Source organism: Gobio gobio, assembly GCF_949357685.1.
Source record: "Gobio gobio genome assembly, chromosome: 25".
NCBI classification, from domain to species: Eukaryota; Metazoa; Chordata; class Actinopteri; order Cypriniformes; family Gobionidae; genus Gobio; species Gobio gobio.
This window is the reverse complement of record NC_137121.1, coordinates 18,338,451-18,410,539: the sequence shown is the minus strand read 5'-3', so window position 1 is coordinate 18,410,539 and position 72,089 is coordinate 18,338,451. Positions and strand designations below refer to the sequence as shown.

The 72,089-nt window shown below is 38.1% G+C and overlaps 1 protein-coding gene across 1 annotated transcript; it reads left to right on the top strand.

The window, feature by feature from the left end:
• Nucleotides 1–31,631: 31,631 nt before the first annotated feature.
• On the top strand, nt 31,632–63,911 carry LOC307121703 (solute carrier family 23 member 2; the record flags this gene model as incomplete). Its single annotated transcript, XM_079809408.1, has 12 exons — nt 31,632–31,706; nt 38,840–38,995; nt 42,632–42,789; nt 44,501–44,672; nt 48,504–48,685; nt 49,688–49,805; nt 52,547–52,703; nt 56,023–56,276; nt 57,508–57,672; nt 57,799–57,907; nt 63,169–63,264; nt 63,727–63,911. 12 exons carry the CDS (start codon nt 31,632–31,634, stop codon nt 63,909–63,911), a joined length of 1,827 nt encoding a protein of 608 aa, XP_079665534.1.
• Nucleotides 63,912–72,089: the final 8,178 nt, after the last annotated feature.

The following is a 72,089-nucleotide window of genomic DNA, read 5'->3' as shown; positions in this document are numbered from 1 at the left end:
TTTTATTTTTAAGCTATTGATCAGGCGACCAGAAGCTGAAGGAGTAACTTGAAGTCGTTACTGATGGTGATACTGATTTGCTACTATTTTCACAAACACAAACACACACTTTTATATACCTCACCCTTTGCAGAATCTGCGAACGTGAATCATTTTACATATCCTGCAAATTCTTCACTTTTCCAGCAACTTTTGCATATTTGAACCCTCTCCAGCAATGACTGTATGATTTTGAGATCCATCTTTTCACACTGAGGACAATTGAGGGACTCAAACACAACTATTAAAGGTCCCATGGCATGAAATTTTCATTTTATGAGGTTTTTCAACATTAATATGAGTTCCCCTAGCCTGAATATTGTCCCCAAGTGGATGGAAATGTTGATCGGTGTAAAACCGAGTTCTGGCTGTCTTTCTCTGCCTTTGAGAAAATGACAGGCCAGACGAGCCAATCCTGAAGTCTCCTGGTTTGACGTCCAAGCAGGAACGGTTTCCTCCCTTTCCTCCGCCCAGAGAATCTGGCACGCCCATGCAAACGCTCGAGTCGAGAGATCATTACTTGTGAACGAGTGAACGCTGGCAGTTTCTCAGTGTTTGGATGTACAAATGAAAACAGAAGTCTTTTTTCAGTTCTTTCTGATCTGTGATCAGTGATTTCTGATGTGTAGCTAATTATTTATTATTCGTGCACACAATGCGGCTTCTCTCTCTCTCCCGACAGAGCGGTGTTTTCGTGTTTTCTATCTTGTGAGTCAGTGTTTTTGTACGTCCTCGTCGCGTCTATCGGTTCTAAACTGTGCATACAGGCATGAGTTTCTGCTCAACATCAGCAGAGATAAACCTCACACACGCCGAAGCTCGGCCTTCAACATCCCCGACCCCCAGTACTGCATCTGGCCCACAGCGGAGGCACCAAACGCGGCGTGAGATTAAGCAGAAGAGGGGTAAGCGTGAGGGTATACGGGCTAGCCAGCCTAGCCCCACAATAAACTGGATTACATTCGATTACTGCTGTTGTGTCTTTGTTTGCGCTGTGTACTCAACGCGCGTCACTGACGCTTTTATTTTATTTTAAAAATAATGCTATTATCAACACTTACTTTTAACTTGTTCATCTCGACAGCTGTAATGGTACTTTGCATGTGTAATAAAGTTGGTAATAATGATGAAGATGGACTCGGTGTGACCGGGACTCTCAGTTTATTCAGAACTCTCAGATACAAACACAATAAACTCGCGCTGACTGACAGCGCTCTCATAACTCAGTAGTTACTATAAATAACTTTGTTAGCAATCGCTGATCTCCGTCTCTAGTACGTTAGTGATGTCCGGTTCGCGAACGATCTTTCTTTTGAACCAGTTCTTTTTAGTGAACCGAATCAGTTCACCAAATCGGACTGAATCGTTCTAAACGGTTCGCGTCTCCAGTCAGCGCTGATCCATAATTTACTACAGTTACTAACTTTCTGACATGAGTGACAGTCCCTCCGACTAGAAATAGACTAATAACCTGAAGTATATGCTGTAACTAAAACAGTTCAGACATGCTGAGAACTGATGTGAAGTGAATCCAGGTCCATCCATCTCTCTGGCAGCAGCTCGTGCCTGCTCGTGCCTCGTTAACCACGCCCCCTCCGCTCATATAAAATGCAAAGATGTCAGCCAATCACAACAGTGGGTGTTTTTACTGAAGTCTCACAGCAGACACGCCTCTTGAAGCAGGGCATTCAAGCCACAGGGCAAACAGCAGTATTGAAAAAATGCCTTTTATTTCTAAATTATGACATTTTATGATGTAAAAGTCATACTAACAATATAAGTACAGCTCAGGAAACATTATAAAATAATAGAAAAATGCCATGCCATGGGACCTTTAAAAAAGGTTCAATCATTCACTGATGCTCCAGAAGGAAACGCAATGCATTACATTTTTTTATTTGAAGATCAAGGTAAATTATACTTAATTTGTCTTCCGGGAAACATATAGGTATCTTCTGTTGCTTACGATGGGAAGTACTAAATGAAAAAAAAAAAAAAACGATATTTAAACAAGATAAGAAAAATTGACATCATCCTGTTCAAAAGTTGGGCTATTACACTGTTACTGCAGCTTGGAACACGATTGGGCTAGTTTTGGCCATGATTGGCTAGTTTTGATTAGCAATTGGGTGGGTTTTGTAGTGGAACCCTGGGCAGCCTATTAACAAGGTTTTTGGAAATGTACCATGGTAGTACAGCTCATTATTTTTACAAGTTCATAATTATTTTCACAAAAACGTAGCATTCTACTTTTGTCATGGCTTGTCCAGTACTATGTTTTCTCTGTAAAGGATAGCTTTCAGTTTAGCTTAGCTAGCTATGCGTTTTAAGATAGCATGCCCAAAACTGTATACTAATAGGTTTGAACATGTTACTGGGAAGTTAAACTTTAAAATGCATTTTCTTTGTGCCTTATCCCTAGCCAGCTTTTGGCCTTTAAAAAAAAAAAAAAACCCACAAAATGAACTTCCGATCAACACCAGTCGGCAACGTCACACTTGACCAAAATGAAAACAGTAGCTCCCAAGCATATCAATTATGCCCAACACAAGTCTCGAATGTTTTGGTGGAGGTCACAGGCAGACCAGGCAGGCTTCTGTAGAGTGATTGATGACAGAAAACCAGCCATCGGTTGCATAACCTGGACGCACAGCTCTTACCCCCATTAACAAAGAAAACAGGGATCCGATTACCACATTAACACTAGAGTGCATTTGAGATGGAGCCTGGAGTTGTTAAAAGCTAGATCTGCTTGAATTAGATTAGATCAATGGGTTACAACGCTGGTTTTTGCATTAGGAAATGACCATGAGTCAATTTCATTTGTCTAAATATTAATAAATTGTAAATGGAAAAGTTGATCACTTATATCCGTTCACTCATGAACGAATCAAAGAAAACACCAAGTGATTATGTTTAAATAAGGTATTTGTCCAACAGGGAGTGGTGGCAGGTCTAGTCTTGTAGGTGTTGGTTCTAAACCCACAATCACATCAGGTTTCCAGAAGCGATGACACACCTTCACAAACAGGTGCTGTCAAGTCTTTTTTCTGCTCTGCCGGACGTGAACCGGGTAAGCTTGCTCTTGTTGAGCACTCAGGAGGCCGTACACCTGGTGCAGAACAATGACTGTTTGGTCACATGGTCTTTTCAGGTTTGATCAATGTGAAGTTAAAGGGATGAGCCGGATTCCTTCACGGTGGATATAACCTGCAGTGTGTTATGGAAAAACCTTGATTTGACTTGCTGTGGTTAAATAAGTGGAATGCTGTGGATTCCACGTTATCAACTTCATGCTATACAAATAAACCAGTAAATGTGTTTAAAAATCATTATTGCATCTTTCTACATCAATGTCTTTTTTTCTTTACAATGTTTTTTTTTTTTTAAATAAAACCTTTTATTAACAACGTTTACTAAACGAAGCAAAAACAAATAGAGCAACCAGAGTAGTCCTCTGACTCCGGATCGAAGTAGCGGACTACTCTGGTTGCTCTATTTGTTTTGCTTCACTAAACGAACCGACTCATAAGATTTATTCTTTCAGGACAGGAGTCAACCGACTTCATCGGTTTCGCTATATTTGTTTGATTCACTAAAACAAACTTGCTCATAAAAGTCATTCAATCAGGAGTCAAGCAACTACACTGGTACTCTATTTGTTTTTGCTTCACTAAAAGAACTGACTCATAAGAGTCATTCGTTCAGGAGTCAACCGACTACACTGGTTTTGCTAAATGTTTTTGATTCACTAAAACGAACTGGCTCATAAGAGTCATTCGATCAGGACTCATAAGAGTCATTCGATCAGGAGTCAACCGACTACACTGGTTTTGCTAAATGTTTTTGATTCACCAAAACGAACTTGCTCATAAGAGTCATTCGATCAGGAGTCAGCGGACTACTCTGGTTGCTCTATTTGTTTTTGCTTCACTAAACGAACCGACTCATAAGATTTATTCGTTCAGGACGGGAGTCAATCGACTACATCAGTTTCGCTATATGTTTTTGAGTGACTAAAAAGAACTGGCTCATAAGAGTCATTCTATCAGGAGTCAAGCGACTACACTGGTCCACTATTTGTTTTTGCTTCACTAAAAGAACTGACTCAAGAGTCATTCGATCAGGACTCATAAGAGTCATTCGATCAGGACTCATAAGAGTCATTCGATCAGGAGTCAAGCGACTACACTGGTCCACTATTTGTTTTTGCTTCACTAAGAACTGACTCAAGAGTCATTCGATCAGGACTCATAAGAGTCATTCGATCAGGAGTCAAGCGACTACACTGGTCCACTATTTGTTTTTGCTTCACTAAAAGAACTGACTCAAGAGTCATTCGATCAGGACTCATAAGAGTCATTCGATCAGGAGTCAACCGACTACACTGGTTTTGCTAAATGTTTTTGATTCACTAAAAGAATTGACTCAAGAGTCATTTAATCGGGAATCAGCTGCTCTATTTGTTTTTGCTTCACTAAAAGAACCGACGTCATTCGTTCTAAGGTGGATTACACCGGTTGCACTGCATGTTTTTGAACCAAGAGTCATTCCTTTGAGAATCAGTCTACAATAATCTCACTGCCTCTTTCGCCCTGTACTCAGTAGCGTTGTTGACTAAACTCTCAGAAAATTTTAGCACAATGTTCCATCTGCACCACTGTAAGAATGCAAGAACCATTAACAAAACCGACTGACACAAACCACAGAGCAGTTCATAGTGGACAGATACATTTCTGGTCACATTGCTCCCATTTTGGACATGACAATGTAAAAAAAAAAAAGATTTCTCTCTATCAGTTTTTTGTGTATCAAGGCCTGTGTTAGAAAACCATATAGTCATGCAGCATTTTCCAACATCTCGTTCGTCCTTGTGAGAGCGATCGTTTCAGGCAACAAACTGAGAGCATAAACAGTTTGACATGAACTAAAAATAAATCATCCTAGAGAATGTTTCTCTCTCACGCTTCTCTCCGCTTCCTCATTCTCTGTACAAATGGTATCATAAGATATAAAGAGGAGGCCAGATATAACTGCAACTGTTTTATGTTGAGGTCCACATGACCACCAGATAAATGTCGCTATTCATTAGCTTTCACAGCGAGGGAAGAACCTACTTTACAACTGCAGACTGGGTTTTACTGCCTCAGAGGGTTTGGTCTTGTATGACCTCTATTTGGGTTTCATTGTGTTACATCAATGCTTAACAGTGAAGTGATCTTTTGTGAGGTGATTCATTGGTTTAGACATTATTAATGAATTACTGTGAACATCTTACACATTAAGTAATTTGTCAACAATTCACAAATGAAGAGAGTCAGAACAGAGAGAATGAATGAATTCAACAATGCTGACTGAGGCAATTTCCCTCTAAATAACAAAACAAATGGCATGCCTAATCTTCCTGTCGGGGTGTCATTTGACCCTTCAATCGAGGGTCAAACCTTTGGCTCCTCCCATAAACTCGGACAGAGACACACTTCTCCTTCAGCATAATTATATCCTGTTGTAAAAATTCCACTGTGTTCTGGTTGCGCCTTGATGACTGAGACTCAAGAAAGGCGTTTTGAAGAGGCAGTTCAAAAGGTTGCTCCTGAGGAGGGGGAAGCGTCTCTCCTGATAAGGAATAGATGCAGGGCACACGGGTCGCTTTGAACCTTTTGATCTGGGTAGGAGGTAAAGAGGTTTGCACTTGACGACCACACAAGCTCCAAACAGGAAGTGACAGTAGCGCATTCTTTCAGTCAGTGCCAGTCTAATTGGTGACAATATACTTATAGCCATAAACAACTGAATGTTTTTATCGCATAGTTGATGTTGAAGTGAATACTTCTTTTTCGCTTTGGCTGTTCTATGTTCCTGTTGCTGAGCTAAGAATGCATTAAAGTCAAATTATGCAAGAATTACCTTCACTCAACCATGAATGAGAGAGAGAGAGAAGCAGAAAGCCGACCTGCTTAAATATTGATGAGTTTAAAACAGCCATGCCGTGCTCAGTAAACTGTTCAGGTCTTTTCCTTTCAGTGTTGCACAAAGGGTGTTAAATCATCCATCCTGCCCCCCTGCACAAGATAAAACAGATCCCTCACTTCCCAAATCATACACTTAGCTTTTTTAATTCATATATAAAATAATAATGGTAACACGTTACAATATTAGTTAAAATTAGTTAACTACTTTAGTTAACGTGACCTAAGAATGAAAAATACTTCTACAGCATTTATTAATCTTAGTTAATGTCAATCTCAACATTTACTAATACATTATTAAAATCAAATGTTGTATTTGTTAATAATGCACTGTGAACTAACATGAACAATCACTGAACAGCTGATTTATATTAACTAACAACATTAGCAAAGATGAATTACTTAATGCATTAATTCATGTTAACAAATGAGACCTTATTGTAAAGTGTTCCCACAATTATCTATTTACTATATAAAATTACTCTCTACAAGAGAGAGAGGGATCAAAATCAAAATAATATATTTTTTTAATCAATTTTAATAAATTATTATTAATATATAATATAATATATTTATATAAGAAAACGTGAAAAATAAAAAATGCATATGAAGTTATACACATATATTTAAAAATATTTAATTATTTATATTACTTTTTAATAATACATTTATTATTATTATTATTACAATAATACAACACACACACACACATTATATATTTATATATAGATATATAGATATATACACACACACATATACACAGTATGTGTGTGTTTATTTTATTTTGCTGTTTTTTGTTGTTGCTGTATTACATTTGTTTATGGTTATCAAATGTTAGTTATTTTCTCATCTTTCTGCTGCATTTCATTTGTTTATGACAATTTGAGCACACTTCCCCTTAAATTATTATTACTGTAAGTGCATACATAGCAGTTACAGTCATAATGATTAAAGGGGAAATGTGATCAAATTTCTTTCGATTTATGGGCTAAATATGACCCGTGAGACTGACCTGGTTAATGTGTTACTTTTGCTGCGTAAAGCAGTTGTATAGTCCGCTAACTCTATTTTGATATACAAAGGTCACAGCGCTTTGTATATGAGTGTCTACAGTGGAATAGCAGTCATATCAGTAGGAAGAGCACTAAACCAGAGTTAAGGATGTGGTCTGCGGCTGTTGGTGACAAAGGGAGGGCTGGGGTTGAACTGTTTGACAAAGAGGAAGGAACTTATGCTCAGATGACACCATAACAAAAGTTATGACACCATGCGGCTACTGCCAGTCACTACTCCACTGGGAGCCGTTTACTCCCTTTCATGCTAAATCGCCCTCAGCTCTGATCCAGCAATGGTTTCCCATTACACACCAGCTTCTACATCCATATTGGCAAAAAATTGGAAGTTTACTAAAAGGCCACCAGAGAAAGTTTAATGGTTCATCTTGAGTGCAGAAATAGAACATTTGTCACCGTAGAGCAGAACATCCTGTTCCCTCACACAAGAGTCACTGGATTATCATGTTTCACTTAATACAAGTGGCAGGGTTGCTATGAATATGGATTTGGAAAGATGCTCACCTCACTTTCTGATCAATGATTTCTGATCATCTGTGTGATAGAAAAACAACAACAAAGCAAGAAGTGACTTCTGCACACATGCTAACAGTTTCGAAGCACATGCATTATTTACTCCCTTTGAAGGTTTGGCCTAGTACACAGTGAAAACACTTGAATCTTTAACAAGAGTAACGCGTGGTGCCTGTATTTGGGGAAGCTGATGTGTTTTGTCTTCACTGACTCAAGGATCCATGGTTGTTTGTCTTTAGTATGCAACAGGGCGTGAAACAGCGTCGGGTGCACCTGAGCAGGCAGGAGGTGACGTGCCAGTCTCATGTCGCACTTCTAAGATGAGATATGCCGTGGTAAGACTTGCAGATGAGCTCCGCGTTTGTAGCAGTGATCGCTAGAGAGGTGCGTGCCAAAGCCTCAAGTTTCATCCTGTCTGGGAACTCAAAACAAGTATAGCTGAATCCTTCCTTATAGGATCAGACAAACTCAGATCTTGGAATCTGGTTGATCTCAGATTGTCCAAGCAGAATTGTATGAAAGCCCTTGTCCGAACCAGAATATATATATAAGTATAAGGTAACTTCAACTTCTCACATTTGCAACATTATTTCTTAAAATTACTGCACTCTGTTTAATCATAATTTTTGTCATATTGTGACTATAGACCGATCAGGCATAACATTATGATATTGTGTTGGTGCCATTTTTGCTGCAAAAACAGCCCTGACCCATCGAGGCATGGACTCCACTAGACCCCTGAGATATGGGGAATTTGGAGACCAAGTTAACACCTCAAACTCCTGTTGTGCTCCTCAAACCATTCCTGAACCATTTTTGCTTTGTGGCGGGCGCATTATCCTGCTGAAAGAGGCCACAGCCACCAGGGAATACCGTTTCCATGAAAGGGTGTACATGGTCTGCACCAATGCTTAGCTAGGTGGTACGTGTCAAAGTACATCCACATGGATGGCAGGACCCAAGGTTTCCCAGCAGAACATTGCCCAAAACATCACACTGCCTCCGCCGGCTTGCCTTCTTCCCATAGTGCATCCAGGTTCCATGTGTTCCCAAGTGACGCTCACGCACTCGGCCATCCACATGATGTAAAAGAAAACGTGATTCATTAGACCAGATCAACTTCTTCCACTGTTGGCGCTTTCGGCTGTGGACAGGGGTCAGCATGGGCACCCTGACTGGTCTGTGGCCCTATACGCATATTCTGACACCTTTCTATCAGAACCAGCATTAACTTCTTGAGCAATTTGAGCTACAGTGGCTCGTCTGTTTGTTTGGACCACACGGGCCAGCCTTCGCTCCCCACGTGCATCAATAAGCCTTGGCCGCCCATGATCCTGTCGCCGGTTCACCACTGTTCCTTCCTTGGACCACTACTGACCAATGCAGTCCAGGAACATCCCACAAGAGCTGCAGTTTAGGAAATGCTCTGACCCAGTCGTCTAGCCATCACAATTTGGCCCTTGTCAAACTTGCTCAAATCCTTACACATCAACTTTGAGGACAAAATGTTCACTTGCTGCCTAATATTTCCCACCCACTGACAGGTGCTGTGATGAAGGTCATAATGTTATGCCTGATCGATGTATATTACACTAGGTGCGTTTACATGGAGCACTGTAATCGGTTTAAAAGTCCAATCCGAATGAAAATGCTCCATATAAACACCTCAATCGGAATAAAACCGAATTAAATTGTAATCGGTATGAGAGGGGTGGGATAAACCTTTTCATGAACCGATCAAACGAAAAATTCCACCATGTAAACGACTTGATCCGATTACTTTGAGTGCACGTCTTTCTGTGACGTGATATATAACGCTCGCGCCTCCACAACTGAAGAGCGCGCGCGCCGCGCTCACACCAGGCTGTTGAAAAGAGAGGAAAGTTAATTTTTCTGAGGTATTAAACTTATTATTTCATAACATGTTATGAACATGATATTGGAATAATGACACAGACATTGCCTGGCTACACGATCTCATCTTGACAGCGTTTGTCCTATAGGCTTCAACTGCGCCTGACAGAAGAATTCATTTTTCTGAGGTGATTCTTACACTTTACAACAAATAATGAATAGCTTTTACAAAACTGTATATAATAATAATAAGTCCTGGTGGCCGTTGAGAGTTGCCATTGCAACGGGGAACATTCAAGCTGCAGGAGAGGACGTGTCGACATTTTGTTTCTTGTAAGTTAGATATTAAAAAAAAAAGAAGTTTAACAACTGCTTCAAATTGGTTAAGTAACATTACCCACAGTATACTTGACCACAGCCGTGTTTTTCCAACAGTCTCGGTTTTCTCTAACTTTATAAATATACAAATATTAAAGTGTGTTGTGTATGCAGTATGTCTTATGTGTATGTCATGTAAAAAATCCTTTTTCAGCAGAATCAGCACTTGTGTGAACCCGGACAGAGAGCCGATCAATACGTTCTTGTGTAACCCGGCGGCTGGAACCACCAGGTTAAAACCAAATAGAAAACATCCTTCCTAAATCATTAAATGCTTTCCACTGATTGTGACTTAAACTGGAGTTGGCACATCATCATTTAATTAAACAGGCTTCTCCCGGATACTGAGGCAGCGGGAAGAAGATAAGCTAGCGAATACAAGACTTAGTCATTCAGCCAAAGCATGAACAAAATGGCCAAATATACTTGACTACCTCATTTGGGTTTACATCAGCATGAAGAATGAGTAAACATCACAACACACTGAGAATGAATAAAATAAAGTTGTAGCCACACTGCACATTAAAATTGTAATATTCTAATGAATACTTCAGGTTATGACCTGCGTTCATTCGATCTCTCTCTCGCTCTCTAAAGCCTTTGAAAATTCTGACATCATATGCAAGGGAACTGCATTTGAATCCGTTCCACCAATATTCCCCTCATCTGCTTCATTTTTGATAAGATGATTTCATACCAAAATATTTTATGAGCCCCCTCATGAGAGCTTCACTACATGTGTCATGACATCATACTGGATAATGCACACTAAGCTCGCACCACTTACCAAATGCACATTAATAATGTAAATCTTTTTCGCGTTTTAAAACATCAGTCATTGCATGTTTCCACATCAGCTCTTTCTACTCAGACTAACTAAGGTGGTTCACAACAAAAACAGTTTTAAGTGTGTAATTTCTGCACCATAAGAACCTATATGGAGCTGTGTAATCTGATTGTCAGACCACAACATTGACTTGGTCTGGGGCAGGGCTATCTGGTTGTTTGACCAATGGCAGCAGAAGAGTGTTTTTTTTAACCTGTTAAAAAACTATTATTTTCAACGTTTTGTTTGCTGTCACTGGTGGGATAGAAATTACATATTTTACTAGCTAGTTTACTAATAGGAAAATTGGATTAAACACTTCGAAAATTAACCATGCTTTTACTACAGTAACCAGAGTCTGACTATGGTATTTGTGGTAAAAATTCAATCAAATAAAACAGGCAAAAATGCTGAACCCTGTCTAGATTTGAACTATTGAACTACATTGCCATGTAGTTGCTGGGGTGTTCTAGGTGGTACTGGAGATTTCAGCAGTCTTTTGCCTCTTATACAACAAACTCGGGTGTAAGTTTTGTTTTACTGTGTGTTCCTTACGCTTTCAGATGACACACATTCCCACATTCAGAAACATGTGAGATTAGGAAGAGAGTGTGATGTTTTATTCTTAGTCTGGGCTCAGTGTTCCTGTCACTGGCTGGCCTGAAGGATTTTAAGGCCTCAGCCACCTCATCCCCGCCTACAACTTCACTTTCATGTGTGACTTCTGCTGGAGAAACAGAAACCATGCCAACCGTCATCATCACAGAATCAAGAACAGTCCTGAACTTTATCTGACTAGATGACCCTCTTTTCGTTTCTGGAAATGATGGATAGGGATAAAATGAAGTGTGTGGCGTCAGTGCAACTTCTGGTCTTTGTTTTGGATTTTTGAGGGAAATATTACACCTCTCCAGTGAAGCGTGCATCAAACGCATTCCTTCAATCCGCTATTGACCTGCTGGCTCCGCAAACACCTTGGTTCTCCCTCATCCATCTGTTCCCACACCTCTCCAGTATTCCTTATTTAGTAGACTGGACCTCTGGGTAAACATTTACGGGTGGATGGATTTATCTGTTTTGTTGAGGTGAAACAACGTAAAAAAGGATAAAAGTTATAGAAGTTACAGGTACCGAAGCTACAGTGGTCAAATGAAACATTTCCTTTCTTTGTTTTGATTTTGCTGTATAACGCTAAAAGCACTTTCTATTAATTAGAACAAGATATCAAAATAATCAGCCACTTTGAAAGGGAGATCTTCTATGACACTAACACCAATGAAAAAAAGATATAGAGATATTTTCAGTTTGCCTTCGGTTAACACATAAATAGCTTAGCCTATTAGCTTAGCATAGCGCTAACAAGAACTGAGAGAAGATGGAGAGGATTCTACATGAGGATACCACATGCTGTGTCCCAATTCAGAGGCTATACATCCTTTTTCAGCGGCTAGGCCCCGAAAGATCCATCTGTTGTATCCTTCATAGCCCGGGAAACAAAGGACGCATTTCGAGGCAGTATTTGAAGAAGCCATCGAATTGGGACAGCCTTCATCGTGCCACTGTGACACAATCGGCCTTCGAATGCAATCTTCGAAGGATTCAGCCTCTGAATTTGGACTCAGTCCAGTTTTGTTTGATCTAATAAGCACTTTCTGTATATGTAAATAATGCAACTGAACAATATACCACTTCAAAAATGCTTCCTGATGTTTTTATATGGCACTTTTATGGCCATTTTATTCTTCAAATTCAGTCCCTGTGCAACCAGCCTCCCCAAGATGATTCCAGATGATTCAACTCTCCTGCTGTCAGCACATCATCCTCAAACTCCTGCTAACTTCGCTAACAACACGACTCATGACTCAAAATAAGGCGTGACAACCGGAAAGAAGCAAGATGCTAAAAAGAGCAAACAGAGTGGGTGTTGGAAGAAATGCCCCACTTTCAGAAAAAAAAGGAGAAGAGATATGAAAGACGCATCGAGACTCCCTTCAAATACGTAATACTGAGTGAAAAAGGATGGAATGGGAATAGGGAGGAGGGAAGAGGGGGTTGACTGATTAATCCGGTTTCATAGGCAATTTATTTTGGTTCAGTGGAATAACAAACTCTCTAGGGGGAACCTGAGGAGAGGGAGTGAATATAATATGGGCCAGATATGGCTGATGACGTCAAAGCGGAAGAGAGCTGGATTCTCCATCTCAAACAAAGTAGGACAAAATAAAGAGACACGCAGTTTGATTGTGTCAGACATGACATCCTTGAGGAATCCCTTCTAAGCCAGGTCACATCGTTCCTATTTCCAAGTGAACAAAGTAGTTCATTAATAATAATAATAATAAGCATACTCTTTGAGAGGACAAATGGAAGTTGAAATATATTGACAAGAGGTCAGAGTTTAAGTTCCCTCTAATTATTATGTCAATAGACGACAATAATGCGACATTCAACCAGCGTTTCTCTTTTATAAACAGAACGTTTGCTTTCAACGGCGCAATGCGGTTTACCTATGGTGACTTGCGATGACTGGCGGCTGTGAATATTCACAGGTTTTGATCTTTTTGAAGGGAATGTGGGAGGGTTATGAAATCCAGCCAGCCCACCGCCCATTGATAAACACTAGGAGGGATTCTCAGGCAGTTATGCAAGACATTAGTCATCCTGGCATGATTCATTTTGTCTCTCTCTCTTTATACGCCCCCGTTCGAAATCTTCTTCCGTTATTATTATTATTATTTTTTTTATGAGACGGAGGGGGTGGTGACCTCATTTTCAGAGGGATGTTATTCTGGGTCAGTAGAGGATAGACCAGTCAAATGCCCGTTCAGCAAGAATGGGAAAAGGTTTATCGGTCCTCATGTACCATTGATGATTCTGATCATAATGAAGCATTTACAGGACAAGCAAATGGTGAAACATCACAGTAGGACTCCAGTGGTTCACAATAAATTAATACATGTAAATACAATTTGTTATAATTCAAATATATATGCAAAAGTGTGGGGACAGTAAGATTTTTTTTAAAGAACATTATGTTTTCTTTCAAGAACATTAACCAATTTTATTGACCCCAAACTTTTGAACAGAATTAATAGTTAAAACAATAATAATTTACACACACACACACACACACACACACACACACACACACACACACACACACACACACACACACACACACACACACACACACACACACACACACACACACACACACACACACACACACACACACACACACACACACACACACACACACACACACACACACATACATTATATATATATATATATATATATATATATATATATATATATATATATATCCATTTCACACTTTCAAAAAGAATCGGGCATTGGTAAAATATCTACTATCTACAGCCTACTACTATACTCTCAATAGGTTGTTATATTTTGCAAAGAAATTCAGAATACACAGTTACTTTTGAATATTAGTCAATGGAGAAAAACTGTGATATGGTATAGTTACGGCATCTACCAAACGGGTCAAACTTCGACCCACTAGTTGAAAGACTTTACTACTTTATGACATCATCAATGCTATGTTCATTTTAAAGGGGTGATGAATTGAGAAATCAACTTTCCCTTGAGCCTTTGATATATAAAAGTTCATCGTGATATAAGAATATCCTGTAAGTTTCAGAGCTGAAAACCTCCTTGTTAGTCAAAGAAAAGCTTTTATTGACACCAGGCCCAGAAAACGAGAGATCTCAGAATATGTCGACCACTGATGTGACAGAATGCAGAAGCGCCGCCTCAAGCCCCGCCCACCAACTTGTGGAGCTAAACGGGTCACTACAGAGGAATTAACATGCCGGTTCCAGCTCACATGCGTAAGACATTGCGCGTTTGTTCGCTTCATTTCACCGCAGAATCGATTGTAAACAAGATACAGGTCGAGACTGGATTTGCAGACATAATGAGATTAAAACACAATGCTGTGCCTTCTATATTGGATCCGACAGGAACGGTGCAACACACTTATGTGAGTAAAACATGTTTTTTATATCGTATTGCATTGTTACAGATCGTTTGAAATCTATTGATTAAATACCTTAGCACACGGTCACAGAGTGGAGAATCCTCTATTTGAAGTGTTACTGCTTCATTCGTGATCATACTCGGACTTGTAACGTTATGGGCCAGGGCTCGGACTTGACTTTTTTAAAAGCCCAACGTTCACGGGGCTATGTGTTTTTCGGCCTGCCGACGGGCTATCTTAAATAGTGAAATAAACTTTCTTGCACGCATGCACGTGTGTGTGTGTGTGTGTGTATGTGTGTACGGTTCGCGGTTATATTCACTGATTGGGCGACAACATTCCAATCAATTGCGGGTGGATGAGAGATGAATCTTTGTGTTTGTTTGTGTTTTATTTTGCGAGTCCTGTGAGCGTTTCCCCAGACGCTTTCAAACAATTCCCACATGTACTGAGTGGAGCTGAAGCTCATTAAATATGCAAATCTCATCCAATCCTAGCCGTGGCCGTCCAAGTCTTCAGTGTGGCACGCCCATAAAAACCGAGCGTTTCTTCAGAGAGCCTCAAAACAAAGGCAGAAAATAGCCTATTACTTATTCATTATGATGTTTTTGAATGTAAAAACCACGCGAACGTCATAAGTTGACGTAAAAACAAATAAAAAAAGCCAGTTCATGACACCTTTAATTGAACCTTCCTCTGAGAGATGGATTCTTGAAATAGTTTCTGCAGTCGTCTCTACCTCAATGGCACAACATAAAGTAGATTTTTATTCCAATGCCACACAAAATCATGCTAGATTTTGTCTCTTGGAGTTTGTACACTTGTTCTAGAATGTTCTTTCCTGGTCTTTCCTGACAACTACAGCGCTAAAAAAATAAATAAAATCATACTGCACCTAGTTCTCTGTGCTCCTGAATCAATGACATCATCATGCTTACGTTAAGCCCGAGCCACTGCACTGGCATGTGCTCTGCCCCCCTTCTCCCGAAACGACCGGTCCTAACAAAATAAGCTTGCGTATTGAAAGACTTTCCACAATTATCACACTACTATCCTACGAATGGTTTGAAACGTTTTCAGCCAATCTAAACCCTCAACTTCAGACCATTCATTTTTGCACACCAGCGTCAATTTGTGGGATCTTCGAGTGCACGTCTGTATTTCATTGCAACTTTGCCTTTGTACTGCGGTGGCTTTGCAATGACGTCATTAGCTCTCTCCTCATCCTCACCACTGATGAAGATGGGGGTGTGGATGGATGAAGCTGTGCTCGTCCTCACTCGCCCTCCTTCATCTTCATATGATGCTCAGTTTTTGCTGCCCCCTCCCCCCAACCCCAACCAGTGCAGGCCGGGAATGTGAATAGAGAGGAAATTATGAATGAATCAGCAGCCATTCTTAATCTCATCTCTTCTTTCTATCTCTTCTCTTCCCCCCTCCCTCTTTCCTTCTATCATCTCAGTGAGAGAGAGAGAGAGAGAGAGAGAGAGAGAGAGAGAGAGAGCAGGGCTGTTGCCGTGCAGATTATGGGCTGTAATCCTCAGGCAGGGTGAGTGTGAATGACAGAGTTCCCTTACATCCCCCCCACCCCTTCTTCTACATCAAATGGGAGGCTGGATGTTTCAAGCTTGCACATGTAATGGCGACAGAAGCCACTAATACCTCCAGCATCCCTCTCTCCCCTCCATCAGAGAGCTGAGCCACAGCCGCAGCATGGAGGCTGCCGGTCCCTGAGCTTCAGCATCCATTCAGGAAAAAGTCAGCCGGAGGGGGGAAGGGGAGGTTCATATACCGCAGCATGCGCGTGAGAGTCGCATTGTGAATGGAACGGTGTGAGTAAAGGCAGGATAAAGTGCCATTCACAAGTCAAATTTACATTGAGGTAGCAAACAGGATGCGGAACCGAATCTATAAATTCTAGTCACCTTTTTCCTAACAAATACTGCATTTTAGATTATGGGGGGCACTTTCGGTTTGAAGTTCCACTCAAAAAGACTAAAACAAATAATTTCGAATTATAAGGTTGCACACCTGACCCTACCCTTAAACTTACCCATGCCACCACACCTGTCCCTAACCTTACCAGTATCCCACCTCAATATCAGTGTTTTGCCATACAATAACACAATAAGTACTTATTTTTTGATGTAAGTACATAAGGCCACCTAATATAAAGTGGGACCAAAATCCGTCAGTTTGACTGGCTTAGTATTTTTGTAGAAAACGTGTACAAATTTTGTATAAATGCCTTTACTTTATTACTTTTCAGTTGAATGTGTCCTTCCTGAATAAAATGATTCACAGTATATCACAGTTTCCACAAAAATATTAAGCAGCAAAACTGTTCTTATTGATAATATATTAAATGTATCTTAATCAGCATATTAGAATGATTTTTGAAGGATCATGTGAGACTGAAAATTCAGCTTGGCTCTCCGAGGAATAAATTATATTTGGAAATATATATTAACATAGAAATCATAGCTTTAAAATGTAATAATATTTCACAATATTATTGTTATTTTTGATCAAATAAATTCAGCCTTGGTGAGCATAGGAATATTTTTTATGTTTTTGAAAGAAGCTTCTTGTGACGTGAGGTGTAAATTCAATTACCAACTCTTTCCTGAAAGGAAGCCAATTCTTAAATTCTGAATTTCACTCAACCCTGGAAAGAGAGAGAGAGCCAAAGGAAAAGAGAGAGTGTATGTAAAAGAATGCATCTAGATTTAGACCACATTTGCTTCCTTTGTAAAGCAGAGCTAAAAATAATACCAAATGGATTCAACAGATATTAGCATTGAGTGTGGCAGATGAGGAACGAGGGATGAATGAAAGCTTAGGAATAATGAAAGCAGAGAGACAATAAAAGAAAACCAATGGAAACAAAGATAAATTTGAGAGAATTTTGAGTTCAAATCCAGCCTTCAAGACTACAGATAGACCATCATAAAAGTAGACCATCATAATAATGACCATTATAATATTACACAACTACTATTCTCAAATTTGATTGGCTGATCGCTGTGCATTAAAGGAGGGGATTTTGGACATTTATATTATTATAAGCGGTGACAAGTGACTTTTTTTAATGAGCGAGTCATTTAGTCAAACGACTCGTTCAAACACGCTGATTTATTTCATCAAACAGTCTTTATGAGTGATTCATTTAGTTATTTACAGAACCGATGAGTCCAAAACTGATTATTTAATTGAACTGCCTTTATGAGGGAGTTATTGAATCAATCACTCAACTGATTTGTTCAAAAACACTGATTCATTCAGGGACAAAACACCACTCCTGTGTTGCTCTGAGACGCACAATGGCATTAACTAGAAGCAAAAAAGGCTGTAAAGGGCCATTCACACAAAGAATGATAAGTATAACGATAACTAGCATCCACACAAACAGATGATAATGTTATTTTTTTGCTGCATTTATATGCTCATGCCTTTTAAAGTCGGGCAGATTATGATTGGCTTACATTCAAAACATTGTTCTAAAAGTGTATCCCATCAAACACAGAATGTTCCCCCAAAAGTTCCCATATGATTCCCATTTGGTAATTTTTTTGGGGGGGAACAAATAAGAACATTCTAGGAATGTTCTCTGTTCTTTTGTTGCAACCTAAAGAGAACCTTCCCAGAACGTTCCCTGCAAGTTATTTTTTTACGTTTTTTTAATGTTACAGGAAGATTAGAGGAACATACCGCAAACCTAAAAAAAACATTGTATTTCTATAACAAAACTTTCCTGGCTAACCAAAAACAATTGTTACAAATACATGTTTTAGGAACGTTCTAGGAACACAAAACTAACGTTCCCAGAATGTTATAGGGAACCAAATATTTTTAGCTGGGATATTGCTTCTCTGTGATGTTATTGTTAGAGTTGTGGTGGTGTGGACTCCGGTATTCTCATAGAACTAGGTTTTTTCAATTTTGAGAAAATCTTTATCATTATAGTTATCATATTAGTTTTTGTTCTTGGTGTGAACAAGCCATTTTTGAACATTTTTGAGAATCGACATCACCCTTTATTCAAATATTATTAAAAGATTTTGTAAGCATATTGCATAATTGTGTTTTATTTGTAATAATGCAGTGCAACATGCCAAACTGTGCCATTTTCATGATTTATCACAAAAAATATATATTTATGTGGTTCAGATACAATAATATTTTGAGTTTCTATTTATTAAACCAATTTCCTTCATTGTATTAACTCAAGTTTTTTATTTCAATGAACTAAACATTTTAAGGCAACCAGGTCACTTACTTTTTTAAGTTAAACCAACAATATTTTTTTACAGTGGCTTATTGATATGATATTCGCAACAACAACAATCTTGCTCTTTTCTAGTATAATATATTAATGATAATATGTTCTCTAAACCCTTGGTTATAAACTCTAGCTGTACAGAAACAACTAAGATTGTTCACTCAGACGTCGGATGCCCATCCATTAAAAGAAAACGAAAAAACGATCAGAACCAAGTTTTCATTCATGCTGAGATGAGAATGAGATGAGAAAATAGTCCATTTTGGCTGCAGGTCAAAGTACAAAGATTTCCAAAAAAGGTGAGTCATAAAGTGATCTAACATGGATGTAATGTAACACAGATGTATTGGAATCTATTGTGTCTTCGAGAAGTTATACTGAGACTTGAACAAATCGTGCATTCTTGCTGCATGAAGAAATATAAATTCAGCCATCCACTGTATGATTCATAACAAGCAAATAAATCAGAGCAAAGCATTCTTTCTCTTTGTGTCTCTTTGACATTAAAATGGCAACGGGTTGCTTTATAAGCCAACACAGGGTAAAAGAAATGTCATTCAGGGCATAGTTGCTGGTGGCAGGGATGACATCATCCCTCTCTAATCCTGCTTCCTCTCAGCATGTCATTAAAAGCCAGTGGCCAGTGACCCTTTCGTGTCACTATTGACTGTCCGCTCTGTGTTCACAGGAAGCTAATCGGCCTGATTCGGTTGAACAGACATGTTATCAGTCCCTTCCTGTTGGACATATAACTGTACTAGAGATTAAGAACAGATGTTGTGTTCATTCAGAGGCCATTGTGGTGACCAGGTGAAAGACAGAATGGTGTAGTTACAGCACTTTCCAGCAGAGGCTAACTGGACCATGAACCAGCCAAAATTGAGCCATATACATGATGTGAAATAGTCCCCAGGTGCAAATCCTAATGTTTAAGCGTTCATGTGACAGGAGGAGCAGTATCTTTTCTTTGGGTTCATTTTATTCATTACAGTAAGCTGTGTGAATTCATTCATGGGTTACCATGGATATTTCTGCCCCAAGGTTGATGATGTCAGGAGTTTGCTGTGGTGAATAAGCTGATACATGCTGCCATCTGCTGGACAAACCGCAGTGTATGATACAAAAAAGGCAATTAACATTTGGAGGACATTGAAATCAGTTATACAATAGAAGAGTAAAAATAGGGAGGGGTGTAATAGAATTACAGGTGATTACAAATGGCATGTTTTCATCATGTTTTTGGAGTATCATTCTAATCTAAATTATTCTTTCAAATTTATTTAAATAATTCATCTAAATCCAGGCTTCTCAAAAACGTTAATGTAATTTTACATGACCTTTTTGTTACTGTAGCTTTAAGGCAGTTATACTTTAGGCCAAAACATTCAATGTTAATTTTTTGCGATACTGTTCAGTGTCGGCCCTTTTTATATATATTGTTTTACTCATTTTTAGAACCAAAATCTTTCATTTAAGATTTCATTCATTTATACATTTGTGACTTCATATGTGGGAATTTGAGGGGTAAAAGTGCTCCTACAAAACAGTGTCATTTTTAAAAAGCCATTAAAATAGCATGTAAAACTGTGAAAACTTTAAAAACTTAAAAAGCATATACAGTTTCATAGTTGTGAACCCTGTAAAACCTGGCATTTGAAATATAGTCATAAAATATAAATGGAAGAGTTTATTGAACCTTTAGACTAAATATTATAAATAAAATCTTGGGTGGGTGCATGTGGTTTTGTGAAGTATCATATTAATACATCAGGCCTTTATGGCTCACAGTATAATATAGTGAGAATATGGAGCTCAAGGACAGAAAAAGAACCTCAATTTTATACAGAGGCCCCAAAATATGGAATTTGGTGTAGATACTGATATTTATGGTACAAAACAGTACACACTACTTACACAAAATGCATAGAAATATCAGTTGTCACTCTATATCGCCCAATAATGTATATAATATAATAATTAGTGTTATTAAATGCTTAGTTTTATTATAAAAACTCTGTAGCTTTTTACTGTGGGTGCAAAATGTATAATGCAGTGTGTTTCTCAAAAGTCTGATGTATCATATTTGATACAATGATACTTTAACATGATTTTTCTACAAACGTATGCATGGATAATCAAATAAACCTGAGTCGGTTCATCTTGAAATATTAATAACAATATGTTAAAATCATTAAAGATTTCACATCAAAAAGGCACGTAAACAACGACCTGAAGGTGGACATTTTTAGAAGCCTTTTACTTCGTAAAAAAGTATAAACTTTTATAAAACTAAAAGTATAAAAAAATGGCAAAAGGCATGTAATAGATTGTGTATAACAGGGTTTTCAGCAAAGTTTTGTCAATGTAGATAATTTAGAGGCTGTAAAACTTTGCATGTGATGTGGTTCAGGAAATGTGCTACCAGGATGGTGTGTCCATTAAAACACAGTTGATCCAGTACTCAATCCATCCTCATTTATTGTACACATCAGCATGTGAATCAGGCCATAGTCACAGGGAATCAGACAGAGTGGAATGGAAATTGGACATAGAGTTGCATGGTTTAATTTCAGGAACACACCAACTCTACAGAAAGCTCTCATTTAGGAGAGAAGGAAAGGGACAGTCTGCTTCAGCTACATGTTGCTCACAAACACACCAAACAAAGGCAACTTATCCATAATTTGGTGCACCTGAGGAGACCTGGCTCCTCCCATGACTGGCTATGTCATGTGATCCCATGAGAATTCTCAACAGAGGCCTTAGAAATGTGTGTGTCAAATCTTTATAGGGTTAATGTGTTTTTATGTTTCTTTTTTTTGTTGTAATTTTGGAAAATGGCATCGACGTACTAAACAAATACATGTAGAAAATGTATGGGTGCACTGCACAAAAGTTATTTTAGTTTCTGAGGGGTGAGGGGCATTACAAGGACACAAGTATTTTTCTCTCTAAATCATGCCCAAAAAGCTAAATAGCTGCCAAGCTATTCATTAAGTATTATACTGTATTATTCTGTATTGCTGTATTATATTCATCTTTAATATAACCACTATGTTACCCTAGTAGCATTATGAAACCTAACCAAGTAAAACCTATCCTATAGCAATACGAGCATGCAATGAATGCTCAAAATTGATGATCATTGGAACTGTCATAACTCATACTTATGATACAAAGTTTAGGATACTGTGGCCTGCATATCTATGTCACCACATGCAACAACTCCACCGCAAACAAGACTGTGAATTATATGATGTTTATGGGGTTTTTAGCAATAGTAGTAGTATCTTTGTTTCCTTTTTACTTGAGCTCACGGATTTCATAGGGGCCCCCCCCAAGACCCCCTTTTGCTTGGGGGCCTCTAAAAAACATCACAGCTTGTCCATATGGAAACTCTGACCATTCTTGGCCAGCTCTATGAGAAAACAAAACAGTATTTCATTTCAGCTAAGATCCCATTGGTTTACGGGAAAATGGAATGCAATGAAACAGGAAAATATGTTTGTTCCTTTTTGATATGTTAATTTTCTTAAATCAATTTGTTCTCCACAGAGTTTCTGTGAACTGATAACATAACTCCATTCCTTATGTTTTAAGTTCATGTGTTTATTATATAAACTTTATTTAATAATATCCTAGTTGTAGAATATTATACAGTATGTCCCCACATATCCTTGTTACCTTAAATCACCAAAATATCCCAGCTATGGAGTATTATGCATCCTGAAAATATACCCAAAATATCCCAGCTATAGCGTATAATGTATCCCCAAAATATCCCATCTATATAATATTATATATCTCCAAAATATCCCAGTTATAGAGTTTCCACAGATCAGCCAGGTACCACCATCAGTATTATATGTATAATATACACTATATTGTCAAAAGTATTGGGACACCCCTCCAAATCACTGACATCAGGTGTTCCAATCACTTCCATGACAAAAGATGTATAAAATCAAGCACCTAGGCATGCAGACGCTTCTACAAACATTTGTGAAAGAATGGGTCTCTCTCAGGAGCTCAGTGAATTCAAGCGTGGTACCGTGATAGGTTGCCACCTGTGCAATAAGTCCATTTGTTAAATTTCCTCACTACTAAATATTCCACGGTCAACTGTTAAAACAAAGTTGAAGTAATTGGGAACAACAGCAACTCAGCCATGAAGTGGTTGGCCACGTAAAATCACAGAGCGGGGTCAGCGCATGCTGAGGTGCACAGTGCGCAGAAGTCACCAACTTTCTGCAGAGTCAATAGCTACAGACCTCCAAACTTTGTGTGGCCTTCAGATTAGCTCAAGAACAGTGTGCAGAGAGCTTCATGTAATGGGTTTCCATGGCCGAGCACCTGCAGCCAAGCCTTATATCACTGAGTGCAATGCAAAGCGTAGGATGCAGTGGTGTAAAGCACACCGCCACTGGACTCTTGAGCAGTGGAGACGTGTTCTCTGGAGTGACAAATAACGCTTCTCTGTCTGGCAATCTGATGGATGAGTCTGGGTTTGGCGGTTGCCAGGCGAACGGTACTTGACTGACTGCATTGTGCCAAGTGTAAAGTTAGGTGGAGAGGGGATTAAGGTGTGGGGTTGTTTTTCAGGGGTTGGGCCAGTGAAAGGAACTCTTAATGCTTCAGCACACCAAGACATTTTGGACAATTTTATGCTCCCAACTTTGTGGGATAAGTTTGGGGATGGCCCCTTCCTGTTCCAACATGACTGCGCACCAGTGCACAAAGCAAAGTCCATAAAGACATGGATGGCTGTGGAGTCCTGACCTTAACCCGATTATAGAACACCTTTTGGGATGAATTAGAGTAGAGACTGCGAGCCAGACCTTCCCGTCCAACATCAATGCCAGACCTCACAAATGCGCTTCTAGAAGAATTCCCATAAACACACTCCTAAACCTTGTGGAAAACCTTCCCAGAAGAGTTGAAGCCATTATATATAGCTGCAAAGGGTGGACCAGCTCTATATTAAACCCTACGGATCATGGGCGTCGGAACCATTGTATGTGACAAGACCCACCCACTTTTTACGATCAATGATATTGGACCCACTGACTTTTATCATCTCTAATTCAGCACATGTCTTTTTACCTACCCCTAACCGATTATTAAACAAGTTAGACGTTTTATTTCCACTTTTCTAATATTTTCTTCATTTTCATTGAAAATAAATGCCTTTCTGATCTGATATGTGATGGAAAAAGGGAGTAGAGTGAGTTCGGCAAAATGCGGATTCGAACCTCGGGTCGATTTGCGTCAAAACTTCATGCCATGGATCTTACCCCTACACTATTGTCACTCTCAATGATATGGTGATTTCTGTAATTTTGTCTTGCCCAACCAGACGTTTAGCAAACAAGGCGGTATATTTGTACTCAATGTAAATTACATCTACTCCAGTAAAAAGATTTTTTTAAGAGAGGACCCACCCACATTTTTTTTGCTTCCGACGCCCATGCTACGGATTAAGAATGGGATGTCATTAAAGTTCATGTGTACGTAAAGGCACACGACATAAAACTTTTGGCAATATAGTGTATGTATAGTATTAACAAGAGTATTATATATATCAGAGTTCGACAAAAGAACTCGGATTTACGTGTTCTCCAGAGAACATGTCTCCACTGCTCTAGAGTCCATTCTATTCATATCCCAATTATAGTGTATTATGTATCCCCAAAATAGCCCAGTTATAGAGTATTATATATACCCAAAATATCCCAGTTATAGAGTATTACATATCCCCAAAATATAAATGTTTTCTTAGTATTTCTTAGAAACCTTTTCCCACAATTAAGAACCATATGTGCAATGGATATATCACAGGTCACATTATATTCTATAGCATTGAAAAAATTATAATCAGTTAGTTAAACGTGACGTTCATGTGAGTCAATCTATGTCTAATTCACATGTTCTGAGTATAAACAAAAGAGCATCGATAAGCCATGACGACATGCTTAAATGACAGATCTGAACCTTCCGTGTTTCTGCCACGTCAGAGTCTAAATTGATTGAACTCCCTCTTTCAGGGTCTGGACTCATGAATGTGGCCTACTCATTATTGCATAAGCCCACTCTGTTTTGCTCAAACGATTTCCTCACGAGACCATATCAAGTCTTTTTTTTTTTTTACAATTTGCCCAGGAATGTGTCTGAACTCTTATGCTGATTTAATTGTAGGATGCATTATTAAATTGATCACAAGTGACAGTGAAGACATTTATAATGTTACATTTCTATTTCAACTGAATGCTATTATTTTGAACTTTCTATTCATCAAAAATCCTGAACAAAATGTATCACGGTTTCCACGAATATATTAAGAAGCACAACTGTTTTCAACATTGATAATAAGAAAGAAATGTTCAAATAAAAAATGTTTCTTTAGCAGCAAATCAGCTAAAATCAGCAAAAGAAGCAGTGAACAAAAAAGGACAGCAAAGACTATACTTCCTTAGGAAGATGGTGTCATTCAATGTAAGCATCTCAATGTTAAGAGTGTTTTATAATTCTTTTATTGAAAGTGTTTGACCTCCTGTTGGTTTGGAAATGTCACAGTGGAACAAAAGTTTTAATGATCGCAAGTAAACTACTTGGTATCCCTCAGAAAGGCCTAGAGCAAATTTATCAAACCAGATGCCTTAGCAAAGCCATGAAAATGATATCAGACCATAGGCATCCTCCATAGGCAGTTTGAGAGATTACCATCGGGTCGGGATTCAAGATGCCAGTGTTTTTTTAAAAATAGGGGGGGAAACCCTTCCTTCCCACAGGCAGTAAAATGCTTAAACGAAAGAGTGTGTTTCTTGTAGAGTTTACTGAGCGGGTCTCAGTGATGATGAGTGTGTGTGTGGGGGGGGGGGTTATTTATTTTATTCTGTGAATTTTCATGTTTAGTTTGGTCCTTGTGTATATGCATGTTGAAACTCATTGCAACAATTTTATTATGGGGATAATAAAGTAAACAACATATTAGAATGATTTCTGAAGGAAAACGTGACACTGAAGACTGTAATAATGATGCTGATTTTTTTTTATTTTACTGTATTTTTTAATCAAATAAATGCAGCCTTGGTGAGCATGAGAGACTTCTTTAGAAATCATTAAAATAATCTTACTGACCTCAAACTATATTATATTATTTTAATTTCAGTAATTAATTTATTGAGAATTCTCAATTAAATTCCAATCATTACAATTAATTGTAGTTTAAAAAGGGAAATCTGGAAAAAGGAAAGGAAAAATTAAGCATTTGCAATAATTAACAAAGGTTTGAGAGTCACAGCTTTTAAGAACTTTGGAATACAAGACCTCAAGACCTCCTATTTAGACATTTGTCCAGCTGTTCGACATAGGGGGTTGGTGACCATGTTTGAAAAAGCAAAAGACACAAACAGTAAAATTCCAGTTGAAAAGTTACACAAGACACATCTCAGCATCTATAATGTATCATTCTGACCCTGTCAGTTGAGCTAGTGTCACCTTTCACCCAGATTATGATGAGAAACTCAGAGTGGCTGTCAGGTCTTTCTGTTGTGATGAGTTTATAAGTGCTCTTTAAATATAACCTATTGATTGCCAGTATTTTATTTGGCTGATGGCTGATGAGGGGGGCAGAATGATGTCTTTAAAAAAAGAGGTCACAGAGATCAATTGATCCTTTCACATATCAATCCAACAGATAAATGCAAAGCCATAATGACAAGACCCCTTACAAAAGAGAGCTGCTCTGACACACTACTAATCAATTATAATTGTGACCGTGAAAAGGCATTTAAAGCTAAATAGAGCCAGAGCTGACATAATCAAAATGACATGTAATGTTCATGTAAGGATGATTCCACAAAACTGCCATCAATTTTCATGGTGGTCTAAGCTGATTCATGCTGGTTTGGTGCTAGTTCAGTCTAGCACTGCTATGTTTCTCACAAGCAAATCTTGATGAGACTGCTCAAATAGCAAGCTATTTTTGGTCAAGTTGGTTAACCAAGGAAGTTTTGGTGGTTAAATTAGTCAAAGAGCAAAATGGCTACACGCGTACACTAGCACTCCATGCCTCATACCATATGCTCAAACAACACATTGATTATTATATTATATTATATTATATTATATTATATTATATTAGTCATTGATTTTTTGAGAATTCTCAGTTATATTATATTTTTACGGTCAGTTTACTATAATGTTACTGAAAGAATTATGTTTTATGGAAGTGAAAAAAGAACCCTGATAACCTTAAGGTGCTGTAATTGTTCAATGAAAAGGCATTTTATCATTATTAATATTATTTAAAATAATTTTGATGGGAGAAGAATTGCTTCAGAGAATGAGAATGCTTTAGTAAAAACTTGTTAATTGGTTAACTGTATGTTGTTTCTTTACCAAACATACATATATATACGCACCTAAAGGATTATTAGGAACACCTGTTCAATTTCTCATTAATGCAATTATCTAATCAACCAATCACATGGCAGTTGCTTCAATGCATTTAGGGGTGTGGTCCTGGTCAAGACAATCTCCTGAACTTCAAACTGAAAGTTAGAATGGGAAAGAAAGGTGATTTAAGCAATTTTGAGCGTGGCATGGTTGTTGGTGCCAGACGGGCCGGTCTGAGTATTTCACAATCTGCTCAGTTACTGGGATTTTCACACACAACCATTTCTAGGGTTTACAAAGAATGGTGTGAAAAAGGAAAAACATCCAGTATGCGGCAGTCCTGTGGGCGAAAATGCCTTGTTGATGCTAGAGGTCAGAGGAGAATGGGCTGACTGATTCAAGCTGATAGAAGAGCAACTTTGACTGAAATAACCACTCGTTACAACCGAGGTATGCAGCAAAGCATTTGACAAGCCACAACACGCACAACCTTGAGGCGGATGGGCTACAACAGCAGAAGACCCCACCGGGTACCACTCATCTGCACTACAAACAGGAAAAAGAGGCTACAATTTGCACGAGCTCACCAAAATTGGACAGTTGAAGACTGGAAAAATGTTGCCTGGTCTGATGAGTCTCGATTTCTGTTGAGACATTCAGATGGTAGAGTCAGAATTTGGCGTAAACAGAATGAGAACATGGATCCATCATGCCTTGTTACCACTGGGCAGGCTGGTGGTGTAATGGTGTGGGGGATGTTTTCTTGGCACACTTTAGGCCCCTTAGTGCCAATTGGGCATCGTTTAAATGCCACGGCCTACCTGAGCATTGTTTCTGACCATGTGCATCCCTTTATGACCACCATGTACCGATCCTCTGATGGCTACTCCCAGCAGGATAATGAACCATGTCACAAAGCTCGAATCATTTCAAATTGGTTTCTTGAAAATGACAATGAGTTCACTGTACTAAAATGGCCCCCACAGTCACCAGATCTCAACCCAATAGAGCATCTTTGGGATGTGGTGGAACGGGAGCTTTCTGCCCTGGATGTGCATCCCACAAATCTCCATCAACTGCAAGATACTATCCTATCAATATGGCCAACATTTCTAAAGAATGCTTTCAGCACCTTGTTGAATCAATGCCACGTAGAATTAAGGCAGTTCTGAAGGCGAAAGGGGGTCAAACACAGTATTAGTATGGTGTTCCTAATAATCCTTTAGGTGAGTGTATATACAGTGAGGAAAAGAAGTATTTGAACACCCTGTTATTTTGCAAGTTCTCCCACTTAGAAATCATGGAGGGGTCTGAAATTGTCATCGTATGTGCATGTCCACTGTGAGAGACATAATCTAAAAAAAAATCCAGAAATCACAATGTATGATTTTTTAACTATTTATTTGTATGATACAGCTGCAAATAAATATTTGAACACCTGTCTATCAGCTAGAATTCTGACCCTCAAAGACCTGTTAGTCTGCCTTTAAAATGTCCACCACCACTCCATTTATTGTCCTAAATTAGATGCACCTGTTTGAGGTTGTTAGCTGCATAAAGACACCTGTCCACCCCATACAATCAGTAAGAATCCAACTACTAACATGGCCAAGACCAAAGAGCTGTCCAAAGACACTATAGACAAAATTGTACACCTCCACAAGGCTGGAAAGGGCTACAGGGAAATTGCCAAGCAGCTTGGTGAAAAAAGGTCCACTGTTGGAGCAATCATTAGAAAATGGAAGAAGCTAAACATGACTTTCAATCTCCCTCGGACTGGGGCTCCATGCAAGATCTCACCTCGTGGGGTCTCAATGATCCTAAGAAAGGCGAGAAATCAGCCCAGAACTACACGGGAGGAGCTGTTCAATGACCTGAAAAGAGCTGGGACCACCGTTTTCAAGGTTACTGTTGGTAATACACTAAGACGTCATGGTTTGAAATCATGCATAGCACGGAAGATTCCCCTGCTTAAACCAGCACATGTCCAGGCCCGTCTTAAGTTTGCCAATGACCATTTGGATGATCCAGAGGAGAAAGTCATGTGGTCAGATGAGACTAAAATATAACTTTTTGGTCATAATTCCACTAAACGTGTTTGGAGGAAGAAGAATGATGAGTACCATCCCAAGAACACCATCCCTACTGTGAAGCATGGGGGTGGTAGCATCATGCTTTGGGGGTGTTTTTCTGCACATGGGACAGGGCGACTGCACTGTATTAAGGAGAGGATGACCGGGGCCATGTATTGCGAGATTTTGGGGAACAACCTCCTTCCCTCAGTTAGAGCATTGAAGATGGGTCGAGGCTGGGTCTTCCAACATGACAATGACCCGAGGCACACAGCCAGGATAACCAAGGAGTGTCTCTGTAAGAAGCATATCAAGGTTCTGGCGTGGCCTAGCCAGTCTCCAGACCTAAACCCAATAGAGAATCTTTGGAGGGAGCTCAAACTCTGTGTTTCTCAGCGACAGGCCAGAAACCTGACTGATCTAGAGAAGATCTGTGTGGAGGAGTGGGCCAAAATCCCTCCTGCAGTAGGGCTGTACGATTAATCGAAAAATAACCGAAACCGACATTCAGAACCTCTAACCAACGTATTTTTCCCATGTCGGTTATTTCGGTTTTCACGTGACTCCGCCCCGTCAGTCACATCAAGTGCAGTTTGCAGGCACAGAGAGATGCAGGAGCGGTTATCTGTGTTTATAGATTCCAGAATCACTATAGTAACTGCATGTTTTACACAGTTTATATACAGGTCAGTTAATCGCCGTTCTTATAGCCTATACGCGCTGCCACCGACACACACACACAGACGGCGCGCAAGCCCCGAAGCCAGATCGCTTTCACTTTCGTGCTCATAAAGTTTGTCAAGTAAATGCGTTTAAATGCTTGCCAGTTTCACCATTTAAAGCGATTGTGCACTATTCAAAAACAACAATACGGAAAACTTCTCCGTTCAGTGCTCAGCTTTTTTCTGTGACACAGAGAGCCGAGCAGTGTCGCGTCTCTGACAACGCGCACGCCATGAAGGCAGAACTCTTTCAACTGCGTCCTCACAAAGCTTTGTCATTGTATGTTTTAAGCCCTGCCAGTTTGAACATTAAAGCGAGTTTAGACCATCAGATGTGTATTATGTTGAACTAATGCCTGATATATTGTGACAAACACTTTTTAATTAGAAAAAAAATTCCACCATTAATAGTAGAAAATATTTACAGTAGGCCTACAAACCTTATCAGGAACTTACTCAAAAACCTTATGAGGGCAAAAAAAAAAAAAAAAGCTGGATTTCTGGATTTGTTTTTTAGATTATGTCTCTAACAGTGGACATGCACCTATGATGACAATTTCAGACCCCTCCATGATTTCTAAGTGGGAGAACTTGCAAAATAGCAGGGTGTTCAAATACTTATTTTCCTCACTGTGTATATATATTTATATATATATTTAATCCAGAGCAGCAACGGAGTTCCCGCTCATGAGTTGAAACCGCAGGTGGTGAGTGAAACTGCATCAATGTTTTATTGGCAGTCGGTGTGCAAGTCTATATATAATGTAAACAATACGAATGTATAGTGAATCGAAAGTTATCCAGGGATAATGCCATGATGTACTGTGTGTGTCTGTGCTTGTGACTCTTTAGCTCCGCCCACTGCACGCCTCCACGAGTTCGGCTGTTTTCAGAAAGAATCGGTACAGCGTATCAGTCTTTTATAAATATGATAAAACCAAAGACTCTTCGGAGATATGAAGGATGCAATACTACTCTATAGGTACTCAAGATTAGCATGAGATTGGCAGAAACTGTGTGCGTTATGTATCCCTTAAGTCAGTTTATTGTAATTTAAGTTGGAATGACTTAAACATCTAAGTTGATTGTACTTAAAAATGTAAGAAATTAGTATTTCCCAAACTGGAGCATAGATTTAGATTTTCACTGATCTAATCAGCATGTCTCCTGTTCCACTCGACCCAAAATACCCCCTGGTCCTCAGTCAGGGTTGGTTTGATATGCCTGAAATCAACAGAAACACTGGGAGCACTCGTGTGGTCTTACGCCCCTATCAGTGGCCGTAGCAGCGGTCCTCAGACAGGCACATGACTATAAAACCCTGAGTCAAGCTGCCGATTACATAAATACTGAGTTCAAGGCACATGTAACACACAGCTCTGGTTTCCTTGACGACTAGCCTGACCAGCAGACTGCAAAGACCAGTCTCTCTCTCTCGCTCTCTCTCTGTCTGAACTTATCAAAGTGTGGCCGCTGCCTCACTCCTAAACCTACAGGTCAGCTATGCATCTCACTCAACAGGACCAAAAGCTTGACATTGTGTTAAGAAACCAGGGCGCCAAAGACTCAACTTTCGAAGTAAGTGCCAAAAATGCTCTAAATAAAAACAGCTCGATCCTGAGGAAAACAAAAACAGTCTTATCAATTGCTGTCTTGTTTCTCGTCATCACATGTGATTTTATGGAAAACATTGGGGCTTGTTTTAGATAGTAGCAAGGCAATGGGCTATGTTATATGTTATATGAATGTAAAACAATACTAGTGTAGGCCTACATTGTTTTCTGGAGACATGAGGTGGATTATGGGTTAACAGAGGTTAATATATCTGCGATTTTGCTTTTTGTATAACAAGGTAAAAATGTTACGTGACTGAATGCAACTGGATTCCAAACTTCCTAGGATTATTTTCAAATCATCATAACCATCTTGTGATTATAGAATTATGCAGCACTAACATGAGTTATCTGAGAAGTTAATAAGACATCATTTGTGGTCTTGAGAGGCCCCATATGAATGCTGGCCTTGTTGAGGTAATATTTAGCCGGTGGTTTGGTGAAATTCTTGTTGCCACCACATTATGTATTATTAATTTGCTTTACAGTGCCAGTTTTCAAACATGCTTAACCACAAAATCAGAAAAATGTCATATGCAATGAAACTACATATGAAGTTCAGTTTTAAATGATTAAGTCTGATTCCAATATGATGCAAGAGAAATATTTGCAAGTATAATGATAGAACACACCATGAAAAAAAATATTTTCTTTTTCTAAACATCCTTAAAATAAGATATAACACTACATTTATAGTATTGTGGAATATCCTACATTTCTTGAAATAAAATAACATTGTAAAGCATAAACATAATTTATACTCATTAATTCATTCTCTGGGTTAATCATTTTCTATAATAGTATTTTGCATTACATATTATAAAATGTAGAATAGCATGAATAGGTTTAGCTCTTACTTGTCATTGTGTTTCATGTGTGTGGAGGAAAAGGCTGATAAAAACCAGAGTAATTTAATTACGGACTGAAAACGGATTTAATGGCTTCAGGGGAAACAGTTGGACACCATCCTGTTGTTTCAGATAAACACACTTACTTTCTGACTTCATTCTTTTCTGTTTACTTCCTTGTGCAAAAAATAGCCACAATAGTCCACAACAACCCTCCTCCCTCAACCAGCTTTTAATATTTTGCAGATATATGGGTTTTATGAAGAATCAATCATTAGCATGTGAAATTTCATGTCATGAGTAACTACATCCTTGATTAAACATTTGCATCTGTCAAAACTGCAAACCTAAGCGAAGCATAGCCTAGTCTAAAATAGTGCATAACAACACAGCCTAGTTGTGAGGCACTGTGAATGCTGTGTGACTTACTTAAAGCAAAGCCACAAAAAATATATTACTTACATTTTGTCCAGACTAAAAGCCAGTGTTTTTTAGTCCACGCAAAGTTTACACAGGTGGAACAGCGTCAGCTAAGGCCTAATAATGTGAATGAAATACCCAACATAGACCACGAGGCGGCAGCGAAGCGTGAACTGCATAAGCTATTTTTGTCCTGCTGTTAAAATGTGTTAACTGTATGCAAATCCTTTAACAACATTTAACAAATATGTATTCGTATCCTTAATGCCGGATTTGATGTGTTAGATGTGACTGCATGGCTTCTGGTAGAAATATAGCAAAAACAAGAATATTTGCGTTTGCGTACGAAACAAGAGCTTGGCGGGTTAACTTAACTGTCACACACACAGCAAGTTACACAAAAATGATAATCTTCTTGGGAGCAGACTGGAGGGTTTTATGGATTCAACACCCACGGTGTCGATGTGAACCATAGACCGTAAAATGTAAAATGTGAACCAGAAGGTGGCAGTAGGCCTATGCCATTCAGAAAAGCCTCGTCAGTCGAGTGATCAGAGTGCTCAGGTAAACATATGTAATTCATTTTAGAAATTCAGTAGCATTTATGCCAAATTCAACCCCTGGACCTCAACCAAAAGGGAAGTGGTATGTATTTCCACCAGGTGGGATTGAGTATAGTCGTAAATTCGTAAAACTATGAAATCACAAATCCCAGTTTATCTTCACATTCAAACAACTCCGCTGACAACACAAGGTTTACGTAGAATATAAGTTACTCATTTACTTTTCAGAGTTATGTGCATCCCAAGAACTGTCGTCACTATGGTATGTTTGCCTAAATTACATTCTGATACATTCCCGTAAAATCTTTCTGACATGCGTATGACATTAATTTAGCTATTAAAATGTAACTATCAATCAATCTGTGTCTGAGTGGTTAGCACGCTAGCTTATTTCTTTTTATTTATTGTTCAGACATTCTGTCTGGTTACCTAGCCTTCTATCTATCTATCTATCTATCTATCTATCTATCTATCTATCTATCTATCTATCTATCTATCTATCTATCTATCTATCTATCTATCTATCTATCTATCTGTCTGTCTGTCTGTCTGTCTGTCTGCCTGCCTGCCTGCCTGCCTGCCTCTGTCTGTCTGTCTGTCTGTCTGTCTGCCTGCCTGCCTGCCTGCCTGTCTCTATCTATCTATCTATCTATCTATCTATCTATCTATCTATCTATCTATCTATCTATCTATCTATCTATCTATCTATCTATCTATCTATCTATCTATACTATGTTTATCTGTCTGTCTGCCTGTCTGTCTAACTGTCTATCTATCTATCTATCTATCTATCTATCTATCTATCTATCTATCTATCTATCTATCTATCTATCTATCTATCTATCTATCTATCTATCTATCTATCTATCTATCTCTGTTTATCTGTCTATCTATCTCGGTTTATCTGTCTGTCTGTCTCTATCTGTCTGTCTGTCTGTCTCTATCTATCTATCTATCTATCTATCTATCTATCTATCTATCTATCTATCTATCTATCTATCTATCTATCTATCTATCTATCTATCTATCTATCTATCTATCTATCCATCCATCCATCTCTGTTTATCTGTCAATCTATCTCTGTTTATCTGTCTATCTCAGTTTATCTGTCTGTCTCTATCTATCTATCTATCTATCTATCTATCTATCTATCTATCTATCTATCTATCTATCTATCTATCTATCTATCTATCTATCTATCTATCTATCTATCTGTCTGTCTGTCTGTCTGTCTGTCTGTCTGTCTGTCTGTCTGTCTGTCTGTCTGTCTGTCTGTCTGTCTGTCTGTCTGTCTGTCTATGTTTATCTATATATCTATCTATGTCTGTTTGTTTATCTATCTATCTATCTATCTATCTATCTATCTATCTATCTATCTATCTATCTATCTATCTATCTATCTATCTATCTATCTATCTATCTATCTATCTATCTATCTATCTATCTATCTATCTATCTCTGTTTATCTGTCAATTTATCTCTGTTTATCCATCTATCTATCTATCTATCTATCTATCTATCTATCTATCTATCTATCTATCTATCTATCTATCTATCTATCTATCTATCTATCTATCTATCTATCTATCTATCTATCTATCTATCTATCTATCTATCTATCTATCTGTCTGTCTGTCTGTCTGCCTGCTTGTCTGTCTGTCTGTCTGTCTGTGTCTGTCTATCTATCTAATGTCTGTCTAACTATCTGTCTCTATTTGTCTATCTCTGTCTGTCTGTCAATGTATCTATCTGTTAGTTCACTCAAAGCTGAAAATGAATCTGTCATCATTTGTTGTTTTAAATCCATATGTCTTCCGTAGAAAACACATAACGATTCTGTTATTTAGACATCATCAGTCACCATTTACTGTCCTTTGCATCTTTTTTGCCCATTCAGTAACAGAGCATGGTGACTGACATTGTCATTCTGCCAAAAATGTTCTTTTGTGTTCCACAGAAGAAAGAAAGTCTGACAGGTTTGGAACGACACAAGGGTGAGTATATGATGACAGAAATTTCGTTTTTGGTGAACTATTCCTTTAAGACATCATCATTCTCACAGCCTCATAATTACTTTTTCGTTCACGCACGGATGAATCATTATTCCCTCATTTTAAAGAAGTGCTATGTATTGAACTTGACCTGAGGACATGTAGCTTATGAAAAGAAAAGAGCAATATCCTTAAAATCATTCATACATGCATAAGTGCTGGACCGAAACGCGTTAAATCAAGTTACTTGTTTGCTGTATCGTATATCCCCCGTGAGGTGCTCTGGTCTGGTTTTTCTTAACTGCAGATCAACCACAGACCAAACACTGTTTAAAAGGCCCATTATTGGCTTCATGCATGCTCATCTGAATGAACTTCTCAATGAGCGTGAAGCCAAGGCAAAGAGGTCAATGACAACTCATTGACTTGGCTTTAAGTTATGCAAGAATGTAAGTATTTGTATTTGGAAAGAGAGTCATGAAGATGGATGATAAGACAGGAATACATTATGTCTGGTATGTTCCTCTGAAAATGAACCAGTGGTGTTTTCTTCTAGGAGGCAAGAAAGACAGAGCCTCCTCAAAAAAATTTGCATGACATAGTTAAAAAAAAATATTACTAATTTTCTAAAATAACACTAGTGGATAAAGTTGCAGGGGGACCTCTGTTGAGGGGGTAATTGCAAAAAAATATATAGTGAAAAGTCACATGAGAGAAGACAGTGCCTCCTCGTCGCTGTCATTGGCTGATTACAGTGTTAGCAGGATCATGTTGACCTATCATGTTCACAACCACTTAGCAAATCAGCCTGAAAGGGGCAAACTGGTTGAACCGGACAGACCAATTATAGAGCAAACATCAGTCATGTCTGAATTGCAGTGAATGACTGTAAGTGAGCCGGAGACCTAAAATTTGTTAAATTAACATTGCCTGCAAAATTCATATTGCAACAGTTTGAAGTAACAGATAAAATATGCATGCAATATAATTTTCTGTATTACGGTAGTTATTTAAACCAATGTATAAAGTGTTACATTTTAACATTTTAAATGCATTGGTACTAGTTGCATGTTGAAACGTCAAATGGAACATGAATTTGCATGATGCTGCAGGGACGTTTTTGTAACAAATCCAGCCCAATTGCTATTCAAAACCCGTTCAATCAATGTGAAAGAAGCCCAGTTCCACGAGAAAACCACAGACTTGGAAACACTGTGATGCTGGGCAGAGCAAGATATACACCGATCAGGCATAACATTATTACCATCTTCCTAATATTGCGTTGGTCCCCCTTTTGCTGCCAAAACAGCCCTGCCCTGTCGAGGCATGGACTCCACTAGACCACCGAAGTTGTGCTGTGGTATCTGGCACCAAGATGTTAGCAACAGATCCTTTAAGTCCTGTAAGTTGCAAGGTGGGGCCTCCATGGATCGGACTTGTTTGTTCAGCACATCCCACAGATGCTCGATTGGATTGAGATCTGGGGAATCTGGAGGCCAAGTCAACACCTCAAACTCGTTGTGCTCCTCAAACTATTCCTGAACAATTTTTGCTTTGTGGCAGGGTGCATTATCTTGCTGAAAGATGCCACCAGGGAATACCGTTTCCATGAAAGGGTGTACATGGTCTGCAACAATGCTTAGGTAGGTTTGATCGGACCACACGGGCCAGCCTTCGCTCCCCACGTGCATCAATGAGCCTTGGTCACCCATGACCCTGTCGCCGGTTCACCACTGTTCCTTCCTTGGACCGCTTTTGATAGATACTGACCACTGCAGACCGGGAACACCCCACAAGAGCTGCAGTTGATGCTCTGACCCAGTCGTCTAGCCATCACACTTTGGCCCTTGTCAAACTCTCTCAGATCCTTATGCTTGCCCATTTTTCCTGCTTCTAACACATCAAGTTTGAGGACAAAATGTTCATTTGCTGCCTAATATATCCCACCCACTAACAGGTGCCAGGATGAAGAGATAATCACTTCACCTGATTGTGTATTTCTTTCAATACTGAAAATATTTTAGCAATGTAATTTTATTAAAATAAATAAATTAGAATAATAATTAAATAAGAAAATAAAAATGGACAGTTATCCAAAATTTACAAAAGTATATTTATGCTTCAATAGTACAGAGCCCCTAAAGGGACCTTTGCAAAAATAAACAAATATACAGACTTTCGAGAGTGCACGAGAAACTATTGCGTGTGCACAGGAATTTTTTGCATGCTCATGTATTACAATTTCTGCTTTATGTATACTCTATTTCCTTTTTTGTGTCACTGCCATCTTGCTATCAAGAAAACTAGAGCATGGATGTGCATGAATTAGTAGAGATTATATTTGCTTTTGTTTGGGCGGTACCTATTATATCAAGGTCACGAAATGCGGGCTGAAGGCATTTCCAGCATGGTTTCTATTGAGATAAAATTTACATGTCCAGCATGGTTTCTATCGAGATAAAATTTACATGTGTCCAAATGAATCGATGTTGAATTGAGATTGAAATCAAATTGCAAGTTTATTAATCGAATCTGTGTCAATACCACCCCCCACCTCGCAGGAATATTTCTCACTCCAAGCTGAACTCAAAAGTTGGTGGCCCTGCATTTAGTTTGAATTAGCTATTTTAAATAATATTTATGAGTTGAATGAAGCCAGTTTATTGAGATGTTACCGCTTTTTTTCAGTGTGTCTTTTCCCTCATGTCATCTGTATTGAAATGCTGTCTTATAGTTTGACAAAATGGTCACTTGTGAGGTTCCATAATTGTTAAAATGTTGCTTCCTATGTAGAGAACAAAGCAGCTCCCTAGGTTCTGTCTTTTCTCAGAGCTTTTCTTGGACATTGAAGGTCTCCATATCTTGTTTCTAGGAAGGATTTAAGTGGTCACTGTCCTTTGCTCTCTCAATTAACCTCAATGCTCAGTCTCTTTAAAAAAGGTGGAATAATCTCTACTACCTTCAGATTTCAGACGACAGCAATGACCCTGCGAAGAACGTTATCACGGAACTCTGCTGACAGTCTGGAAGAGGGCCTGGACTAAAAATGGCTAAATGGTCGCTTATGAGGTTCCATAACTGTTAAGATGCTGCTTCCTATGTAGAGAACAAAGCAGCTCCCTAGGTTCTGGCTTTTTTCAGCTCTTTGCTTGGACATTGAAGGTCTCCATATCTTGTATCTAGGGAGGATTTATGTGGTCACTGTCCTTTGCTCTCTCAATTAACCTCAATGCTCAGTCTCCTTAAATATGGTGGACTAATCTCTACTATCTTCAGATTTCAGATGGCAGCAATGACCCTGAGAAGATCGGTATCGCTGAACCCCGTGCCGATAGTCTGGAAGAGGGCTTGGATCCAAGGCCAGACGGCAACCTTATCTACTCCATCAATGATCGGCCACCCTGGTACCTCTGCATTCTTCTGGGTTTCCAGGTGAGACACAACATGCAACAAATCTCTATTTAGTCTTGTTTCAAGAAAGGCGGCTTAACCCCACCACACATGAACACATCTCCTAAGCGGACAAGTCTCTCCTGATTTGAACTACTTACACAGTGGACCTTCAATGCCCGTTTAGAGTTAAACTGTGCTTGAGGAGTTCTCAACATTGCATGCCATGAAAAGGTGTGTATTCATCTGGATGGAAGAGTTGCCTTGAAGGGCATGAGCAGAGTGACTAAAGATAAGGTTTAACTCCTTAATACCCAGGAATGCTGCACTGAAGCCTGGTCACATCTGATATCTCACAGATCCGCTTATTTTATTCGGATCCAGCCTTTTTTGGGTGTATAGAGGCAGCATTTATTTGAACACACTAAGCCTAATTTAATTGACTCCCTTGACCTTTGGTTGTTAACTTGTTCTGCTTTTTGTCAGCATTTCAATGTACAACTAAATACGAACACCCATGCTGCGTCCCAATTCGCCTACTTATACTATGCCCTAAAAGTATGAACTCTTTTTGTGAAGAAAAAGTTAGCAGAAAAGTAGCAGGGTTCCCACTCGTCCTGGAAAACCTTGAAAACCTGGAAAATTGATGACAAATTTTCCAGTCCTGGAAAACACATGGAAAATTAGAGAAAATGTTAAATGTCCTGGAAAATCTTGTTGTTGTCTGGGAAAATTCTTCTAAAAAAAGTTATTTCTTTAGCCGAGTATAAAGAGTTTATCGCTGGCCCAAACAATTAGCGCTAAATGCAGAAAGCAGGAATGCTGAGTTTGATACGTGTGAGTAGTATTTTGAATAATTGTGTTGCCACTTTCAGCAGTTAGCTAATGCTATTAACTGCTCAAATGTATGCAGTGAATGTTAACTCGTAAGCTGCTACCTAATCACATTATTTTGATATAAAGTCACATTTGTGTGTTATAAAGTCAGAATTGCAAGATATAGTCAGAATTGCGTGATATTAACTCGCAAGTCTTTTCTTCACAATTGACTTTTTTGAGCAGTTGCGAGTTTATATCTTGCAATTCTGACTTTTCTCAGAATTGTGAGATCTAAACTGCAATTGCAAGTTATAAAGTCCAATTCTGAGGAAAAAAGAATTGCGACAATTTTCGCGTTTATATCACAAATATGTAAACTCGCAATTGCGAGAAAGTCAGAATAGCGAGATAAAAAGTCACAATTACCTTTTCTTTCTATTCTGTGGTGTAAACAAGCTTCCATGGTCATAATGTATGATTAAGAGCTCATATTGAAATATGCTGGATTGTTAAGTAATGGCAATAAACTGTACGGCTTTTAAAGACTTAGAAAGCAATATTTGGCATGATCCTTGTCTTTTATTCCCCCCGTAGTAAAATTGAAAATGTACTGGAAAATGGTTGCTGAAAAAGAGTGGGAACCCTGAGTAGGCTAGCTTTAGGACATACTACTTCATCATTACTGCGTCTTTAACAGACTGCTCTGTCACTTAGTTACATGCATCCTGTCACCATTTAAACTGCCCAATCATCATCATCATCAATCGTCACAGTCTCAGTTAAAATCCTCCACATTCAATTTAATTGAATTTCCTGTCATATCAGAGAGAAATGTAGTAGCATACTAATTTTAATTTCGAGTACTATTTAGAACTGATAGTATGCAAATTGGTACCAGTCTACACTTAAAGTCTGCTAGTCACTTAATAGAACTGTTCAAATTCTCAATTGATTTTAGTTTTATTGCATCACACACCAAGTTTCGACATTCAAGTCTTGTTTATTCTGACAAACGATTTACTGTACTGTTACTTTCTAGGAGCTTTTCCTGCTAGGGCTGGGAATCGATACATATTTTATGATCCAAATTTGCAGTTCAAAAGCTCTTAATTCGAATAATTTGATTTGATTTTAGTTTGAGTCTTTTGGGTATATTTCAGTTACCGTTTGCATTTTGCTTACATTGCTTAAATAGAGAGTAATTTATTAGATGTCAATGGTTACCAAAACTGTTTACCAACATTTTTCAAAATATCTTTTGTGTTCTGCAGAAGAAATTTGTGCAGGTTTGGAATGACATGAGATGAGTAAATGATGACAGAATTTAGATTTTTTTCGCTTTAAGGTCCATTCTCGCCCAGAACGAAAACTATAACAATAACTAAAATGCTAACTAGTGTCCGTTCGCACTAATGGACAGTAACGCCATTTTTTTTCTAAGTGCACACTGGAGCTTTAGAGTTCATTAACTGAAAAATAATCGGTCTGAAACTGATTCCAAATTTTATCTGTATAGTTGCCATAGTCTCCACTATAGTCACGTTAGCAAAAAATTATAAATTTTTTATTGTCAATAGTGTAGCTTACACTGAGGTTACTTTAAAACCAAGCAGCTTTTGTTGGTCAAAGCAGCGAATTTGTGCAAAGTTTTGTCCAAGTTGACAACAAGCGAAATCTGCTAGGAGAACTTTTTCGTTGTCACACGAAACTCCAGATTGGGTGGATTCTTATTGAAATGATTGGATTTTTTTCAAGCAAAATTTTGCCAAACAACAGCAACAGGTTTAAAAAAAAGCAAACTTTGTGTTTATCGTACTTGATGTGAACGAGTCTTCACAGTTTCCATTTTGTAAATGGTCTCTGTCATTTCAAACTGCCAATTCTCATTAAAAACGAATGACTTCTGATTGCGTTGACACTGCTAATTATCAACATTATCATTAGCCTAAGCGCCTTATGGCTTCACTATCAATTTAGACCATGTTATTCCTTATTATCTGATGTTTAAGGTGAGGGGAACATGAGCCAAAGCATTCCACTTACTCGTCCTGATGACACATGGAGATCAAAGGCAACTGGGTGGGGGGAGAGAAAGGGCAGCAAGGTACACAAGGGACTCGCATCGACATGTGAGGTAAGATGATGTGCTGAGCGCAAAGAGGAGTACAAAGAAGAAGTCTCACTCCTCCGGCATGCTCACTTTCATCTCTCCGGTGTCATGGAGGGGAGGAAAAGGCAGGGAGAGACCTGGTATTTCATGTCAGCGCAGACTCCCTTAGAGCCCCCAACTCGTTTCTGCTTTCATTACCGGTGTTTTTACGCTAATGCACGTCCCTCTAGAGTTATGAAATTTTAAATTCAATTCAAAACCCGCTCTACTTGACTTCTGGGGGAAGGCAGCTGTGAAGGCATAAACTAGAACAGCTGAAAAACAATAAAACAACAGGAATTTAAGTGTGGACAACATAAAGCAGCAAATCTATGAATTTACAAATTTATTTCCATACCTCTCCTGCTGTGTAAATTCTCTCCTGTGCACCTTCTCCATATTCGCACTGTAAGCTCCTGTCAAAGCTGCTGAGCATTCAGCCAAGTTTTACTTTTTCTGAGCCCGACAAATTTATGAAGCTTACTGGTGAGAGTAAAGAGGTGCTATCAATTCACAACAGATAGGCCAACATCTGTCTTCCATTTCTCGCACGTCTCCCTGGCTCAGTCAGGCCGGATTTAAGATTTGCTACATTTTTTGTGATCATCTGTCTTCGCTCGTGTCTCGTCCCGCATAACGAGTTATTTGCGATGAACCCAAGCCTTGGTGTCATCCGTGGTAGCTCTTCATTCCTTTTTCTTGTCACACAGCATTACATACTGGCATTCGGTGGCATCCTGGCAATTCCTCTTATCCTAGCCGAGCCGTTGTGCATCAAAGAGAACAACGCTGCCAAAAGTCAGCTCATCTCCACCATCTTCTTTGTCTCGGGCCTGTGCACTTTACTACAGACCACCGTCGGGACCAGGTACTGTAATTAACGTTCCACAATGTATGATATCTGAAGTTATGCACACTGCCAGGAAAAAAGGCCCGCTACACTCTTCAAAATTCCATGGATGTTAAAGGTTGCATGAAGAATGCACAAAAAGGTACTTTGTAGAGGAAAAGGGTACTTTAGATTATTAAAATCTTCTTCACACTAAGAAAATAATGGTTCTTTTAAGAACTGTTCACTGAAAAGTTCCTTGGGAAACCAAAAATAGTTCTTCCATGGCATCGCTGTGAAAACCCCCTTTTGGTATCTTTATTTTTAGCTTTCCCCGCCAGCAAGCCAACGCCAGCATTTGTGATCATTTTCACAAAACTTTCATGGCCCAAGAACATTTTGTTGTATTAATATCAGAACATGAGAGAGAAAAAAGACAGAACAAAGCCTCTTCTTTAAAGGATTAGTTCACTTTAAAATGAAAATCATCCCATGATTTACTCACCCTCAAGCCATCCTAGGTGTGTATGACTTTCTTCTTTCTGATGAACACAATCAGAGTTCTAATAAATATCCTGATGTTTCCAAGTTTTATAATGGCAGTGAACGGGGCTCAAGAGTTTGAAGCTCAAAAAAGTTCATCCATCCATCATAAACGTACTCCACAGCGTCTTCCGTATTCAACTTTCGGGGGAAAAAAACACAACTTACGCAACGTATGATGTAGCCTAAGCGTTTTGAACTGCGAGAGGCATTACACTTTCTTCATAAATTGAATGTGGAAGCCGGTCTGGCGGAAGCTAGATATTTTACTTTAAAAAGTTTTAAATATGGATATTTTTCTTACAAAAACCCATCGATTCGCTTCAGAAGGCCTTTATTAACCCCCCGGAGCCTTTTGGATTACTTTTATAATCGATGGATGCACTTTTTTGGTCTTCAAATTGTGGGCTGCCATTCACTGCCATTATAAAGCTTGGAAACGTCAGGATATTTATTAATATATGGCTTGAGGGTGAGTAAATCATGGAGTAATTTTCATTTTAAAGTGAAAACAACAAAAAAACATTTTATTCTAGCTCCATGTATTTTTTTTAAATCAACAATTAAATGTGGTTAAGTTTCATTAAAAAAAGAACAAAAGACATTTTGAACAAAAAGCTGAGAAATTGGCGTCTACATCAGGAAAGATTCAGAACGGTGATCAAAACATAGATCCAGTAGATCGCATCCTACTGGATATATGTTCTCTCACTTGTTTCTGCTTCTTCACCCGTGTTTTGATCAGAGATTCCCCTAATATGCATAAGTGAAAACGTGGATTACGGGAAAATTCTGTCAATGGCGGGGAATGAGTTAAGAGTGTAGAGTTATATTAGTACACAACATAAAATACATTTTGAAGAATGTTTCAAATGGTTTTGTCCAATGAAAATCAACAACATTGAACACTGTTTTTCATTGCATGGATAAAAACATCTCTAGTGATGTTCCACAGAAGAAAGAAGTTTGGAATGACATGAGTAAATAATGACAGAATTTCAATACAAGAACATTAAAAAATAGTCTGGCTCTCATCTTTTCAGCCAAAACATTTGTATTCAATGATTTTTATGTACCCCATAATTCAATGAAAGGAATATTACAATGTTTTGTATGACTCCTGCCAATGTTTTTATGATTTAACCGACATCATATATAAAATAGGCTCGGAGCAAAAAAAACAAAAACATTCTTTATGTCTTCTCAGATTACCGATCCTCCAAGGGGGGACGTTCACCTTCATAACCCCGACCTTGGCTATCCTTGCCCTCCCCAAGTGGAGATGCCCAGATATGAGTGCCACCGTTCAAACGAATACTACGGATCCTGCAGCCCCCCTCGTGGATGGCGACGAGGTGTGGAAGGTCCGCATCCGTGAGGTACTATAGGAAAATTATTTCAATCCTGAACCTAACTGCATAATTTGAAACGAGTGTATCTGTTCTTAGCTGTGACTCATGTATCAAAAATAAATGTGAGTCACCAGCGAAAGGAATAATGACCGATGGACAGTAATGATCCACTTTGTGCTTATTATACAGAGTGATCTCATTCATATGCATATGGAAAGTGCACATATACATTTATGTGAGTTTTGGAGACTTGCAAAACTTTATGAAACCTCATCCAAACTGAAATTGTTGGAAGCTTTGTGAGTTCTAATCATCTACTCATTATTTTTTAAAGACACTTTACATGGCAAAAACTCCTCAAGAATGAAATATAAGAGAAACATTGTTGATTTGTGTACGTAGTAGAGTGAAACCAAATATGCGTTAAATAAAATGTCATTAAACAATACATGCACAATGCAATACAATTAAAAAAAAGGATTGATAAACATTTGCACATCAGATTTTTAAATTTAAAAATGTTTGATTTAGAAGCTGTCAATACAATGTAATGTACAAATTGTAGGAATTATCTAATACCTGTACTTACGAATACTAATGAGTTGAACTATTAAAATAATGGGTTTTGACTGTAAGATTAGAGATTTTATTATTACTGTAATAATTTAACCTAGTAAAGTCTCAGATGTGAAGAGCGGCTTTTGTCTTAATGAGGTTACAAAAGGAAAAACTGTAATATTTAACATCTGAATGACCAAATATTTGCAATCAAGGGCATTTTAAGCTTTTTAGGTTAGTCTTAAGTATTGAAAAAAAAAAATATATATATATTGATGTTCTTTGTAAATTATCAGGAGGTTTTTGTGCTGTATTAGAGAATTTCTCAGAATTTTTTATTTCTGTGTAAAGTCTGGGCTTATGGAAAGATAAAGGCCAATATAGACTAACCTTTCTGTTTCCATTTGTGCAGTTCTTACAGCAAAACACATCAACGCCACTTTTTTCATTCTTGAAGAGAAGTTTTTGCCTTTATATTGATTGGATTCACTGTTTTGCATTGCCACCTTGAACGTGAGAATGCGATTCGTCTGATGTGCGGCATATTACACTTCATCCATACCACACGCACATGTGTTCCTCCAGTCTTGTGCTTGAACGGACAAATACACATATTAGTATTAGTAAAAGTATTAGTAAACATAGATATGTAAACGTGTGTGTATATATATATATATATATAGTATGGAAAACGCAAAAAAAAAAAAAAAGAAGTGATTTCTAAATTTACTTTGACTTTTATTTAATTGCAGACAATATGAACACAAAATATTTCATGTTTTGTCTGGTCAACTTCATGTCATTTGTAAATATGCATCCTTTCCTGTCATTCAGACCTGCAACACATTTTAAAAAAAGTTGGGACAGTAAAGCATTTACCACTTTGTAATGTTGCCATTCCTTTTCACAACACTTAAAAGACGTTTAGGGACTGAAGACACCAAGTGATGAAGTGTTTCAGGTGTAATTTTGTCCCATACTTCCTGCAAACAAGTCTTAAGGTGGGCAAAAGTACGGGGTCGCTTCAAAATGCACCACACATTCTCTATTGGAGACAGGTCGGGACTGCAGGCAGGCCAGTCAAGTACCCGTACCCTCTTCCTCCGCAGCCAGGACTTTGTAATGTGTGCAGAATGTGGTTTTGCATTGTCTTGTTGAAATATGCATGGACGTCCCTGGAAAAGATGTCTTCTTGAAGGCAGCATATTATGCTCCAAAATCTCAATGTACTTTTCAGCATTAATGGTGCCTTCACAGAAGTGCAAGTTACCTTTGCCAAGGGCACTGACACAACCCCATACCATGACAGACCCTGGCTTTTGGACTTGTTGCTGGTAACAGTCTGGATGATCCTTTTCTTCTTTGGTCCGGAGCACATGGCGTACATTCCTCCCAAAAAATACCTGAAATACTGATTCATCTGACCACAGTACACGTTTCCACTGTGTGATGGTCCATCCCAGATGCCTCCGAGCCCAGGTAAGTCGACGGCGCTTCTGGACACTGTTAACATAGGGCTTCCTTTTGGCACAGTACAGTTTTAACTGGCATTTGTGGATGTAACTACGTATTGTGGTACTTGACAAAGGTTTGCCAAAGTAGTCCTGAGCCCATGTGGTGATATCGCTTATAGATGAATGACGATTCTTGATGCAGTGCCGCCTGAGGGATCAGAGATCACGGTTGTTCAGCTTAGGCTTGCGCCCTTATCCTTTACGCACTGAAATTCCTCCGGATTCCTTGAAACTTTTAATTATGTTATGCACTGTTGAATGTGAAATATCCAAATCTCTTCCTATTTTTCTTTGAGGAACATTGTTTTTAAACATTTCAATAATTTTCTCACGTATTTTTTGGCAAACTGGTGATCCTCTGCCCATCTTTGCTCCTAAAGGATTAGACCTTTCTTGGATGCTGCTTTTGTACCAAATATAATGACCATAATTACAATCACCTGTTGACATCACCTGTTTCAAATCACATCATTATTTAACCATTTTACCTCATTACTAGCCCTAAATTGCTCCTGTCCCAACTTTTTTTGAAATGTGTTGCAGGTCTGAATGACAGGAAAGGATGCATATTTACAAATGACATGAAGTTGACCAGACAAAACATGAAATATTTTGTGTTCATATTGTCTGCAATGAAATACAAGTCAAAGTAAATTTAGAAATCACTTCTTTTTTTTATTGATTTGCGTTTTCCATACTGTCCCAACTTTTCCTGATTTGGGGTTGTGTATATATATATATATATATATATATATATATATATATATATATATATAATAGTAAACACAGTCGACTGTCTTAACCGAATGTAAGACAGTAATCGGATGTCAGTATTGGATTCAATATTGTGCATTTGCTCTTAAAGTGACTGCAGCCTATAGTCTACCTCCTGCCATCTGTCATTAAAGTTATCAAAGAACAAAAAAAAATCTGACTAAGCACTGATCTTGACTAAATAACTTTTGTAGCTAGTTTTAACATGCATTAATCTATATTTAATTTATACAGTGAAGATTATGCAATGTCATTTATTTAGATTTTTCAATTTCTGTACCTGAATTAGCCTACTGTTAGACCTGAGACTTCAAGCACTTCATTCTTAGCACTATTCTAACTTTATTGCCGACTGTTCAATTGTATTCAATCATGTTATACATTTATTTTATTAGGCTTGTAGTTTTTGCTGTGGGATATCAGTTGAAATAGAGAATTGTGAAATTTCACAGGTATCTACAATTTTGGTTGCTTATATATTAGAATACAATGTTACATCTGTCAAAACAATGAAAACAAATCAGTATTACTCATACTTTCACGGTCTATAGACTGGGAACGCTCACAAAAACGTCATATTCGCCATATGCTGTAGGGGAAAACAAGCCATTAGAATGAATGCACGTAGACCTTGTTAGACGTTTCATCTTTACTCTTTGTAATGATTACGATTTATTTTTGCTCCGTGCAGTCCCGAAAAGTTGCCATGTGCCGTTCTGCACCTCTAGTAAGTTATCTGAAGATTTAGAGTAAAGATAAAGCGTCTAACAAGGTCTGCGTGCATTCATTCTAATGGCTTGTGTTCCCCCACAGCATACGGCGAATATGACGTTTTTGTGGCCGTTCCCAGTAATGCAGACCAAGTCTATGGACGCCCTAAAGAAGACTTTACCACCCCTGGCCACCCCACATATAAAAGTGTAGTTCCGCCACTGCAGTCAGTCAGCCAGCCCCCCTTTACCTTCTTTCATGAATAAATATTTTAAATTTTACCACTTCTTTTCATTCGTAGATCCAGGGTGCCATTCTTGTGGCCTCAATGCTTCAGCTTGTCCTGGGCCTGTCGGGACTCGTGGGGCTAGTGCTGAGGTTCATTGGGCCGCTGGCCATTGCTCCCACCATCAACCTCATCGGACTGTCGCTCTTCATCCAGGCTGGGCAGAAGTCAGGAGCTCACTGGGGAATTGCTGCTTTGTGAGTTACTGCAGAATTACGTGCAAATTCGAGAGCTGAGTCAGTAATCTGTATTTCTAATTATGTAGGGCTTCTGTGTGGCTCTCAAAATGCGAGGCCCCTTTAAAAACAAAACACCCTCAGGGTTCAGTGTTTATCTGTAGAGATCAACCCTCTTCAGTGTTTTTATTTAAATGATAAAACATCGCTCGGATCCTTTGATGAAAAAACAGTGTTCATTACTCATCCTCAAGCATTCCTAAGAGAATACATTAATCCAGTCATCGGGTTAATTCCATCCCTCAGACCCTCCATGTCCAGGTGCCGGCGAGTGAACAGGTTTAAGGCACATATGTGTGTGACTCATTAGGACACATAGTAAACTTCTCATCTTAAGCTTGTAAATAAGATTTAGCAGCATTAATTAGTGTACAAGACAAAATATGCCTTTTTTTGTTTGTTAGTTTGTTTGTTTGTTTGAACGAGAAAAAAAAGTGTTGAATTTTGTGTGTGTTTTTGCTGATATGCTTTTATTTGAACTTCGTTGTTGTCAGCTACTTTTCAAAGTTACTTCATAATCCTCTTCCCCATTCTAGTCCAGTCCTTAATCTGATCCTCACTAGTCTTAACCTTAAACCTTACCTACACTATACGGTATGGAAACCTTTGCTGTTGAAGTGAATCAATTAAACATTTGAATCATATGCACATTCAAATTATGGTTTGGTTAAAAACAAATGGATATTGACATTTTTTTCTTGAAGATAAGATTACGTTTAAAGCAGTCCAATCAGGGTTTCACGCGTGGCATATACTTGGAAATAATTAGATTCTGCTTTACTGGACCTACAAAACATATATATAAAAGTAATGGATTAAAACAACTACAATCATTTTAGTATTATTAGGGTTTTTATAATATATGGAAACAAATATAAAGATGTTTAATATTTGTAAATTGTACAAATCTGTGTATATGAGCAACTATCTTTCTAATGGTGATATCTTGTCATCTTTCTACAGAACTGTTTGCCTGATCCTTCTCTTCTCTCAGTATTTGAGCAAAGTTAACCTTCCTCTCATTGCTTATAAGGACAAGAAGTGGAAAGTCTTCCAGTACCCTCTCTTCAAACTCTTTTCTGTGAGTGTATTTTATATCATTATAATTATGTCTACAGTATATAATATAATTACTTTGGTATATCTACCATGGGATCCAAATGTCTGAGGCCACTAGAGTAAATTCTTCAGCATTGCTGTTCAAATTGTCATTACAAATGCTATAATAGCATAACAATTTGAGTGAAAAATTGAATTTCTTAATGTTGGGTATGTCCTGAATTTGCTTTAGTTACAGCAACCGCTTAAACTGGCATGAACTTCACAAGTTTGTGCCCGGTGAAGCATGTTTTTGATTCCTTCAATTCAATTAGTGACCTAGAAATAGTGCAGAAACTTCAAATGCCCCTATTATGCTATTTTAAAGTTTCCTAATTTTGTTTTGAAGGTCTCCAACAACCGGTTTACACGCATCAAAGGTCAAAAAACACTTTTATAATCAAAATATACATTGCGCATCACATTTTTCAAAGATTCGCAAATGACTCGTTGGATGAATCAGTCTTTCTAAATCCCTCCTTTTCGAGAGCCTGCTCTGCTCTGATTGGTCAGATGGCCCAGTCTGTTGTGACTGGTCTAGTGCCTACAGTGCACGTCAGAAACAAAACGGTCATTACCATAAATTTCAGCTAAATCCCTCCTTTTCGAGAGCCTGCTCTGATTGGTCAGATGGCCCAGTCTGTTGTGATTTGTCTAGCGCTTACAGTGCACGTCAAAAACAAAACAGCCATTACCATAAATTTCAGCTCCGTTTCCTAAAGCTCAGCAATTGTACACACTGTAAAGACAGTAATGATGGCGTCTTTTTACCATATTAATCCGAGTGAGAGTCCGGTGATATATTGGAAGGACTAGTTTTTCAACCCGTGCATCCATCACAAGGACGACTTGAGCAGGACGTTTCTCAGTGATGCGCTACTCAGTTTGAGGTACATTGAGATAGTGGCCCACAGCTGCTTAGCAGTAACTATTTCAGTAAGACAGTAATAAAGCCGGAAACTTACACAATATAAAACACGAAACTACTATTTTGAACATCCGGTAGAAAATATATATATCAATAATTAATCAATCAGGTTGTGATTCTGAGGAGCAAGCTGGTCTAAATAAACTGAGTACTGACCCATCTTTCAAGAGCAAGCGTTTTGCACAGGTGGACAGTAACTAAGTACATTTACTTGAGTACTGTACTTAAGTACACTTTACTTGTATCTGTACTTTTCTTGTGTATTATTTTTTTTGGGAAACTTCGACTTTAACTTCACTACATTTGAAAAACAAATATCGTACTTTTTACTCAACATTTCTATCAAGGTCCTCAAAGTCGAAAGTCGTTTCTGTAGCAGCTTTGAAAGTCAGTGGATGAATTTTTTTCCTCTTTAAAAGTGTTTTTTTTTTTTTTTTTTTTTTTTTTTTTTTTGCAGACAGCCTGTCAGTAATCACTCTTGTAGGGTCATGTGAAGTTTCCCAACATTTTTTGAAATGGAAGACGGTTCCTCGGCACAATGTGTGCACCCATGGCCATACTTAGAAAATGTGTTTCAGTTTTCTCAAAATATTGAAGATTAGTTTAGTTAGCAGCATACACTTGACGCATATCTCATAAAATGTTCAAAAATGTAAATGTCTGGGAGAAAAAGAAGAGTAAACAGTTGGGAGAATATCGGATACTCTGAGAATATCAGAGTATAGGGTCCATGCATTCAGCCTTAAAGTGACAGCAGCTTTGTAACTTTTATACAAGTATTAAAATGAGTTTATGCTTGCATGTCGGATGGAGCATCACTGACTGGCTCAAACCACCATGATGGCATAATGTGCATTTATACAACAATGCAACAATAATAAAATAATGCATTGACATAAAAAAGGAAATTTACTTCTGATACTTAAGTACTTTTAAAAACAAATACTTCTGTACTTTTACTTAAGTAAAAATCTGTTTTTAGAACTTTCACTTGTAACGGAGTAATATTTGACTAGTAGTACTTTTACTTTTACTCAAGTAATAGAGTTGTGTACTATGTCCACCTCTGGCGTTTTGCAAAACTCTGAGATGTGAGAAGAAGTTGTCAGTAAAATTGCATGTTTGAGGGCTGGTCAAGTTGTTGGGAGATTTATTGTGCACTTTCGCCTTTTACAACTTTGCAGAATGTTTACATTCACAAACAGCTATATTACACACTGCATGAAAGGAAATATTCGAAAAACCATAATAAGGGCAATTTAAATATTTGTTCTTCATTTTATTATATATTTTTATATTTTTCATATAATGGTCAGGTTCACTAAAAATGGTTTTTACAACTGTATGATGCTAAACATTGATACACATATGATGCATTTGCAGTTCAGCAACAGATTTCCACTGCAGTCAGTAAACTAGTCAGCATTAGTAACAGATAAGATATTAGATATAATCTGTCAAATGGGGGTTCTGAAGTAACTACATCTCAAATACAGCTCAGTCTGTGACGAATTATAATCTTAACAAAAGAGTTGTGGGAAAAGTTCAAATGAAAATGGTAATAGAAATAGTTTCGAGCTTTACTGTTGGCAAAACTCAAGAAATACCCCAGGGCTAATACTTCCCGTGTCACATTTTACGTGCTACAGATTCCTAGCATTGACATTAATTGACATGTGAGTGACCTTATAAATCCAGCCTTTAAGGGTTCAAAAAGAAGAAAAGGTAAATTGTGAAGTACATGACAAGGAGACGTAGAAAGCCATTTATTTATGTATGTTGTATTTAATGTACAGGCATTATTTGGGATGTGTGGAGCCTGGCTGGTGTGCTTCCTGCTGACATATTTCAATGCCCTGCCCTCATCCCCGAATGAGTATGGATACATGGCCAGAACTGACATCAATCTCAATGCAGTAAAAAGTGCTGCATGGTTTTATGTGCCTTATCCAGGTGAGCCGCCATCAAACAGCTGTATAACATGGGCTTTTTTTGCAATTATGTCATCATCATTTTTGCTACTTTTTATTTCAAGATTCAGATTGTATTGTTTTATTTTGTCTATGACCACCAACTTTTATAATTTTGTAATTATAATTATTTTGCTCTTAAAGATACGATTATGTTAAAGATACGCAAAAGATTGTTGAGCTTCACAAAATAGAAAGAAAATAGCTAAAGCATTGGAAATCCCCATTTAGTAACATTTTAAATTGTAATCAACATTTATTGCCTAGATTTTCGTGTATTAAGTTTTACACGATACAATTTTATATAATTTTTTTTCTTGCCAATGAAAAACATGTAAAGATGACTAATGAAAATGAAAGTAATTTTCCAAAAATCTTTAACATTTTGTTTCCATCGCAGAATGATGTCAGACAAAAACATAATTTGGGATGTGGTGTAAATTACATTTCAGAAAAAAAGTTGTTTTAATAGGATTTATTTACTCAAAGTTCACAAGGCCAAAAATACCCATAGTTGAAAAAAATGCCCACATCTGTTATCTTTTGCTTAACTGTGAAAATGCCAGAAGAAATAATCAAATGAATCTTATCTCGAATTAAAATACCAATTCATTTTAGCAAAAAGTCAATGAATGGTTTGATGCATGGTTTCCCTGGAACACATTAAAAAAAGGCATTTTGTCAACCATCTGACGGTTATGAATAATACACGAATGTTGATTTTCATAGTCAATGAACATGACTGTTTCAGCAGTACTGTCAAAGCTGGTTCCCAAGTGCTGTTTGCCAGCTGGTTTTAAAAGACATGCCTGTTTAAAGAAGAATGAGCTGTCTTGAATGAGTGTTTCTTTCAGAATCCACAGATGAGAGATACATATGCTCTGAGGGCATTGGTGATAAAGTGTCATGAATGGGGCTTCTCTAATTCATCCTGAAGAAGATTTAGGAACTGTCAGTCACCGGGAACCATAGTTTGCTTTGCTAGTGTCAATTCTCACTCATATAGGTGTGTTGTATTAATGTCTAAGACACATGCAGCAGTCAGGCTTTTGAGCCCTCGCCCTGTTTCAGCGTGCTGCCCACTCAGGTCTTAACAGACGTTCTGTTGTTTTAAGAAATGCATTCAACATCAAGTTGTCCTTTGCTATGAATCAATCAGCTAGCAAGTACATTTCAAACAGCTTTAAGGTTTCCAGCGTTACTTTTCACTACTTCCCATTTGACTTCTTTAGATAAAGCCTATTAGTTGTATTGCCCAGGGGCTTTCATGTTTGGGGATTTTGTGGTATTTAAAACTTCAAATAGCTAATACAGGTTTGACTGCATCAGTGTCTGAATGTTAGTGAGGACAATCAGTCATTTCGCTTGACCCACTTAAATCCCTTGAGACATTTATATGCCCTGGGCTGATGTACAAGAATAAAGGAACATGGGCCTCATGTTACTGTGCGTATATTCTACTATAGTGTATTTCTACTGCGTATGTTCTACGTCTGTGTGTATTATCCTTTTTGTTAGAAAATTGTCAGTACATTGATCTGTGAATATACTGAACAGTGTTGATATTTTATTTTGGATTATTTTCTATGGCAAATAGCTTTTTTTTTAAAGAGATGTAAAATCTTAAAAATAAGAAAAGTAATATATAATTTTACTAAAACATTAAAAAGTCTGAGATCAGTAAGTCTCTGATGCCCATCGAAGCTAAAATTATTTGATCAAAACTACAGTCAAAACAGTAATATTGTGAAGTATTAAAATTTTAAACATTTTAAAATGTCATTCATTCCTTTGATGGCAATGCAGCAGCCATTACTCCAGCCTTCAGAAATCATTCTAATATGTGTGTGTATGTATACTGGCCACTTTATTACGTAGGTACACCTTGCTAAAACCGAGTTGGATCCCTTTTTGCCTTCAGAACAATTCTTCATGGCTTAGAGTCAGGACAAGTTGCTGGAAACATTCCTCAGAGATGTTGGTCCATATTGACATGAGAGCATCACACAGTTGCAGATTTGTCAGATGAACATCCATGATGTGAATCTCCCGTTCCACCACATCCCAAAGGTGCTCTATTGGATTGAGATCTAGTGACTGTGGAGGCCATTTGAGTTTAGTGAACTCGTTGTCATGTTCAAGAAACCAGTTTGAGATGATTTGAGCTTTGTGACATGGCACATTATCCTGCTGGAAGTAGCCATCAGATGATGGGTACACTGTGGCCATAAAGAGATGGGTGCACTGTGGTCATAAAGTATTGAGCAACAATACTCAGATCAATTGGTACTAAGGGGCCTAAAGTGTGCCAAATTCAAAGTGTGTTTACGCCAAATTCTGACCCTACCATCTGAATGTCACAGCAGAAATCGAGACTCATCAGACCAGGCAACCTTTTTCCAGTCTTCTATTGTCCAATTTTGGTGAGCATGTGCAAATTGTATCCTCAGTTTCCTGTTCTTAGCTCACAGGAGTGGCTAAGAACAGGAGTGACCGGTGTGTCATCTGCCACTGTAGTCAATCTGCTTCATAGTTCGACGTATTGTGTCTTCAGAGATGCTCTTCTGCAGACCTTGGTTGTAACCAAGTGGTTATTTGGGTTACTATTGCATTTATATCTGCTCAAACCTGTCTGACCTCTGGCATCAACAAGGCATTTTTGCCCAATGGCAGCTTACTGGATATTTTCTCTTTTTCAGCCCATTCTCTGTAAACCTGTGAAAATTCAAGTAGATCAACAGTTTCAGATATACCCAGACCCCATCTTTCATCAAAAACCATGTCACTTAAATCACCTTTCTTCCCCAATCTGAGACTGAACTTCAGAAGATCGTCTTGACCATGTCTGCCTGCCTAAATTTATAAGTTGAGTCAACGAGTCAGTCACAACCTATGAGAAACCTATGCTTATGTATCTGATATTTTAGGTATTTGGTTGGAAACCTGATACAAATCTGAATGGGAGTTAAAGTAAACACACCGTCACGACACCATAACAAACTGGTTAAACTTTGCTTCCTTGTGTCAATAGACAAAAGGAAAAAACAACAACCCAAAGGTTTCTTGAGGTTAAGTGCATTGAAAAATATTATTCTACCTTAATCGGTAAGAAGAAATGTGGATTTCCTAGTAACCTCATAAACTTGTTATGCTTCTAACCATACTAATAATTATGGATTACTCTCAACATGCCAGTGTAAAACCCTCCCTTATATTTACTTTATTACTTTATTTGCTTCTTAAAGTATACTAAGGAACTTCTTGCAGTCGAGCATTTCCTCATCTCCTATCTCTTTTTACAGGACAGTGGGGTTTACCCACTGTGAGTTTGTCATCTGTACTGGGCATGATGGCTGGAGTACTGGCCTCAACAATGGAGTCCATTGGAGACTATTATGCGTGCGCTCGTCTCTCTGGTGCTCCTCCACCGCCCACGCATGCTATTAACCGTGGCATAGCGGTGGAAGGCGTAGGCTGCATCTTGGCTGCCCTATGGGGTAGTGGTAATGGAACCACCTCCTACAGTCAGAATATCGCCGCTCTGGGAATTACAAGGGTAGGATTTGTCTGTGTATTGATATCAACAGCAATAATAATAACGATATCTTCATTGTTGTGGCCACCAACACCAAAGCAAGTTCTTCATTATATTTCAACACTTTTACATTACTATTCAACTAAAACATTAACATAAAGTCACACATTAGTCATCCATAATTTACAAATATTGCTTTACATGAGTATAATGTATGTATGTGGATGAAGTTGGATATACACATACTAATCTATATTTGAGAATTAAAAAATTGAGAATGACATACAATCACATAAAGCTTTATGTAGGCCTACTTCAGAAATAAATAACTGACTAATTGCAGATGAAGTTTGACATGTTCTTAATATTAATATTTCCAAATGTATGATATGTTCTTAATATCACCAGAAATACTGTGTGAGACAATGCTAAAATACATGTTTTAAACTTAATACGCACATACAGTACATTTCTACTCAAATGTTAAGTCCCCTTTGGACAATCTGCATGCACATTAAAAAAAAGAAAATTGTGTGATTTTTTAAGCTTTTCATAACTTGTCATAACTGATATTTAGACATATTCCAGAAGATAAAATAATAATGATTCACTTTTTTAAGAGAAGTAAATCAATTTAAATCATTAATTAGTGAAAGAATATGTAGCACACCGATACATCTCATTTGTTCTCCCTCACAAAATCAAAAACTAATTTATAGAAAAGATTCTGATCAGATGTTCAGTTTTTTTTGGGTTCTTAAAATTAAATGTTAACTTCCTGAGCATCAGTGACTATTTGTAGCCTTTTATGATCGGTCCTGTGCACGAGTTCGTTCACGAGTCACTGTTCTCAAACATCATCCAGGTCCTGTAAATTATTTAGGTTTTTGAGCATCCTCTGTACATTTGAGCTCTTCTCCTCTCAGGACAATTGAGGGTCTCATCCACATATATCACCAACAGCTCCAAGCCGTCATCGATGCTCGAAGAGGCAACACATGACATGACATTAATGTATTTTTTTGAGAAATGCTTAAACATCTGTTATTCAGCTTCTTCAGGGCAGTGCTATATACAAAAGGTTTTATTTTAAAGATTTTAACTGGATTTTTAAAAAAGTTTCAACGTTATCAGTCCATTTTTCTTAATATATCTCCATTTCATGGGAATGACAGTTATCGCATTCCCAAATGTTTTTGGTTTGGGTTTAATGACAGTATTTTGAATGATTTATCATTACATTGTGTGCCAGGTTGGCAGCAGATTGGTACTTCAGACTGCTGGGCTTCTTATGATCATCTTGGGACTCTTTGGGAAATTCAGTGCAGTCTTTATAACTATTCCAGACCCGGTCATTGGTGGAATGTTCCTCATCATGTTTGGGATGGTAGCAGCAGTGGGTATTTCCAATCTGCAGGTATACCTGATTGAGAGTTATCATACATTTTCATTTCATTCTTATGACATTGCATGTCAGGGCAACGTCACCTAATAAAATACATACTGAGTCTGTTTCATTTGTATTTCATTTCTTTTCTTGCAGTATGTGGACTTGAACTCCTCCAGGAATCTCCTGATTCTTGGCTTATCGACCTTCAGTGGTCTTGTGCTCCCGACCTGGTTTCATTCGAACCCAGGCATGATCAACACAGGTGAATATAACCAGAGGTGGACAAAGTACACAACTCTATTACTTGAGTAAAAGTAAAAGTACCACTGGTCAAATATTACTCCGTTACAAGTGAAAGTTCTAAAAACTGATTTTTACTTAAGTAAAAGTACAGAAGTATTTGTTTTTAAAAGTACTTAAGTATCAAAAGTAAATTTCCTTTTTTATGTCAATGCATTATTTTATTATCGTTGCATTGTTGTATAAATGCACGCTATGCCATGGTGGTTTAAGCCAGTCAGTGATGCTCCATCCGACATGCTAGCATAAGACCACCTTAAACTAATTTCTTTACATTTGTGTAGAGTGTGTAAAGTATTTAAATTTTAAATTTCTTTTATAAACGTTACAAAGCTCTTTACAAAGCTGCTGTCACTTTAAGGCTGAATGCATGGACCCTATACTCTGATACGCATACGATATTCTCTCTCTGTTTACTCTTCTCTTTCTCCCAGACATTTATATTTGTGAACCTTTTATGAGACATGCATCAAAGTGTATGCCAACTAAACTAATCTTTAATCTTTTGAGAAAACTGAAACATACTTTTTAAGTACGGCACACTGTGCAGAGGAACCGCCTTCTTCCATTTTGCTGTAAACTGATCAGTGTTCAAAAAATGTTGGGAAACTTCACATGACCCTATACACGAGTGATTACTGATAGGCTGTCTGCAAAAAAAAAACTTTTAAAGAAGAAAAAAAATCATCCACCGACTTTAAAAGCTGCTACAGAAACGACTTTCTACTTTGAGGATCTTGATAGAAATGTAGTGGAGTAAAAAGTACGATATTTGTCTTTCAAATGTAGTGAAGTTAAAGTAAAAGTATCCCTAAAAAATAATACTCCAGTAAAGTACAGATACTCAAAAAGTGTACTTAAGTACAGTACTCAAGTAAATGTACTTAGTTACTGTCCACCTCTGAATATAACATTGAAACATAATGCAGCATTTCACCCATCAGTAAACATATTTTATTAGACTATAATACACCAAATGTTGGACCCCATCACAAAGGGTCGGCCCCTCACCACACCAAAAACCCAAGACTGCTTTATGTTAACAATGATTAAAGGTGGGGTAAGTGCTTTCTGGTAACCGATTGTTGATATTTCAAATCACCAAAACAAACACGCCCCTACCCCAAAAGGGTCTCGCCCTATTTTGATAGCTCCGCCCCACACATACATACGCAACGCAGGCAACAACTATGGCGGAATCTTCAGGGTTGTCACTCCTGAAACGGCACACTGTGTAGTGTGTTGGCAGCATGAAAAACACAACTTATATTGAAATGGCGAAAAAAGCAATTGCCTATTCAGTTCAGTTTCGGTTCTGCACTCTTGCGAAAACGGCCATTATAATCAAAGGAGTACAATGAATCTCTTATTTACATCATGTCCACACTTTGTTAGTTATTATGAAAGGATTCTTCATTAAAGGAACACTCCACTTTTTTTGAAAATAGGCTCATTTTACAAGTCCCCTAGAGTTAAATAGTTGAGTTTTACAGTTTTTGAATCCATTCAGCCGATCTTTGTATCTGGCGGTAGCACTTTTAGCATAGCTTAGCATACATCATTGATTCTGATAAGTCCATTAGCATCTCATTCAAAAAATGACCAAAGACACTTTCAATATTTTTCCTATTTAAAACTTGACTCTTCTACAGTTACATCGTGTGCTAAGACCGACTGAAAATGAAAAGTTGCGATTTTCCACACCGATATGGCTAGGAACTACTTTCTCATTCCTATATAATAGTCGCGGATCTTCGCGGCCGTACCATGGCTGCAGCGGCGCAATGATATTACGCAGCGCCTGAAAGTAGCCCCAGCTAGGTAACTTTCAATGTGACCGGCACTAAGTTCGTGTAGTTGCAGAGAAAGGTTCAGGCTTGCAGCCGACAAATTGTGTTGTGGATTTACCTGTGTGATTAGCCATGGTTCTATGTGTTGTAAAGGGCTGTGATAGTAAGTCGAAAGTGTATACTACCACCATGTTTCACAGAATACCAACAAATCATTGCGCCGCTGCAGCCATGGTACGGCCGCAAAGATCCGCGACTATTACGCAGGAATGAGAAAGTAGTTCCTAGCCATATCGGTGTAGAAAATCGCAACTTTTCATTTTCAGTTGGTCTTAGCACACGATGTAACTGTAGAAGAGTCAAGTTTTAAATAGGAAAAATATTGAAAGTGTCTTTGGTAATTTTTTGAATGAGATGCTAATGGACTGAACAGAATCAATGATGTATGCTAAGCTATGCTAAAAGTGCTACCGCCAGATACAAAGATCGGCTGAATGGATTCAAAAACGGTAAAACTCAACTATTTAACTCTAGGGGACTTGTAAAATGAGCCTATTTTCAAAAAAAGTGGAGTGTTCCTTTAAAACTCAAACTGAAAGATAACTCTTTTTGAGCAGAGGGGATTCTGACTCAATTAAACACCTCTGATTGGCCACTGCACTTTCTGTGATTGACTACAATGCTCAATGCTGCAATACAAAAGTCGTAAACGTTATGTTAGGCAGTCTCTTCAGAATGCAAACATGAGTAACACATCACACTGAGAACAGTTACGCTTCTCTCGCAAGGCTCACCATTCTTCCAAAAAAATAATTAGAGGTTGCCTGCCCTCCTGCAGCTTTCTTTCCCTCGCCCTCTGCTTCGTTCTTTTTTTGACAACCCGATTTAGACTTCACGTTTTGTATTCTGCGACTCATTTCCACACCACAATCTGAATTTGACCGACAGCTTTGATTTAGAAAGACTGCTAGACTGCTTATACCCTTGAACACATGACTACCTTGTAGTTTAGCCAGACAGATCAAAAGAAACGAAAATGTGAAAATGTTTAACAAAAATAAAGCCAAAATGGAGAAGCCATGTGTGACATTTTGCAGCAACAATTTATAAAAAGTAATACATTTTTTATGACTTTATCAGTCTCTCCAATCATTGTGCAGTCATTTTGGCCACTATTCTTTGCTTCAGTTCATTGAGGTTTGTGGGCATGTATTCATGAACAGATCTCTTAAGGTCCCGCCACAGCATTTCAATCAGTTTGAGTTCTGGACTTTGACTGGGTCTTTGCAACACCTACCTTCTTTTCTTTTCAGCCATTCTGTTGTAGATTTGCTGGTGTGCTTGGGATTATTGTCCTGCTGCATGACCCAATCTTTAGCTGTCGGACAGATGACCTCGCATTTGACTCTAGAATAATTTGGCATACAGAGGAGTTCATGGTCAACCTATTGACTGCAAGGTACCCAGGTCCTGTGGCTGCAAAACAAGCCCAAATCATCACCCCTCCACCACAGTGCGTTGACCGTTGGTATGGGGTGTTTGTGCTGATATGCTGTGCTTGTTTTTTGCCAAATGTGGTGCTGTGCATTATGGCCAGACATTTCCACTTTGGTTTCATCTGTCCAAAGGACATTGTTCCAGAAGTCTTGAGGTTTGTTCAGATGCAACTTTGCAAACCTAAACTGTGCTCCCATGTTCTTTTTAGAGAAAAGATGCTTTCTCCTGGCAACCCTTCCAAACAAGCCATACTTGTTCAGTCATGAACTTTGACATTTAACATGTTAACTGAGGCCTGTAGAGTCTGAGATGTAGCTCTTGGGTTCTTTGCAGTTTCTCTGAGCAGCGCACAGTCTGCCCTTGGGGTAAATTTGCTGGGACGTCCTCTCCTGGGAAGATTGGCAATTGTCTTGAATGTTTTCCGCTTGTGAATAATCTTCCGCTGTGGAATGATGGACTTCACATTGTTTGGGAATTACCCTTCCTAGATTGATGGGCAGCAACAATTGCTTCTCTAAGATAATTGCTGATGTCTTTTCTTACTTGGCATTGTGTTAACACTCATCTGAAAATGCCAAAACAAAGCTTTTATAGAATTGGTCACGCTTGCTGATTATCAATTGGATCCAATGAGTGTACTTAGTTTGTCACACAAACTTGGCTTCTCCATTTTGGCCCAGTTTTTGTTCAATAAACCGTGACGTGGCATAATAAGTCATGTGTTGTTGTTTATCTGAGGTTGTATTTACCTAATTTTAAGATCTGCCAAGAACCGGACGATTTTTTCTTATGTCCTGATATGTAAACCCATAGAATTCTAAAGAGTGTACTTTCTTTTTACACACACACACACACACACACACACACACACACACACACACACACACACACACACACACACACACACACACACACACACACACACACACACACACACACACACACATATACACATAAAATATGTGTGTATTATATAATATTTAAAAAAATATATTAAACTGCAAATAAAATGGAATTACAATTTTTTATAAATACAATAAATAACATATATATGAACAAATATTAAACTGTAAATAAAATGTATTTATTAAAATAGAAATGAGTTGCATTAATTTAATTTTTTTATCAAGATTTGAATAAATTAATTAAAACATTAAATCTGAAGTAATTTTAAATTTAGTTGGCTATTACATCCCTTCATTTAAAAAAACCCTGAATAAAACTAAAAGCTTATAAAGCTAATAAAAAAAGAACAAATATATTAAAAGAACAATTCCAGTCTGAACTCATTTGCTGAGCATTAGGCGCAAATATTGCTTCAGCAACTGAACAGGACCAGACACAGTAGTTCTTTTGAGATCGCATTTGAGAGTCATAACTACAGCTATGTGAGAGGTCACCCGGTGCAAGTGGCACATCCCAAGCTTATCCGCAGTGGTGAGGAGCATTGTCTGGACTTCTGAGGTTAGGGCGACTTATCTGCCAATCCTCTTTACAAGTCTCTGTTTGACTCTGCTGTAATCTCCTCCCTTCGCTTCAGCGCGAACCTTTCACGTAAAAACCAATGGACCCCCTTCGACATCCGGGCCAGTGCACCCTTTCAATGAACTTTGTCCTAATCTTCATCGGGACTGTTCAGTTACTGCTTAAAACAAGGGGGTAGATCAACACAAGTCCATAGTGCTTCATTAGTTTATTGACAGGCTTTCAGGAATTAGTGATCTAAGCTGACAAATTGAACTCCTGACCAACGCTTGGTGTGGTCTTGTCGACTGGAAGTTAATTGGTTATATAATATCCACCCTATTAAAACATAATAATAAGATATCTTTGTTTTTATGCCCACACGTTGACTTGCGTATATATACATGCATTGGGCATCTGTCACTGTCACTGTCGGCTCTTTATGACCTGAATGGTTTGTATCTGTCAACAGGCATAAAAGAGTTGGATCAGCTCATTATGATTCTTTTCACCACCCACATGTTCATTGGTGGATTCTTTGGATTTGTTTTGGACAACACAATACCAGGTAAGTCGTAAAAAAGCATGACTGTTGGGCATGCTAATCTGCGGGGGCATGCTATGGTCAAAAGGTTTCACAAGCGTGCCTGTTACGCCTTTGTACGAGCTCATTTCAACTCTTGAGAAGCCATATGAAAGTCGTTATTCTATTAAAAGAGGACATCTGGGAACATAACAGGAAATGCATGATAAATGAAATGATAAATGAAATAAAAATTCCCAGAGAATCTTTCAATGAACAGTTCTTAAAATAACCATCTTGTTCAGTGTAAAGAACATTTAAGTTATCTACAGAATCTTTTTCCAATGTAATAAACCTTTTGTGCAATGGAAAGATTCAATGGATGTTAAGGCCCATTCACGCCAACTATAACTATATTAGCGTCCACACCAATAACATTCAGTTTTTCTTCTAATTGTGTCAAAGTATTGTTAATAGAATTATTAATATCATGTTTTTTCCTGTTAGGAACAGAAGAAGAAAGAGGAATAAAGAGCTGGAGGAAGATTGATAAAGGATCTCAAATACACATCACCGATCAGTCCTGTTACAATCTGCCTTTTTGCACGAACTTCATTCAGAGGTTCAAATTGCTCCGCTACCTCCCGTTTCTCCCATCACTTGAGTCACAGGAACTGGGAACGCATCTGTAGTGCCTGGCTTGGTTTTTGAATGGCACATTCCAGGCAAGAGGTGAGCAACATTCAGGCCCGGCTCCACGGTTAAGCTCATTAGAATAAGAGTCCACCCTGACCACAGAATTGCTCCCATTTTTCATGGGAACCATACAACCATGGACATTTATAGCTCTTTTTGGATTTTTAAAGTATATGAAATTTCCTCAAAAACTCCAACCAATTTTCATTATAATATATCGTCGATGTCAGGCAGAAACCATGTATGTCCAAAACTGCTACAATTTTTTTTTATATATATATATATATATATATATATATATATATATATATATATATATATATATATATATATATATATATATATATATATATATATATATATATATATATATATATATATATATAAAAAATAGACTATGTTGTCAAAGTTGATATTGTGGCTTTATATATGCATCTATATGTGGGCACTCTATTTTTTATATGTAATTTGGCCAAAATCTCATGTTATAAAAGATGAACTGCTTCATACAGGCTGTTTCAGACAGTATTGGCTATGACTCAATGACAAATGCTAGACTACAGGTCGACACACCAAATCAACGTCAAAGTCAAGCTAGCGGCGACAAAATCCGACTGCGTTGTCGCCTCGCATTGGCTGTGTCCGGGACAAAAAGTTGTGCTTGAGCACACCAAAAAGACTACAGGTGAGTGCGTCCTGCGCCTGCGTGTAAGGAAAATATTTCCTATCTATATGAGCTGGTTATTAATAAACTGTATTTGTCATTTAAAAGGGATATCGAAACTAGTACTGCAGTTATACAAACTGTAAACAAAACCGCGCTTATCATTTTGCAGATCAATCATGCTGCTCAATTTCTTCATTCCAGGCAGCTCTTGTTGTTATGAAAATATTTACGCATTTGAATGCTCGGGTAAGATGACGTAAAATTAAAACAAACTTCTGTCTGTGCCGTCTTGACTTCTTTGCTTGCTTTAATCACTTCTTTAATCCGCTTTTATTCTTGTGCACTAACTCGTTCTTAAAACTGAATAGCCAGTCAGAGGGATCTGTCTTACCGACTCCAATTCAACATGCTGAATCGGGAAAACTGTCACAGATCAGATGAGAGCCCGACTAGAGCCGATGTGTGAAACACACAGCAAAAACTAGCCTGACATGGCTGGCTGCTGACTTGGTGTGTCACGGCCCTAAGTAGCCTTTGTAATATATATATGTATATAGACTGAACAAAATTATAAACGTAACACTTTTGTTTTTTTCATGAGCTGAATCTAAGATTTTTTCTATGTACACAAAAGGCCTATTTCTCAGATATTGTTCACAAATCTGTCTAAATCTGTGTTAGTGAGCACTTCTCCTTTGCCGAGAGAATCCATCCACCTCACAGATGTGGCATATCAAGATGCTGATTTGATAGCATGGTTATTGCACAGGTGTGCCTTAGGCTGGCCGCAATGAAATTGAAAACCAGTCAGTATCTGGTGTGACCTCCATTTGCCTCGCGCAGTGAAACGCATCTCCTTTGCATAGAGTTGATCAGGTTGTTGATTGTGGCTGCCTTTTCAATGCCTGTGCGAACTTGCTGGATATTGCCAGGAACTGGAACACGCCGGATCGTATATGCCGATCCAGAGCATCCCAAACATGCTCAATGGGTGACATGTCCGGTGAGTATGCTGGCCATGCAAGAACTGGGATGTTTTCAGCTTCCAGGAATTGTGTACAGATCCTTGCAACATAGGGCGTCACGGTATCTCTGTGCATTCAAAATGCCATCAATAAAATGCACCTGTGTTCATTGTCCTACACCTACCCATACTATAACCCCACTGCCACCATGGGCCACTCGATCCACAACGTTGACATCACCAAACCGCTCACCCACACGACGCCATACACGCTGTCTGCCGTCTGTCCTGTACAGTGAAAACCGGGATTAATCCGTGAAGAGAACACCTCTCCAAAGTGCCAGACGCCATCGAATGTGAGCATTTGCTCGTAGGTTACGACAACAAACTGCAGTCAACGACGAGTATGCAGATGGGCTTCCTTGAGATGGTTTCTGACAGTTTGTGCAGAAATTCTTTGGTTATGCAAACCGATTGTTACAGCAGCTGTCCGGGTGGCTGGTCTCAGACGATCTTGAAGGTGAAGATGCTGGATGTGGCGGTCCTGGGCTGGTGTGGTTACACGTGGTCTGCAGTTGTGAGGCCGGTTGAATGTACTGCCAAATTCTCTGAAACGCCTTATGATAGAGAAATGAACATTCAATTCACGGGCAACATCTCTGGTGGCCAATTGCATGCTCCCTCAAAACTTGCAACATCTGTGACATTGTGCTGTGTGATAGAACTGCACATTTTAGAGTGGCCTTGTATTGTGGTCAGCCTAATGCAGTGTTCAGACTGCACGATTTTCAAACTCGTCGGATCACTGCTCTTTTCACACTGCATATATCTGGGGTAGCATTCAGTCACTGCGGCACTCGTCTGCAATTCTCTCAGATTGCGTCTTTGACCATTCACACTGCGTGATTGTCACTCATGTGCACGAGCACCGATTTGCCTATGATTTCGGGCATTTGTCTGCGATTTCGCAAAACCTGCCCGTGAGTCAAAATCGGGCAGTGTGAACTCGGCAAAAGGCACACCTGTGCAATAATCATGCTGTCTAATCAGCATCTTGATATGCCACACCTGTGAGGTGGATGGATTATCTCGGCAAAGGAGAAGTGCTCACTAACACAGATTTAGACAGATTTGTGAACAATATTTGAGAGAAATAGGTGGCCTTTTGTGTATATAGAAAAAGTCTTAGAACTCTTTGAGTTGGGGGCAAAAACAAAAGTGTTATAATATGTATACAAACATGCATACATACATACATACATACATACATACATATGTATTTACTGTATTTTTTTTATTACTTTTCATTAGTTAAATATATTCAATGTGAATAATTTTAACAAAATAAGAGGGATCATTCAAAATGCATGTTTTTTTATTAAGTACTGTCCTGAATAAAATATTTGGACCCACTTTATATTAGGTGGCCTTAACTAATATGTACTAACATTTTAATTAATCATTTGATACAATGCACTTATTGTGTACATACATGTTTTTACATTGTACTTACATTTAAAAAAATACCTGCATGTAATTAAATCTGTAATTCATTTCTGTAGATACATTTGTAATTACACAGTTGACACTTCCCTTACACCTAACCCTACCCTTAAACTTACCCATACCACCACACCTGTCCCTAACCCTACCCGTATCCCACCTCAATATCAGCAAAAGTGTTTTGCAATACAATTTGAACACAGTAAGTACATTGTACTTATTTTTTTATGTAAGTACATAGTAGTTTAGGCCACCTAATATAAAGTGGGGCCAAATATTTTACATAAAAGTTTACATATAGTCCACAAGACAATAGCTGAATTTATAAAAGTTACCCCATTCAAAAGTTTATGGACCCTTGATTCTTAATACTGTGCGTCTCCTGAAGGAAACACAATGCATTAAGAGCCTTTTGAAACTTTTGAACAGGATGATGTCCACATTATTTTTCATTTAGTACTGCCATTTCGGAAGCAACAGGAGATACATACATGTTTCCCGGAAGACAAATTAAGTACCATTTACCTTGATCTTCAAAAAGTTTTACCCCCGACTCTTAATGCATCGTGTTTCCTTCTGGAGCTTCAGTGAACGCCACACTCGTTTAGGTGACTCACAAAATTATTTTAAGTACAGCAATGATTTTATAGATAAAATAAAACACACAAACCTGAATTTCACAGAGGAAAACTGAAGGAACTGCTCTGGAGACTGAAGAGAATTCAAACAGCCCGCACTCACTCAACCATTGAGCTGTCGTCACTTCAGGGGGCGGGGTGCAGTGTTTTAATCGAGTAAACTTACTCAATTTCTTCAGTGTGTGTTAAATATTGATAATCTTGATTTGAACTAAGTAATATTTGTGGTTCTTGAAACAGATACATTTAATTCTCCCTTCTCAAATATTTTGATAGAATTTTCACAAATATATTAAGTATATTTTAAATAAATAATTGGTTATTCGAATACTAAATTCTTTTAGTGAAAAAAAACTTAAATATAACTGTACATTTTATACAAAATTAACTGTTGGATTTTTAGTCAATTATTTTGGTATGTTCAACTCAAACCATCAAGTAAATGATATTCAGAGATTTTATTAAGTTAATAAATTTAATTATTACTGTGATATTTGCCACTGAATTGTTTTTTAGAGTGTATATGTGTATATATAATAACACATTGGTAAAGTGAAATCATAATATAGAAGTACATTTTTCAAATAAGTAACGCACATTTCTTTTCTATTTAATTTATTTATTGACACATACAATTGAAAACTCTTTCGGAGGATGGCTGTACATCACTTTTCAGTGACGTACAAAGAGTGACGAAGACCCACCCTAAGATTTAGGTTTCAAAAAGTTCATAATACTCATAATAAATCAAGTAAAACCCATTTGCGTCAGTGGAATCTAGTTGCGCTAATTATTTGTAGCAGATAAAATAACATGTCACCTCAGGGGCCTATACCATGAAGCCGGTTTAGCTGGCTAGCCAGATATGTTTAAGCTTAGTTTGTGCTAATCCTGGGTTTTGGGTACCATTAAAATGGTTTGGCTTTTAGCAGTGTTCATCTCCATAGTAACTTACGCTCCACGGCTAACCTGCTCCAGGGCAGGTTATGTTCTGGATAAGAGATCAAACTGAAATTGGACCAATCAGCTGTGAGCAAAGTGACACACCTCTGATGCAATAAAGTCACTCCCCCTGTTTCTACTCCAAATTACAGGTCACTACATAGCAAATGGCTATTAAAGACTAAAGCGTCTGGCTTTTAATAATGCTTATCATTTTAGTTAATCAATCATTAATAGGCACTTAGTTGAAATTAATATAAATAGCCTATACAAAGTTCAGACAAATAAGCTTTAAAATCAATAAATAAAGCTATACAAATTACCACATGCAAGCTTAAATGTTCAATTCTCTATATATCAACTAAACTAACTTCATAACTTTTACTTGCATTGACGTAGTGAATATTTTATTTAAGTTGTACTCTTTTATAGTATTTTTCAATCATGCAATATTCTGCAGAAGAGAGAAATGAATCTCGCTGCTTCTCTCGTGAGAAGTGAATCTCAGTTTTACTGATCCACACCGTGTGATTGGCTGTTCACTACTGATGTCACAGCTAAACTCCTAAACTCAGGATCAAAGCCTGACTTGACAGAGAAAGCTGATGATCAGCATCATGGGACCAACAAAGCCTGAATAGATTGGTTTGGTTTTGTCAACTCTAAACTAATCCTGTAACCCTGAGTTTGTTAAACTACCATCATGGTACAGGCCCCAGGGCTGTGGCGGATTTGCTCTACCCTGGAGCTCACAGCTACCGTTGCCATAAACGTTGCCGTTGTCATGACAATAATTGCACACCTTTCATGGTATAACCTATGTGTCATCGCATGCCAGCTTTGTTGGCAATAAACACTTAGATAACACAATAGAAAAAAATGTCCTTCCTTCCTCTCTGTGCCATTTCAGTCCTGCTTTGTGACATTAATTGAATTCCGTAAACTGAATACAGACTACTATAAAATAAATGTCATGTCAGTTCTGTGAGAACGGCGCATCAGGCATTTGAAATCCACAACGTGCTTTGAACACGTTCACATTTTTTGTAGGATTTTTGATCCTAGTACTTACATAATTATAGCCATTCAAATCTATTTTTAGATTTATTTTATATTAGACTTGTGATTTTGAGGACATTTGTTGTATCCTATATACGATATATATACTGTACAATATTGATATGTTGATGTACTGTCTGAATATCATGTGACAATTTCAGCAAGATTCTTTTATGCTACCTCTACAATAAATGATCAAATATTCTTTAAAACCCCTCACTAAATAGGACTGATTCTGTCCTCAAATGCAGATGTGATGCTATATTCAGTACTGTGTTTTGCACTCATGTAAATGACTGTGTGCCAAAAACAGAAAAACGCAACAATTCCTTTCAAGCTGAAAACTGAATCTTTGGATCAAAGACAAGAAGGTCTGAATAAATACATCAATTTTGTGTCCATCTACCTTAAAATCGACGATGCAGTTCATGTTTACATGCGTTACCAAATCAATATCTTGTTGAGTTTTATTTTATTTTCATTCGTTCAAATGTATGTATGTTGGAAACTAAGAACAATTATGCTTTAAAATGGCCTTATATAGAAAGTACAATTTTCATTCATATAATAATAAAAAATTACAACTTATACATTTGAATGTCTTTATTTACTCAACATCAGATTGTTCCAAACCTGTATTACTTTTCATTACTATTTTGAAAAATGTCTGTTTTTTTATATACATTGAAAGATGTCTAATATTGAGTAAATAATGATTGGGTGACCTATTCCTTTTAGACACCAAGCATGAAGAAAAGTCTAGAAAGGAGAACTTGTAGGGAAAAACGTTGAAAACAAACTGTGACCTTAAAGCGTTAGATAACTGAAAAGAGTTTAGACACTGGTCACTAGTGGATCTGGACTCCTTGGCACCACAATATTTAGCTCGCTTACCTAAGAGCCTTCTTTTTTCTTTGACGCAGGACAGTTGCGTCAAAGTATCAGTAAACAGAAAGACATGGATCGGCATGACATTTCAGTTGAGCCAAATGAAATTACAGCACTGCCAGTTCTCATTCCCTTCAGAGGAATTCACGCAACAACATTTGTTTTAAATGCCTATGGGAATCCCTGTGATAACTGCAGTGCTGTCTGAGGCCACGCTTGACTAAACAAGTAAAACACAAGCAACCAATTTTCAAAGTCACCCTCAATCAATCAACAATTTCTTATTTGCATCTGTAAAGTTCCATGGAATGAGTTCCGTTTTATGCGGCACTTCTGATGTTTTTTTTATTACACAATTTTGAATGACCTTTCATTTTAGAGGCATTATGTCATGAGGAAGTAACTTTCACCAAAATTCATTATGAAGAAACCTCTTCTAGACTTTGAAACATCCATACATGCAAGGCAGATCACATGCGAAGCCAAAGACTAATCACCGTGTGTGTGTGTGTGTGTGTGTGTGTGTGTGTGTGTGTGTGTGCATGAATGCAAATTCGACAGCCTAGTAGTTAAGTATAACGTGCCATTCAACTTCCCTTTTCACGCACGTAAACACATATTCCAGTGAAGTTCTGATGAATCGCCTCCAGGCAAAAAAAAGCATACAGAAACGTATAAAAACAGATAATATGGGACTTGACTAAACATCTGGTTTCTGCTCTTTCATCTCACTCACTCATGTGGCTTCTCAGCTGATATCAGTTGGACCGACTGGGAACGTCATTGGCATTATTCAGTTGTGGAGTTGATCAAGATATGGGCCTTCTTGGAATAGATGCAGAGAAAATGCTCAAATGAAAATATTATATTAGCAATGGAATGCTTTCTGTTAATGAGTCCTGCCCTAATTTGTAATCTCGCTCATGTTCGAGATGTTGATTAATCGAGTCATTAATCTGCATGTAATTCATTCGCTAAAATGTGTTATTCAATTGACAGCCCTAGTTGTAATGCAACAAGGCTTTGTGTGGGAAGCAGTTTCACTAAAGTAAACTGTTAAATTACAACTGTTGTGTTCACACTCACAGGGAAGCCAGTGTGGTAATTTGACTCACAGATGTACTGGCATAAATCTAACAGCATTACAACTCAGCCTCCTAATCTGAGTTGGATTGCTAGGATTGGATTACATTAACAGATGTATAGGTTGACTAAGCAACAAATTGCCTGGTAGGCCTTGAACATTATGTATTAGTGAAAGTCCGTCCCCACCTGCCAAGAGGTTTATAGGTCCAATCGAGCTGCGGTTTGTCGCCCTTTCTTTTCTTCACTAGAGAACATATGGCTAATTCAGGAATAGCTCGCCCAAAAATGAAAATTGTCTCCATTTACTTATCCTTGAGTCATTCCAAAACTACATGACTTTCATTTTCATAATTGTGAAGAATGTCCTGCCTGCTATTTTCAATGCTGTTACAACCAATTTCCCCTTTGTGCCGCACACTCTGCTAAT